The following is a 54,208-nucleotide window of genomic DNA, read 5'->3' as shown; positions in this document are numbered from 1 at the left end:
TGGGTTAATCAGATCATAGGATTGCTACAAGGTCGCAGGCATATCAAATTAAATTTAGGGATCACACAAGATTTGTCTTTTTAGTATGCTCCTAGTTAAAGGAATTAAAGTCCAAATCATAATTATGAGTTGCATGGTAAGCATTACGAAGATTAGATGTCATAACGTGATCGATACTGGATCGTTTTCAACAGTATGATAGCAAGTACAGTGATGGTAATCATGACAAGAGGGATGATGAGAAAATCATATATTATAAATTTTAGTTATGAGAATATATATATAATCATAATGATTAATTATAATTATAAACATTATTAGTGTTGTCATTGCGGCGGAGTGAGGGGCCGGATAATGATAATTAAGGAGGGTCATGCGTGGTTGATCTATTGCTTAAATGCTAATCTTATCACTAATTGCTAGCTAGTCTCTACATGGTATTGTCAAAGCCATTCAAATGAGAAAACAGTACAGAATCGTCGCCAGATATTTTTCTTACAATGAAAAGATATTTTTGTTTGATTTCACCGTACTATATATTGAATTCACTTATTATTAGTGAAATAATTATCTCATTAATTAAATCGATCTTAGATGGCAAGTTAAATTCCTCGATCGTATTAATTATCGTTTTGTTGTTGTAATCTCAAAGAATTAGTCTAATAATTAAGGGAGTTTACTCACTAATCTGATTTTTTTAAAAAAACTTTAAATGTATTAGTGAGAGGTGCTTTATTTAAAATCATATGATTGACTAAAAAAAGAATTATTTACAGTAAAGTTTAGTGTTAGTATCTGCTCCTTAATTAGAAATGGCTTTTCAAAAAGTTAAAGTCGATGTATTTTAGCACTTGTTGCTATAGCATAAAGACAGGATATATAAACTATCATTTAAGTGCTGAATTATTTATTTGATGCTTTGCTTTATTAACTCTCAGTACTACATGATGAAGCTTGCCGTAAATGAAAATCCAACTACCATGATTTGTTCTTGCTTTGTGCTGATTTGACTACAAATCATTTCTATTGTTCACGAAAAGAAAAATCAAGAACAATATCGGAAATTGATGAGAGGATAATAATATAAATCGTAGCTTTATACTATTGATTAAGATCAAACTTTAAATAACAAGCTTAATTGCTAATGTGCCAAGCTTACTAATTATATATATATATATATGTTCCTGGGGACAAATTTGTCTGGTTGCTCCAGCTAAAAGATGAATGCTTCAAGTATTAACTAGTAAGTAGAGACTGTATCCTATTTAAAAAAGCTATCTCCATTATCATACTTTAAATCAATGTTATTAAAATTCAACCTGCACGAGACTTGATCATGGTTGGTTTCGAAACAGCCGAGTAGGAGTTGACTAGTAAAATCCAAGTGACTCGATCAAAATCCAGTTTGATTGATTAATTTATTTATAAAAAATAATATTTTTTTGATTGACCTAGCCATGCCACCATATGTGACCATAATTAATTTCCATACCAGTTCATGATAAAGTAAAACTTGTTTTGTGGTTCCATGATTCCATCCTTTTTATTACAAAAAGTGTATTTTATAGGGTATATATTATAATAATTCTATTTATCATGTGTATAGGTTAATTGTGTGTTATAATCTCTACACTAACTATTTTACATTGCCCTACATATATCAATAAAAAATACTGGCTAACTAATTGATCAAGTCTCTTATTATTCTTAACTTGGTATCATAGCCCTAAAACATATTAAAATCTTTTTTCCCCAATAGATCCTCATGTTATTGCCGTTGCTGTTGTTACAAACTAGATACAGCCTTCCCCCCTCACATGTTACACACCAGACGCTGCCATCTTCTTACCAGACGTTGTCATCTACAACTCCACATGCGGTGCAAACATCACTCTCCTTCTCTGCTATAAACAATGCATCTTCTCCTCCTAGTACTGATATTGTTTCAGACTCTTCATTTACAACAATTCTTCCTCTCTCTAACAATCAACATGTTATCTCTTTGAAGCTCATGAACACCAATTATCTTTATTAACAAATACAAATGAAGTCGTATCTGCTTGGATAAGGTGTTTTCTAATTTGTTAATGTTTTTTTGTCGTGTCCCTCTTCCCACCTAGCTATTACTGTTGACTCTTTTCTTTAAGCTAATCCCGCTTTTCTTCGTTGAAAACAATAGGACCTACTTATTCTGAGTGCACTCTTTTTTCTTCTTTCCATGGATATGCTGCATCTTGTTGTCGATTGCCAAACCTCACATTGTGTTTGGCATACTCTTGAGCAAACACTTGCTTCTCCATCCAACTCTCATATTATACAACTTCATGGTTCCTTTCAAAATCTTTATCAGGGTGATGATTCGATCACCATATATTTGCAGAAAACCAAGGCTTTATTTGATGAATTATCAGCAGTTCACCGACCTCTTTCACTGCCAGATTTCAATTTATATGTGTTATATGGATTTCAGGGTGAGTTCAAAGACCTGATGACTAGTCTCTTCACAAAGGCTGAACCATTTTCATATGTAGATCTTCATAATCATCTTCTTACTCATGAGTTTCTTCATAAGAGTTCCCTCCAATCCATGACTGTTGTTGTTACTGCTCTTCTACTGTCGATGCCAGCCCAACCTCCATCAGCTTTTGTTGCACAATGCCAATACTCTAATTCATCTCACAACAAGTTCAACTCTCACTTTGGCAGGGGGAGATTTCGTGGTGGTTGGCAGAATAACAATAACAACCAAAACATCAACAACACAAGTTCTGGTTATCATGGTTTTAATGGTATAATAATGGCAATTGGAAGCAAGGTAATTGGCATCAAGGCAGTCATTTTAACAACCTTCAGGTTCAGATCTCCATGCTACTCCTTCAGTTATTCGTCATCATCCTATGGCTGCCTAAGACGTCATATCTAACAACTTTTTTGGCATCCTCTAACAGCTCTTCTTCTCGGGCAATCACTCCTCATGTGCATGAACCTATTTCTTTTTCTGATATTGTCAAGTATAAGACTTGGCATAATGTTATAAAGCCTGAACTTCAGGCTTTGAGTTCTAATGACACTTGGTATTTGGTTCCCTTTCATCATTCGATGAATGTTGTTGGTAGTTGTTGAGTGTACAAGATAAGACATTGTGCAAATGGTAGCTTTGAACGCTATAAGGCTCGGTTGATTACTAGAGGTTTTACTCAGCATGAAGATATTGATTATTCTGAAACTTTTAGTTTTATGGTAGAACATACTATTGTTTGGTTAGTTCTCACCATTGTGGTTTCCAATGGTTGGAGCATTAATCAACTTAATATACATAATGTCTTTCTTAATTAGACACTTCACGAAGAGGTAGACATACAACAACCTCTAGGTTTTGTTGATCTTACTCTTTCTTCTCATGCGTGTTGACTACATAAATCTTTGTATGGGTTGAAACAAGCTCCTTAGGCATGGTACAATTGACTGAATGATTATCTTTTATCTATTGGATTTCATGCTTCAAAGGTTAATATCTCTTTATTCATCTTGTCTATGGATTCTGATATATTTTATCTCTTTGTTTACGTCGATGATATTTTGCTTACTAGAAGCAATTCAATCCTGCTTCACCATTTAATCTAGTTGCTGAACTCAAAATTCAAGCTTTGGTATTTAGGAGCTGCCTATTTTTTTTTTTTTGGGATTGAGCTTCACCCTACTAATATGGGTATTATACTCTGGTAAGATAAGTATATTCATGACATACTCCACCGAGCAAGTATGTCTTCCTGCAAACTAATCGATACTCATATTTCTGCCTCCAAACTTGCTATGGTGTCCGATTGCATGTTTTCTTATCCTACACGGTTTCATTAAATTATTGGTGCTCTTAAATATCTCATATTTACAAGACCAAATATTTGTTTTGGATGTGAACAAAATATGTCAGTTTATGCATACACTCCTACAGATGCGCTTCGGGTTGCCGTTAAACACATTTTGCGTTATTTGAAAGGTATATTTTTTTCTTGCTTACATATCATATGCAATTCTTCATTTACTTTACATGGTTTTGCAAATGCTAATTGGGCTAGTAATGTTGACTACTGTAAGTTAACATGTGGTTATCTTGTCTATTTCGGTTGTACAACGATTTCTTGAAAATTAGGCAAACAACATACAGTTGCTCGATCTTTGACTAAGTCTAAGTATAAGGCTTTCGTTGACAGACTTCTGAGATCCTATAGCTTCTATATTTATTGACAAATCTGCAAATTGCTCCTACTTCTCTACCTATGCTTTGGTGTGATAATTTGGGTGCCACTTATTTGTCCGTCAATTCTATTTTTCATGTTCGTACTAAACATATGGAGGTTGACTATTATTTTGTACGTGATAGGGTTGCCAAGAAAGACATTTAGATTTGCTTCATTTCTTTTAAGGATCAACTTATAAAAAAAACATCTTAAATCATCTCCTTACAATAGATCTCTTCTTTGAAGAAAAAATATTTGTAGATAATTTATTTAAAATAGCAAATCAAATATTAAATATATTATGTGTTTGCTTACATATAATCGATTTTCATTATTAATGACATAAAATAAAGATAGATTACTTAATTACTTAATGGATTTTATGTATATTATTATGATCTTTTAACTTTAATTCAAGTTAGGCTCATATGTGATCGAACTCAAGCTTGCTTGCTACATCGTCGTGCTTAGAATAATCGAGCTCATCCCATTTGCTATGTGAGTGCTCAGATTTTTATTAATTTGAGGGGAAAATAAGAGTTCAAATTTGACATTTGATTAAAATATGAAGAAAGAATGAATAGATATATGATTTTTTGGGTTTTAATCGTGACCACTCATGTGTTGAAAGCCATTTAAGAACGAGAATTCAAAGAGATTCTCCCTGCTTAAACTTCTGTTGAAGATTATCCCTTGCTTCTCATCTCCTGGTACTTGACTTGTCTATAGGCACAACTCCCAAGCTTGGCTGCGCTGGCTACACAATGAAATGTAGGGTTTAAATTCCATAATGACACACACACACCTCATCTCTTGGATATATATATATATTATATCGTTTGGATTAAAAAAATCCAAATAAAACTCGTTTCAATTTGTTTAGGAGTAATTAACTCATCTCAAAATTAAATGCCAGTTCCAGAAATTGTAAAATTCCAAGTTTTAATTACTCCATATCTCTCTATTTGTACTCGGTTACGTATAATCTTTTTTAACAATAATATCAGAAAATGATCGTAAATTCATATATATCGTATATGATGAATTCCATATATATAGGAAGTATTTATTTTACTAGAAAAATATATTTTATTTGCTACTATAGAAAGAATATCAATTTATTTCAACTTTTATTATTTTATTATTATTATTTTATTATTATTGTTTAACAAACAAACCCAAGAAAATAAAGGGCAAAAAATTACACAAGTTCCATACACCCACGAGTTACGGTAGAACTCATTGAAGAATCCAATCGTGGAGTGTATAAGAACCTAAACCCCTTCTCCTCAGTCATCAACTACTCCTCTCCCTCCCTCCCTTCCTCCTTCCCTTCGTTTTCTCCGTTTGATTTAAATCAGGGCTAGATCTTGACCTCTCTATCTGTTTCTCTCCCTACTTCTGTCACTTTGTTTTATGATCACTTCTTCAACTTCATTTTGAGTCATATTTTTTCTTTTTCCTTTTCACCTTTTTTTTGCTCAAGTGTTCTTGTTGATTTCCAAGTTTTTTGTTGTTTATTTGTTATTTTATTTCCAATTTTTTTCTGGTTCTTTATTCGTTATTTTCCACTTCTTGTTTTAAAAAAGAAATTACTCCAGAAAACCTCTTTTTTTTTTTCTTTTTTTTCTGTTTCTCAATTTGTTGTTCTTTAATTTTTTTTCCCCACTTGTAACTACATCTATATAACCAACAAAAAAAATCAAGAAACCTCAAAACCATGAATTACCAACAAAAAAAGAGTAGCAGAGGTGTTGGTTTTGTGTGATTTTATTTCGCTCATAAATTTCTGGGTCTTACTGGTTTCTTAGAGGTATATATACTCTCTGAGGGCTCTTTTGTGTTGGGAACCTTGTAAACCATTTGTTAATTGCCACGTATACTTACAAGACAGCTAGATCTCTCTGAGCTCTGTTGGACTCTTCGTCTCTCTTTGTTTTCAAGTTTTCTCTAGCTTTTACTTTAGTTCTCTTACACAATCCAATATGCATGGAACATGGATCGACATTCAAAAGTCATTGTTTGCAGGTGCAGCATCATCAAGATTCACATTCAAACAGATGTACGGCAGCTAGCTAGCTAGATAGATAGACAGCAATGTATTTCTTTGAAGGTGAGAATCTTGATGATGCTGCATCAGCCATAAATGACTGTATATACACACCTGAAATAGTTGGATCTAAGATTTTCTGCTTCTAAACAAGGTAAAGCTGCTCAAATCCTTAATTACCATATTTGTTTGGCTCTTATTACTTGTACCTAGCTAATAACTTGGGGGGTTCATATTAGTACAATGGCCCTAAAGGAGTAGCACTACCGTATGTATAAAATAATTGATCCATCTTGGCTTGTACAGGAGTCTATTTGGAATTCCCATTTATTGTTAACACGCTGTGAGACGTACAGGAACTAGCATCTATATAGATGTAAGAACGCTGAAATCAGTCCTTAATGTCATATATATTGGTTATGATCATAGTACTGCTTTCAAAAATTAACACCCTTTTGTGCTTGTGTTTATGTATTAGCTAGGTTATTTCTGAAGACGAACTTGGTTCTTGTAGTTTAGGGTTTTGTTAATTAATTTGGTTAGGCATAAAGGAAGTTAGAGCTTGATGGAGAGTATATGAAATAGTGGTGTGTATGCTTGTTTGATTAATGAATTCTTTGTAGTTGTGTTTTTGTGTCACTCAACTAATTAATTCATGATTACCTAATTAAGAGCTTAGAATTTCCAATTTCAGTTTCCATACATACATACATACATATCCAAGCTTGATGAAGCAACTTGGCTACAAGTCATGGTGGAGCTTCTTTAGCATCTCCATATCACTGTTACAATCAACAAACTATTCATTGCTCCAAGTGTGCGCGCTTCCTTGATACATATGAATATTAATTGCTCTTTGATTTCCTCCATGATTCTAGAGTACTCTCCTTTACCACTATTCCTTGTGGATCAGTCAAAGGGAAAAACAAATACAATGCATTATATATATGACCTTAAATTTTGCTTTTGAAATATTCTCTTAATTATAATATACTTGCTTTATTCACCATGAACATGCATGTCCAAGCAGCCTGCAGTACGTACAGAAATCTCTTTTGGATATCGCATATATATCCTTTTGTTGTTTCCTCTATTTTTGTCCGAATCTGAACTATTTCATAAATACTTTTTGATTTGGGTATCTTGCAGTCATTTCCTATAGAATTCAACCTTCTCATCTATGGAGTCCTTCCAAAGGGAATCTGTAAGGAAATATATATTGAGTTTCAATGTGCATGAAGAATTTGGAAGAGCACATTATTATTCAATTCACACACTAGCCGTTAAGGACATGTTTACAGTCAGACTTAAGCTGGCTGAATGTCCCACAAGCAAAACAGACAATAAAACAAGAGAGAGCCTTAGCTAGCTGTAACTCAGCAAGATAAAAGATCATTATTATGCTTCTGATATGTGACTTGCATTATTTTTTCAACCTATACACGTGAGTAAACATGGGCTCATGGCAATACGAATTGATTACAACTTGGCTCAAATATTAGTCTGTTAATTAGGTAGGAGATATTCAGATTTTTCCTTAAACATTTTATGATCATCTGTATTATGATATGCATACAAGTATTTCATTATATTGCAGAAGGACTGCTACAAAGAGAATCGCCTTAATTCGTGGAGTTGCATAATGTTTTGAACTTGTGCTTGACATTTTTTTCTCAATGGGACCAGCTATAAATTAAGGCAAGCAAACTACTTAGCTACTGTAATTTTGTTTTCTGGTGCCAACAGGTGTAATTCCAGTTGGATATGACTTAGAGAGGCCTAAAAGGGCATTACGGTGTCTGTGATCATCTACACACAGGTACCAGTCCCTGGATCTGAAGAAGAATCTTAAGCCAAGTCATGTGGGGGCAATTAGAGACAAAAGCTGTTGTGTCAATTGACAAGTGAAGGAAAGAGTAGCAAATCATTCTTGCTTGTTAAGGTCCACAAGTACACAGAGTAGGGAAAGAAACAACAGTATGGTGACCTATGCGATCATAGCAAATCAACTTGGTAAAAATGCACTTGAACATAATGCAATTTTGGATGTGCATGTCAGTCTTTCAGTGCTTACACTTTTCCATATATAGCTATGGGAGGGCTTAATATATATATATCAATGTTTCTCGTGAAAATTTAAGTCACATTTTTGCCTTTCATTTGCTATATATGGCATTGATGCACCTTTTCTTTGAATATACATATAAATTCATTTGAAATATCCTCGGCAGCAGTTAATACATTGATTCTTAAAGTACCCATTGGTAATTAAAGTGATCTTTGATATGGAATTATATATACGAGGATTGAAGGAGCCTAATTGATATGCATATATCGATTCTTTCTTATGAATTAGGAATGATCCATTAAACACCAGAGAAAAAAATAAAAAAAAATCTATAAAATCAGGAAAGAAACTTACAATACAAAAATCTAAAGACAATAAGAAAAAAACCTGAATAAAAGTTTTAGCCATGCTACTTAATTAGTGTCTTTAATTAAGAACTCCTTGATTGGCTGGACGACTATCAGCTACTTGATTGTTTTATATATATATATATATACATGATGAAAATCAACAAAAAAGAAAGAAGAAGAAAGCACAGGATTGCTTGTATTGAAAATAACAATGAACGCAAATTGTAAGCGCCAAAGTGATTGAAAATTGGTATATAATCATAGACAGCCATGTTTATGCCTATACACATGCATGCATGCGAAATAGATGAAAAGAGAGATCGATCATGGATTTTTTTGGAAATAAAATCTTGTTTAATGCTACACCCCGAAATCATTCTCCAAAACAATATTTCAGCCATGCATTGGCAGAATTATAAAGGATCCGCTGCTGGGATCCAATTATTCAATGCAGGAGATTGAGGAGTGATTTTAGAAAGAATATTCGATAAGAAAAACTTTCATGGGAATTTTAAATTATCAAGTACTGAAACCTTTAAGTACAATTATATATAGTTTCTCATTTTCTCTTCAACGAAGGGAGTGATCAGAAAAAGGGAAAATCACTCTACTTCCATCCAAATTAATTAATTTATATATATATTTCAGAAGACTTATTAGGATGCATGCTGCTTGAAATCCATATGGGTGCCGGGAACAAAAGAAAGAAAATTGGAAAACAGCGAAAGGCTGATATTTTCTTAGGTCATGTTTGGGATTTGCCTCTAAAATATATTAGCAAAGGAGAGGATAGTACTGAAAGGCAGGTTATATACGAGAGATCGATTTGCAGAAGGACCAAAAAAGAACTAGCCAAGCCAGCAATTAATTCAAGACTCAAATCAATAACCTTATAATAATATTAATTCCATGTTTAATTATAACAAATTAAATTGTAGTACAGAAAATTTGAAAATCAATGTTGGCCTGCCACGTACGTAGCTGTCCAATATCCTCCCTTAGCTCCCTCCAATGTGAGTTTAGGGCATGGCAAAATTAATACGGCTGGCATATTTGTACGGCGTAGTTATTGACGGTACCATGAGTAGTCCAATTCGACGGGGACCGATCTTATAAATGCTCGCTAAACCCTGCTTTCTTAGATCCCTTTTTCATGCCTTTTATACCAACATTAAGAAATGCCACCGTTCGCTGCCCTTTGTACCTTTTAGCCCTCGCTGTTATTACCACAAATTAAGTCCTAGCATATTCATTAATCCACACGTCAAGTATTAATTGGGTTACATCATTTTCACATAAAGAATCAATTAAATCTTATAGCTAGCTAGGAGGGAAGGAGCAATATTGGACTTTATACATAGTGGGTCCATATGCATGAAGAAAATCAACGGTCCCCACGGCGGCAGAGCATGATGATGATATCTCTGTTTCGATGTGGGGTTTGATCATGGAGGAGTCCCTACCCAAGATATATAATGGCAAATGCAAAATGATACCGAAATTGAATGATCGTAACAATCAGCTTTGTACGTGTGATTTGAGGCCACAAGAAGGATGGCAGTATAAAAGGTTCAACTTTGATAATTGTGTTGATTTGTTACGTAGCCTCATGCCCCAGCAGAATGGTCTCCACGTCCTGTTCCTTTTAGGTGTCAATTTTTGGAGAAAATAATAATAATAATAATAATAACAACAATAATAATAATTTCCCTTTTAACTGGTGTTACACTAGATGTTGCCTGGCTAGTACTGGAAGACAAACCTCCAATGCCGGCCATTTAAAGAGCCGTGCTGCATGGAATGGATCACAAATAAAACCCTAGCTAAAGCTGCTATGCAAAAGTCGTTGTGATCTTCGAGAGTGATAAATTATTGAATACTCTTTACTGCACTAATGTACTATTTACCCTCAAGGTAACAGTACTATTAACCTTTGCTGAACCAAGGTTAATACCACAAATATATATATATATATATAGTTTTTATTCATTGTAATTTTTTAAATCACAATAGTAAAAGTTATCATAATACCAAAAATACACTAGCTTATTGTTATTTATCTCAATTTTAATTTTCATCCTAGCTACCGAGAAACGGACCCGGACAGGTTTTGCACTCCCACCTCAACTCATTCTATATCCAACTTCAAATGATTGATAATATTATTATTATATATATATATATTTTTTTTATTAAGATGTCAATTTTTTCATTAGAAAATTAAAAAATCCTAACTCAACCAAGCCTCATTTCAAGAGGTGGCGAAAATCCGACCATATCCGACCTTGTTCCACTCCCTAATTTCAAGAGGCCCAACCCCATAAAACTGTAGTGAGAATAAGCCTAGACCACTTTCCTGAGTCAGAATATAACTAGAGCCCACTATATTGCTTGGGCTTGGTGGCCATGTTAAGCCCATAATTAGTATTCCTTTAAAGCCCACTTTAAATAACCAACTTGACTTCCTCTCTAGCAACACACGTACAGAAAAAACCGAATTGACTTCAAAAATCAGACAAGAAAACCTCTGCTTCTGAACCAAAAAAAAAAAAGAGATCCCAGAAATTCTCAATGGAGTGGAAGAGATTCTTGTCGATCCCAGTTTGTAGTGTGTTTCTGTTGATGGGTTTTGTTTATTACATAACAGTTTTCATATTCATTGAAGATTGGGTTGGGTTACAGAGCTCAGCTGGGACTTTGAATGCTATGATCTTCACTTTTATGGCTTCTTTATGTCTTTTCTCTTTTCTCTTCTGTGTTTTAAAAGAACCTGGTTATGTCCCTTCCCCTTATGTTCCTGATGTTGAAGGAGCTGCTGTCCCTCCACATCAAGAACCACTCAATAATGTAAGTAATATACAAGCAAGCATTTAAGTTTCTTCTCTTTTTTATTGTAAATGTCTGAATAGTGATGTGTTATGTGTCCTTTTATTGGATTTTGGATTGATTGATGAGAAAATTGAGGAAAAAAGAAGAAAGGTGAAATCTTGAGTGTCATTGTTTGTGGTTGTGATTTAGTTTATAAAGTTATATTATTTGGTTTTGAATTGGCTGTTGAGAAATAAAGGGAGGATATGCTTATATATTTAGGTGTGAAGTTCTGTTATTTGTGTCCTTTTGTTGCTAGAATTCGGAGGAAGTAAACCCATGCCTACATTGCAAAGATTGAACTTTGGGCTTTCTGGGCTGTGCTAGTGTTTGATGATTTAATTGTAATTGGTTATTGTGAATTATTTAGGAACATGGTGGTTTTAGTGAATGATTTATCTTTTGTTGGCTCAACTTTAGCTTCCTGTTGGTTTCCTTGATAATGGATGAAAAGAAGACTGAGGATTTGGTTCTTTTTTCATTTTTTATGGAAGGATAATTCAACTTTAGCAACTAGTTATTTTGGGTTCAATTCAGTGAAATTGTTTGATTTTTGCATCGTCAGATGCTAACAACATCTTGCCTCAATTTGTTTTGTTTTCTGCAGTTTCTTTAAAGTCTAATTAGATAATGTCTCATATTGATTGTGCTCTTAGATCTGTTCCGTGTTTTGAAATCTAAGTATAGCATATCCATGTGATAATAAGGTCCATAACCTGTTTTTTTAATGCAATTTTCTATAAATGAATTTCTTACTTTGTGGTTAACTTTGGACTGATTGATAATTAATCCTTGATAGAGTTCACAACTGAGGCGATGTGACAAGTGTGTTACATACAAGCCTCCCAGGGCTCATCATTGTAGGGTCTGCAGAAGGTGTGTTTTGAGGATGGTATGTTCAGCAAAAATCTTTTTTTTGCAATAACTGTTTGGTTCATGAGTTTTTAACTTGATTATCGATAGAGTTATGGATTATGTTTACTTTAAAATTGATGGCAGGATCATCATTGTCTATGGATAAATAACTGTGTTGGTTATTGGAACTACAAGGCCTTTTTTATATTAGTTTTATATGCAACCATAGCAAGCATCTATTCTTCGGTAGGTTTATTCTGGTTTTCATTCGCACTTGATCTTATATAACTTGATTGACTGAGATTACAATAGATGATTTTGGCATGCTCAGGTCATGATAATCAGCTGTGCTTCTCAGAAGAACTGGAATTTCAGTGGAAGAATTCCTATGAAGATTTTTTTTGTGAGTGGGTATTCAATCTTTCATGGCAGTCTTTTGAATGTTTAGTTCGGTTAACTATTTAAGACTAACTTCTAAGGGGGAATAACCAAAGTACACAAGCTGTATGCAAGAGAAGCTGGAAAAAAGAAAGAAAGAAAGAATAAGAGAATAAAACCCCCAAAAAACAAGATCTAAAAGTTCATATAATTTGTTATCCATGCTCTTTTGTCCTTTTCCACTTGAATTCTATATATGCAAGACTGTATCATACGAAGGATAGCATTATAGCAACTTACAAGGTCGAACATGGCAATTACCCACCATAGAATGAGGTTGTAAAGGCAGTTTTGGGCGATAGTCAGGGCTACAATGGTTCTGAATAACATTTAAAAATGTATAAACTTTTCCAAGATCATTCTGTCGCTTAAGATTCTTTTCTTAAAAATGTTTCCCAAGATTGCTTGAAAAATAAAGTGAAGCCATGACCCTTTTGGTCTCTTATTCAGCCAATAAATCAGTTTAAAACAGAAGTAGAGGGTCTTTAATAAGCCCTGTCTAAATGGTTCTCACGGACTAGTAAAAATACTTGCATTCAGTAGTTGCTGACTTATCCTTTCTCTTAATTCCTGTTCATTCCTGAGTATTCATGCAAATAGACTGTTTTGAGTTTTCAGGGCTTATTAAGAAATCTGACGTAGTGCATTTTAGGTTGTTTCTGGAGCAATGATGTTTGGCTTGAGCATAACATTTGGAACTCTTTTGGGTTGGCATATTTACCTCATGTCTTGCAATATGACAACCATTGAAGTGAGTATTCAATTCCAAAGTAGATATGCAACATGCGTAATTTTTGTGGTTATTGATAATAACTAGAATGGGTCTTTTCCAGAATTATGAAGGAATACGTGCAGCATGGTTGGCCAGGAAATCTGGACACAGTTATCGACATCCATTCAACCTTAGTGTTTACAAAAATATCACCTCGGTCTCTCTCTCTCTCTCTCTCTCTCTCTCTATCTCTGTATCCATTTGTTCTTTGCCCTTTTAATCCCATAAGTTGCTAAGAATCTGCTTTTGATCAGGTATTGGGTCCAAACATACTGAAATGGTTATGCCCCACAGCAGTAAGCCATCTAAAAGATGGAATGAGCTACCCAACTGCACATGATAGTTGATATATATTTCTGGGTTCGTGATCACCTGTTAAACCATTAGTGGATTTTATGCAATTTTTATCATCATGCAAGGATCTACTGTTTGTTCATCCTTGATGCGATTATCTGATGTAGGTAGAGGCTAGACAGCTGACTGGAAGCAACAAGAGTGCTCTCTGGATAAGCTTATCACGTGTTTAACTTAAAGAAGATGATCGATCATACTTTTTGACATACAACAAAAGTAGGAATTTTTAGTGAGATAAGCCACTGTTTATTTATACCCGCTAGAGTCCAAGCCATGGTGTTGCTATACGAAAGATTTATAAGTTGTACGTTAAATTTTGTCATGTAATGTACATACCAGATTGTTTTCAGTTCATGAAACCAAATAACCTAGAACATCCTTCCAAGGTTTCTTGTCATGTGGGCTATTCTGCTATTTGTTGATAGAGGTTTCAGTCTTATTATATCAGTCGGTCAATAGATAAAATATTTACAATCTACAACATAAAAACCGTTTTGAGTTACTGTTGGAGCTGGAGATTTGATCGCATATATTCACAACTATTGTAGATGGGAGTTAGCAGGAAAGAATTTATGAGTCTTGGATTTGGTACGATACATGGCATGGTAACGGAAATTTGCAGGTGACCCTCGATCACAGACCAAAGAATGGTTAGCTTTGTTCTCATGATGAAAGTTGTCTGTCAAAAACGTGGACGGACAGAACCATTCACTCGTTGAGAACGTCGTGATGGAGATAAAACATCAATTGACGAGGACGGAAGACAGCGTTATGAGATCTTGGAGATTGAGTACATTTATGCTTTGGCATACAGATGTGTACATATGGCTTTAAGATCCAAGTATAATTATGCCACTCATGCTGCCTATTTACGTCTTCTAGTTCAGTATACAGTTCGTTCTCTTTCTTCAATGATTTTTCGATTCGCACTTAAATGCTACAACGAAAGTTTATCTAAATTGAACTTCCTCAATAATTGAGAGAAGCTTGGAAGTTGAGCAGAGAAAAGCATGCCAATCTTCTTTCCATGCATGATCTCATTGCCTACACTATAGTTAGTGCTTTGACTGTTACCTTTGATGTCTATCGTTGCTTTTATGGTTGTAATTATGGATTTAGGGCAATTATTCAAACTGTGTAGTTTGGACAGATGAAACATAGTTTTCTTAGAAAACTGTTCTCGTGATTGACACGCGGAATGCATTATGTACAAATGGCATGATTTGGACAAGATTTAAGGACATAGTTTATCAAAAAAGATTCATCTCGAATAGACTGGAAACGTCACAAGATTCTAAACAGGAGAATTCGCGAGGCTTATCCACTTTGCATGATTCCCTCGCACTTGCCTTTTTACCTTTCTTCTATTTTATTTCTGGAATGGTTTAAGAGAATTGTATAATATGTGATTCAGTCACTTGGAATATTGCTCAGTGTTTGGTGCACTTTTGTAGATTAATCTGGTGGGCCTTTTAATAATCAAAAGTATAGTGACAAATGGCATAAGTCTCCCTCTATTCTCCCACAATGTTCACCTTTTGGTTAGTGGATGCTCTTCTCATGTAGTTGTTGCTGTACAGAGCTAATGTTCAATACGGTTCTTCCTCGAGTCCTGGATAGTGCAGATGACATCAGGCAGCATAAAGAACTTGACGTTAGACACCCTAAGCATGATTTGAATCCAATGGTTCAGATTTAACATATATGACAGGACATGACAGGAATCACAGGATCAAAATCTTAGAAATTAGACTGTTTACAGCCAAGGATGAGTCTTTGTGCACTTCAATTCAATAATTTTAGACTTAACGAACATGATGAAAGAGAACATGAAGGCATCTCAATCCTATTCATAGATCTCATCATGCGTGAGGTGATCACATACTTGGGCAAAAGCATAGGTCTATCTTACCAGTTATCAACAGTTTCTTAAGCCAAAACTTGTGGATAGCCTCACTGATCCAAGAACACCTTGTAAATGAAGGCACAAGTTGATGCTTTGATTCCTCATAAAACGTGTTTCTTGCATCCACTCCCGTTCTTGTCTCTCTGTGTCTTCATCAACCAACTTGCAATTATTTCAGAAGACTTCAAAAGACTTGTAGTCTGTAGTCTACCTTAAGCAAAGTGAAATTAAAATGATGTAGCCTCTAATCAAGGATCTCATCAAATCTCAAGATACATTTTTTGCTACATATATATACATTTTATCATGTTTCGATCATGGTCAAAGCAATAGCTGAAACAGACTCAACCCTCCAACAATAATTGCAAATAAAAAATGACAAGGTGGATAAACCACCAGCTCAAGGCTCAAGCAACAACAAGCATAAACCCATCCCTCGAAGATGAAAAAAACAAAAAACACCAGCGATATGTAACCGAACCGCATGATCCCTTCATTGGATCTTTCTGATATAGCTTCCATGTATGTGGACCGAACATCGTGTGTTGTCTGAGCTAGCTAGGTGAGGCTATGAATGTTAACATCACGCAATGTGTCGTGGAGATAAGCACGAGATTTTTATATAAGCTTGAATGCTGTGAGTCTCTTGGTAGATAATGTGACAACATCAATAATATCATACTGGTTTTCATCAAATCAAATGATGATGCTTCTGACTCATGCAGAAAACGAAGTGTGAGGAAAGGCAATTTGAAGGGCACTTTATTGATTATTGCTGATTGCCAGCCAAACTTGTAGTATTCAAATGGGAAAGGTGACATATGGACATCACCTTGATGCCGATTTGATTCCATATGCCAAAGTGCTGGTAAAATGTTATGCTCATGAATCATGATCACATATTCCCAAGAAAGTAATCGCTCGATAGAATTTAGGGCATACCCATTTCTGTTCTCCATCTACATGGATTCATGCTCTCTGAGTTGGTATGTTGAACCCTTTTTTTCTTACAATCTCTTGGCACACACCAAAATCAATGACATTAACCAAGTTTTTTTGGATCCGCCCGTAGAATTGTGAAGATGAATACAAAACCCTTTTCTTTTTCAAATAAAATAACAGCTTGGGCTCGTTTAAATTTATTTTTAAACTTAACTTCAACAAATCTTTTTGAGTTTTTTCTTCGAATTGAACCCTCGATTCAAGATGAGTTTTACCACGCTTTAAATCACAAAAAAAACTGAAATGCATTATCAAAGACAGACGAATCATCCCATCGTGGGCCCTTTGCTAATTAGTTCAGTCAACTTCCACTCGTCTATATAATTGAAGTAATCATGCACTATGAGAAACGAAGAAATTATTGATCTATCCGAAATGAAATCACATGGACAGGCATCTTATCCACAATGCTGAGAATCCCCTGCGAGTAAAAGGCAAAGCATGTGCATAAAATCAATCTGTGATGCTGCATAATGAAGCCGTTTGATGTGATCGGTCTTTGTCCTCTGTCGGAAAATTGATTGGTTGCTCGTTTTTGTAGTCTGTACTTGTACTCCTCCTGGAGAAATTGAAAGGTTAAATAAATGAAGGTCCTCATATATGTTTATTGAATTCGGGAGAACCTCTTCCTCTCAAAATAACTTGATGAAAACTGTTTGTACCAAAGACAAGAAGGTCATTAATTGAAAAAGGATGATCTGGGTTTTATTAATTACAAATTTACAATGGAATACCATGAATAACTTTTTGTTGCTTGGAATTGACTGCTGGATTATACTAGTCATTACCCTATCAAAGATCAAGTTTCGGGTCTCCAAAGTTTAAGGACGGGTTGTTTTTGTATTTTAAAAATATTTTTAAAACAATTTAATTTTTTTGTGCTTCAATTTTTTTTGTTTTTTGTTTGTGTTTTCAGATAGTTTTGACTTACTGATATCAAAAATAAATTTTAAAAAAATAAAAAAATTTATTTTAAAGTATTTTCAAGCAAAAAACACTTTAAAAAACAATTGTTATTATAATTTTAAATAGGCACTAAATCTAATTGTCATACCTGGTTTTAGTGTCTGATCTAAAAAAGAACTTGAATTAGAGTCAATTCACGTATCATTATGTTAACTCAGGTTAGTTATCTTTTATCGAACAATGTTGTTTTATATATATATATATTTTTAAAAGTTATTTTTGTTGATCAAGCCATGTTCAAATTGATCTGTCTAAATCAATTGAATTTAATTAAATTAAAATTTGATTCAGTTTATAAGTTTATATTTCGAGTTTTTTTTTCACCTAATAAATTAAATCAGGTTTAATAATAACATGATAGATTTAAAAAATCCTTTGATATGCATGAACGATGAGGTTGGAATTCAAACCTAAATGGATCCTCATCATTCAACTTGTTAATATATACAGTTCTCTTTATAGTATAAAATAAAAAACGTAAATATAGATCAGAATTAAGACATTTTATCACACATGTACAATGGGATTCTTATTTTATATTGATGTAATTGTTTTCATATGATCATATGGGTATTGTTAATTCAGAAAAATACACGAATTTTAATCAATCTTGAACAACATTTTCTATATATTAATAGCCTAATATTTATTTTGCTGGAATTGTCTTATATATGGCGGCTGCATGATTGTCCACTAGTAGTCTAAAAGCACAAATTTAAGAGAGATCAAGTTGTAATAATATGTTCCAATGAGCTGTAATATAATGCTGCGTGTTCCATCTTCCTTGGAAACTAAGAAAAATCTTTTCTACAATTTTTCAATTGAGCTAAATCGACACTATTTCTTAATTTTCTATCCCTAGCGTGAACAAGATTTGAATTCGGTTTCAAGTTACTTGGTAAGATGTCAAGCGATTTTGTCAATTCAGTTAACACTTCTGGCATTAAGAGGTTTGCTTGGAACCAAGGGATTTTCTTTCCCTATAATCTCAAGTTTGAAGTCTGTGGTTGCTAATATGATGGTCACTGGAAGCTTACATGATCGTTAACTTCAAGGCCCGTGGGATTAGTCGAGGTACGCGCAAACTAACTTGAACACCCACGTTAATAAATAAAAAAAACACTCCTGGCATCAATTATAATATTTTTTTAAAAAATTAATTTTGAGTATTAAAGTATAAATTAGTTCGAGAATATTTTTTATGAAAAAAATTTATATAAAGTAAAAAAGCAATGTAAGACTAAAATACAAGACACTCCTCTGGGATCCGAGAGTTCTCTATCAATTTCCCTTTTAAGATACAACTTTGTTAAATATTCTATAAGATTTCAATTGTATCCTTTCTTGATTTGTGCCCGCGCGTGTCATAATATAATTTGATGAGAATTTTAGAATAATCAATTGATTTTTGCATATTTCTGCTGAGGTTTATGGATTTTTCTCGGTTACTCTTTCAAAATGTTAAATACTCTAATCAAGATCTGGGAAAGATCTTAAACCGAAAGCTAAATCGAAACCTAGAGAGGGTGTTCGTAAGAAATTACAGAGATAATTGATGGAAACTCCAAATTCAGAAGCTTTTTAAGTTGGAAATCTCCTAACTTTATTAATTTGGTGAGATTTTCACGTATTCTAGATTCATCTAGGGACCGAAAATAAAAAAAATAAAGTTTATGACCAATTGACTTTGTTTTTATTTTTTGAAAATTGAAGGGACCACAAATTTATAATTGGAAAAGTATGAGGATTAAAATGCATATTTCACACAAACTTTGTTAAAGCCTCTTAATAGATTAACCTTCTCTTAATAAATTAACCTTGGCCTTCAATTTGACAATTTAAAAATGAAATAAGAAAAGGTTTTGTAATGAAAAAACGTTCATTGTGAGAGAGGCTACATTGCGAGGAGGAACAATAATCTCCAACGCCTTTTGGTTTCTAGTGTAATTGTTTCAAAACCAGATCTAGAACAAAGTGTGAAAAATGTATCACGAGTGTTAGCTTTGATTTATTTAATTTCTTTCTATTTATTCAAATAATATTATTTTAATTAATCTTTTAAAAAATAAAACCAGTCCAGGTTTTATAACGAGGATAAATTTTTTTTTTAATTAACGTGGGTGTCCGGATCAGCTTGCACGTACCTCAAATAATCTCATAGATCCTGAAATTAACGACCATGTCATTTCTTAATTTTCATATTTAGATAATAAAAAATAGGAAATAGACTCTTTGGTCTTAACTCTTAACCATTAGGTGATCTTGAGAGTCGGGGTTGGCTTTTGTACATACTGATTAAGTTTTTCACACAATTAGTTAATTAATAGATAGTGATCAAGTTTTTCACATAATTAATATATTTTAAAATGATTTAATTGAAACGGTTTAGATAATATCAAGGATTTTTAAAAAAATAATAAAAACAATATTATTTTAACAGAAATAATTCTCTTAAACTGATCCAATAAACCATGAATTAATCCAATAACTTTTAGTTACCTGACCTCTCTTTTTTTCAGGCAAGTCCCGAGACCAGATCTGTTAACTATATTTATAACCCGAGCGAAGCATAGACAACAGCTATAATTTTATAAGCAAGCGATACAGGGTGAAAACCATTACAGTACCAAAAGACAAACAGAAGAAAACATCGGTTCGGTCTGTGTTTTCCGTTGCTGTTTCTCTCGAGTCTCAAAAAACCAGGCCTTTCTCTAGTCTTTCACGAGTTTATTCAGATCCTAGATTCGAGAAAACTCTCTCTTTCTCTCGACTCTTTGACTATATTAACAACTCACCTTTTTCTCCCCTTATAAGCTCTTTGTGGGATCTCGAAACAACGAGGAGAAAAATTAAAGAAGCAGCAAAAACTTTCTTTCTCTACGTACGTAAGACTTTTTACTCTAAGAACCCTCTTTGTTTGGTTCCTTAGAAAGTCGAGGAATCTTGATAACGTCTTTTTCTTCGCAGTTTGCGAATCATCCTTTGTGTTCGTTCTCTTTTTTTCACTGTAAAGTATGTTAAACGTTTTGTTGCCTAGACAGGAAAATAGAACCTCTTACATAGAAAGGAAACTCCATTACTTTTGCCTTTCGTTTTCTGTATTTCCTATACAACGAAAGATGACTAGAAGGCGGAGTAGACTCCCTTTTGAATATTTCAAACGCATATTGCCTTGAAAATTATATTAATTTCCAAACTTGCTTACATTCTCAAATTTAGATTTTCTTTCGGATGGTCATTCTGCGTTTGCTTTTTCGTGCGTTTATTTCTGATTTATGTTTCCAAGATTTTGTTAACCTTAACAGTTTTTATTTCCTTTTAGGTTATTCAGTAAAAAAAAAAAAACTTGTCAGAACAAGCTGCGAAGTGCAGATGCTAGAAAACTAAAGCTACCAAATCCTATAGGATAAGAAGTGATCAATTTCAATTTGAGGTTCGTAGCATCTCTCTCTTCAACTTTATTTTTTTAGCATTTAAATTTTTTTTTCATAGCCAATAATTATTTGTTTTGTTGTGTGAATTTTAGCTGGGATTTTTGAAGCTGAGAGAAATAGGAGGGGGCAAAAATGAAGAATTCAGTATCAGAACAGAATTTTTACATAGAAAGTGAAGAAGAAGATGAAGAGAAGGAACTTAACAGAGATGGAGAAGGTGAAGCAGATGTTAATGGAACAGATTCTGATGAATCTTTGGCCGATGACAATCGGCAGCAGAGTAAAACCGGTTCTTACAACACCTCTTGGCCTCAAAGTTACAGGTGTCTCTCATTCACTCTGCTCTGTTTTGCTCTGTTAATTTCATGTCATGTTCAGTCTTGGACTTTCTTGATGCTTCAATTCATCAAAGAAAACATGTTTTCAGGGAAATCAGATCATGGGATAACTTTAACAGGCCTTTCATAAAGGGAAAGTGATCATTTTAGGGCCATTAGCTCACTGATTTCATAATGATTAGGAACCAAAAGGCTTGGAAAAAAAATCTGTTTTATTGTAATTTAGTGGTTCAGTGAATGATTTTCCTCATCACCTAAATAAATATCTTATCCTCTAAAGTACATTTTCTTGTCTATTGAGCAGTGATCTGATGTTAATGAAATCAATCTGTGAACTATAAGTCTATAACTAGCAAATCCATTAGTCCTAAGGTATTTCATTAATATGCATTTGCTGCTATTTCTAGTTCCAGATACTTATCTACGGCTGTTAACTGATGTTTCAGGCAATCCATCGATTTATACAGTAGTGTACCATCTCCAAATCTTACTTTTTTGGGGACCCCTACACTATCAAGATTAAGCAGTTCGTATCTTTCCTCTTCACTTACAAGAAGACACACACCAGAATCGTTACCTACTGTTGTAAAGCCTCTACTAGACAAACCTGAAGACGAGCAACTTCCACCACAAAGGCGTAGTTCTCGTTCTCTACTGCCTCCAACTCTATTAAGAAGGTCATCATCCATTAGAAAGGATGAGAAACTATCCCGGGTTTCGCATGAGCTTCCTATGTCTCGTCAAAGCTCATTTGGACAAGCTCTGCTTAATGGTAAGTTGAAACTAACGCAATGGACAATGGCCGGCACGCTCTTGGGAAAATCCAGACCATCCATTGTAGCATGGCCCTCACACAATCGACGGCTTGGATTTGGCCACGACTGTCTAAACCATCCTCTTACACAGTATTGTTATTTGTTAGCAATCATCCTACCTGTCCCCATGGAGCCACTTGCCATATTAGGATTAGTATGGCCATCAAACTTGACACTAACTAGACCCTACAATTGCCGGGACCTCATCAACCAATGATGTTACAGATTATGTTTTATTACTTTGTTGTCATCACTTGCTTACATGGCCCTAGGTTTAGCTCCGTGACATCTTGTTTTTTAGTGTCTCCATGGGTCAGCTAATATGGCTAGCGTGTCCCAGACTATATTTAGGAATAGAATATTGCCTGTAGCAATAAATATCTTCAAACAACCAAAACTACCTTTGAAATATGATGGAATGATTTGTTGTTTATGACCTTTAATATAGGATTTGTAGGCGTGGACCCTTTGTTCGCTTCTCATTATTATCTCCCTTTATAAGCATCAAAACAACCATGTTTCTGTTTCATGTTTTCGTGGCTTAGTTTGCACATGCTGCACATGTATCTGCCTCGTTGTTCTTGAGCCTTTTGGCCTCTTGCTGTATGTTAATGTAAACTATTTACTAACAATTAACTGTAAATCTGCAAGCCTTGGCGTCAAGTTGAATACCTGTATGCTGAATTGAAAAGGATTGTTTAATTTAGTGGTTACTGTGTACTTGTCGTGGTTCAATGCAGGCTTGAATGTTCTGTGTGGAGTAGGTATTTTATCTACTCCTTATGCTGCTAAAGAAGGAGGATGGCTAGGGCTATCCATATTGCTCATATTTGCAGTTCTTTCTTTTTACACTGGGATGCTCTTGCGTGACTGTTTGGATAGTGAACCAGGACTTGGAACTTACCCAGACATTGGCCAAGCTGCCTTCGGTACCGCCGGTCGCGTTGTCATCTCAGTAAGTCTAGTTCTTAACTTCCATTCCCTGCAGAAATTGCAGTTACAATGTTGGATTGATATGCAAAACTTCTCCTTTTGAACTTGTATCAAGCACTGGTTTACAAATTTGACTATAGACTGATACTGTCGTTTTTGCCTTTGTTTTTTCTTGTTGCAGATAATATTGTATGTGGAATTGTATGTAAGTACAGCTGGCTTTTCCTGGATTATTTACTCTCTGTGTTTTAATCAATTCAGCATGATTGCCTCTAGGAGAGAATAAGATGGTAACCTATATTCCTGCTGGGGCCAATTAAATTCTTTGGTCCCAAGTTTTGGATCTTATTTGACAGCATTATTTTCTCTACCACTTGCTTGCACCGTAGGCGGCTGCATCGAATGTTGCATCCGATTTACGGAAAATTGATAGCCTATAAAATTGAAAAAGTTTTGGCTTTCTTGAATGGGAGGGCCTAAATTATAATGTGAACACAGATTCATATGATGTTGCTTTCAGCCTCTACAACAACCAAGATCCAATCATACGGACCCCATAATGATATTTGTCTTTCAAAATCGTCTTTATTTGGCTATTAGTCACTCAATGGTGAATAGATCGTCTGTTTAATTTGTCATAAACAACCATGGAACTTATGAACTACAAATAATAACTCAAGGCAACAACTTTTTTGCTGCTATAAATATGCAATTCTGTCACCATTGGCTATGGTGATAAATTTTGGTTCTTTGATATAGGCTAAAGTGGATTAATGTCCTTAGCATCTTCATGCATTTCTCTTTTGTTTCATTTCTGTAAATGTCATTCATAGTGAAGTATGCAGACGCTTTATAATTTGATAGACTAATGTTACCTGTCCAAATTTTTTGATATGCCGCAGGCTTGTTGCGTTGAATATATAATTTTGGAGAGTGATAATTTATCCTCGTTATTTCCAAATGCAAATATAAGTTTGGGTGGATTTGAGTTGGATTCCCACCATTTTTTTGCATTGATGACCACCCTTGCCGTTCTTCCTACTGTTTGGCTTAGAGACCTCAGTGTCCTTAGTTACATTTCCGGTAGGTGTTCTGAAATTAAGTTATTTTGAATTTTAAACATTTTTCAATGGACGTCAAAATGATTTGATTCACATTTTTCTTCTTGATTAACCCATATTATCTATCCATGAAACAATTTTCTTAAAAATGGAATAAGTTGAAAAGAAAAAAAAAATCTTGGTATGTAATAGGCTGCAACGCTCACAATCTGCTCATCAGATTAAGCAGCAATCTTGTTTTGAGAAAATCTAAATTTCAGCCCCTTTCTTCCAGCTGGTGGAGTTATTGCATCAGTTTTGGTGGTCCTGTGCTTGTTTTGGATTGGTTTGATTGATAATGTGGGCATTCACAGCGAAGGGACGGTACTCAATCTTGGAACTCTTCCTGTTGCCATTGGTCTCTACGGTTATTGTTACTCGGGACATGCTGTTTTTCCGAATATCTACACTTCCATGGCACAGCCTAACAGATTTCCTGCAGTTCTCTTAGCATGGTAACTTAAGTTGCTCCACCTCCTTACTTCATCGTAGGAAACTTGTTTTAGTTTTACTCAAGGACCCTGCTTATTATTTTCAAAATAGCTGCCTGTGATTTCAAGTATTCCTGACTTCATGTTCCCTTGGTTCTGTTATCCATGCAGCTTCGGTCTTTGTACTTTGATGTATGCTGGAGTTGCTTACATGGGGTACACGATGTTCGGAGAAAAAACAGAATCTCAATTCACTCTTAACTTGCCTCAAGATCTAGTTGCCTCGAAGGTTGCTGTGTGGACTACGGTATGCTCATCAGTTCTTACAGTTCTTTGGAAAATATATTTTAACCTGTTCTGTTTGTTCTCTTCCTTTGTTTTCCTGTAAGAATTAGGATCAATTTCTTTCTTACAGGTTATTAATTTATTGTCTGTTCTCTTGCAGGTAGTTAACCCCTTTACCAAATATGCATTAACCATGTCTCCAGTGGCAATGAGTCTGGAGGAGTTGATACCATCAAACCACATGAAGTCTCACATGTATGCGATTTGCATTAGGACAGCACTGGTGATCTCTACCTTATTGGTCGCTCTCTCCATCCCTTTTTTCGGTTAGTCTGCCTTAATTGTCACCTTATGTATTATTTTACACCATGTCTCTTGCAAAACCAGTTGATTTTCATTAAACTTGCAGTTTTATATTCCATACCTTGTTTGGTTACAACTTTATATCATCGACATTTCCTTTCATTGCAGGTTTGGTCATGTCACTGATTGGATCTTTACTCACAATGCTTGTGGTAAGTTTTCTACAGCCATTAATTTAGCTTCCTCATCTGAGTCTTGTTATGCCATTTGACCTCTCCTATACTCTTCAAAAGTTTGAAAACGCGGTTTGGTTGAATTAAACTAACAAGTGAATATATAACAGACCTTGATACTTCCTTGTGCTTGCTTTCTGAGCATCTTGAGGGGTAAAGCAACAAGATTTCAGGTATGCCACTGTTATCAATGCCTCCATTCACAAATTTAGAACAGCTTTTAACATCTTCCTTCTACTTGCCTTTCTGGTATTAAATATTGTCAGCACTTTCTGAAGCATAATTGATAGGCTTGACAGTGCTTTCGTTCCCTTTTTTACTGTTGTTTCTGTAGATTGCAGTTTGTATCATAATCATTGCAGTGGGAGTTGTATCATCAGTCTTTGGAACCCGCTCATCCCTATCCCGAATCATTGAGAATTTGAGCTCGTGAGATTTTGGGTTACTTCTCCAACAACAATAGAAACGAGATTTCCCTTTTAAGTAGTTTACCTCCTTATTCTCCATTCCAATTTTGAGACAGTTTTGATGTTTGAAATTTGAATCCCCTTTCCCTTCAGTGCCCTCGTAACTTGAAATTTTGCGTTCTTATAGACAAGATTTTATTAGAAACAATGATGAAGGTCTGTCGTTTTTTCCTCATTAAAACAAGCTCGACTGATTGCGGATTTTTGGAAATTTCAGAAAACCCAGCAGTTGTTGTGATTCATGAAGTCTCACATCAAGTTTGCATGACAAAATTTGAGAAAATAAATTAAATTCAAGAAGACCAGAAGGACTTTAAGCTACTATGCATTAATTTTTCAATAAAGCAGCGGTTGCGGATCCACATATCTAAAATTATAACAAAACAGGTAAATAACATGGGGTGGGGGTTTCACGGTTAATATGAACAATAAACGAATTGACTTTTTTTTTCTTTTTTTTTTCCAATTTAATCCTTCTATATTCTAATTAAATAAAATTAAATTTTAAATTATCATAAAAATATAAAATTAAAAGACAAATGATCGAAAAGTAAAACACAAAAAAAATAAACTCCTCACACCACATTTGAAACAATTATTTTAATTGAAAAATTTATTTTTCAGTCTCTAACTTTGAGAAAAGATAGAAAAAGTTATCTAGAAAAAAATAAAAAAAGAGAAAATAGTTGGTTATGCCACTTTTTAACAAGGAAACTTGTCGTTTTTTGTGTCAACGAGTTTCATATGACGAGGAAAGTTTAATAGTGGTAGTTATTTTCTTTAAATATTTCTAAGAATGGAGATCAAGCTTGGTTTAAAGATTTTTTACTTAGTTGATTTTTGTTTTTTTTAATGATTTTAAGTTGGTTTCAGGAGATATTTATGGTGTTGTGAAAGTATTTTTAGATGAAAACGGTTAGAAAAATAAAATTTTCAACCCTCAAAACCCTTCCTTTACATTTCCAACCTCCATAATGGTGATTGTAATATAAGATGCAATCTAACAAATGATATGTTATTTATTATTTAAAAAAAAAAAAACAAGGGATGGACAACATTCACTACCTAAAAAGAAAAAAAAAAACCTTGTCTAATTATGGGGGGCTGTCTCAAGCCCACATGCCTCGACTTTTTTTAAAAGTCTAGGTGCATTGAGTTACTCAAGTCTTTGCAACTAGGTCTTTTTTTTATTGGTTTTTTAAAAAAAAAAATTATTTTTTTTATATTTTGATTTTTTTATTTATTCTTTAATATTTAGTTCATTGTGATTATTTTTTATTTAGTATCATATAATATAAAAAATAAGTAAACCCAATGGAGCTCGTAATCCAAATCATAGGTTCGGCGGATTGACCAGAATTAACTTGAATTATTTTTTTGTCCTTTGATTTTTTTTTAAAATATGTCAAGTCGACAAGGTTCTGTTAGGATAATTTTTATATAATTTAATTTAAAACTTTGACTAAAAAAAAAAGGGAGTTGGGTTAATAATAATAACAAAAAGATTTCTATAACTGATATTATTTTTCACGTTAAAAATCTTCTTGATCCAAATTCCAAGCTGCAGTGGTGCGAGAGGTAAATTAGTCACCTACTATCTCTTATACTTTTGCCGAGTTAAGTTAGTAACATCGTACATTTATTGTTAAATTAAAGTTAGATTAGTTGAATCTCTTTATTACTTAGTTTTGGAACATATTTAATTTATAATTAAATTTCTATGTCTAAAATATTGTTAACAATAACTTATTAACCCACTGGATATTCAACATGTGTCTATATACTCAATTTAACATTGTTTTGAGTTTTTTGAAGTAAGAAACGGCTTGAAAAAATGAAATTTTATTTTATAAAATTGAGAAAAGGGTTTGAATAGAGAATACTTTATTTCTTTTGGTATCGCATCAACTTTTTTCTTCGATGACAACCTCCTCGCTTGATCCTGAAGTTAAATACACTTATATATATATATATATATATATATGTATATATATATATATATATATATATATATATATATTCTTCGTTTAATTAACCTTCGAAAGAAGTTCTTCACATGGAAATTAGATTCTGTGGTTTTAATAATAAATTTTGGAAGAGGAGAGACTTGACCCTCTGCGTGTACGTTAACCTTTTAACACAGCATCGTAAAAATGCAATACGCATAAATTAATTTATCACTTAGTTGTATTATTATAAATTAAAAGAGATACAAGATCACCCCTGTTATTGCATCAGGAATTTATTCTGATGATCAGCTCAATATATATGAATATCAAAGCGATGCATGTATTATATATGATGATCACCCAAGACAGGGATTTAGGCCGCAATAGCACTCGAAATCACCTTCTGCTACGTACTGACAATGAGCATCTGTGCAGCCTGTTGGGCAGCGGGAGAGACAATCAGAGTCACTTGAACAATATCCAAGGGCTTCAGCTCCTTCTGGAAAACCTGCAGCAAAACATTATTGTTTTTTTTTTTCATGTTTATATATGTGTTGATTTGTTAACAATGAAAAAGAAAATGTATTTAAGAATAATGAACGCTTAGAATGAAATCTTTCAAGACTGTGATCCTTAAGCATTAAGCAGAGGACGAAGTAGCTAGTAAATTTGCAGAGAGAAAAATATGAGAGAGACTTACAGGTCGTGGAAAATACCAAAACAAACACCAACACCAACTTCAAAGAAGCTTTCTCCATTTTTATTTGTTTTTTTTTTCTCTTGTAGTGTTGTGTTCGTTGAGAAAAATTGGTGTGTAAAGAAATTCTAGGTAGAGGGTATTTATAGAGAAGAAATCTTGAAATTCATGTAGCACGATAAGGATATTTCCATGTATATAGATATCAGATATCAGTATATGTTCTTTTAGGGCACCATTAATTAGATTTATATAATTTAAATATTTCATTTATATGATTGAATGATTTACTTCTATAATTGAATAAATCATAATCCATAGCCCTTGTGTTGATTTAATATTTTTCTGTGTATGTTCAAATGATAGATGCAGAGAACTTCTAGGTACGTTGTATGTATACAGAAGAAATAGTAATATTCTTGTGGGATAACAAGTTTATTTCTATATATATATTCCAACGTTTATTTTTTAACCTGACAACTCTAAAAAACAAATTTCTTTGTTTGGCAGATATTGTCATATTTGGATTTACATATTAAGAACATTATCAATTGATATATCAACAAAAGATTATTATTGTCTAGGTGCAGGTAAAAATCAATTAATTAACAAATAAAATAGGTTACCGTGATTAGAAAAAAAAAAACTCTGATGAAAAATGAAAAAAAAATCTGTAATGAAAAATGAAAAGCAAAGAAGAAAAGAATGTGATATTTATCATTGTACATTGAGTTGATTGAATTTCAGACTTGATAATTTTTTTTTTTTGGCTTGACATGGGGCATTGGAGATGTTGAAAAAAAAATTTGACACCCGGTTAAATAATTGATTAGGCACAATAAAATTTAATGGTATGGATTTAAAACAATTAGAACTTGAGAGATGAAATTTAAACTAAAACAAAAGTTGAAATCCTTTTATGTTAAATTAGAAACTGGATTGGACGAACAAGGGAAAAATTACTAGCACGTGTAGCATGCACACCAACAAGTCAGAACAAAAGTGTCAATTTTGTTTCGTTTGGTATTCTATTTTTTCAATTGAAACGATATGTTTCAGTTTCGAAGCGTTTTAGTGTGTCGTTTCAGGGTTATTATATATATATATATATATATATATATATATATATATATATATATATAACTCAAAATATTAATTCAACAAATATAAATTAACTTGAAATTTTGCAATTCAAGTTTCAAATACAAGTAAAATGTGTAAGTTGAATTGATATGACCCGATCGACTCAACGAGACCAAAGACAACCTGGATAATTGATAAAAATATAGTTCGACTCAAAACAATTCAAGACAACATCTATCTTAAAAAAATATTGAGATGAAAACATATTGGATCAACTCGAGTTAAACTTTCAGATCCACGACCCGAGTCATGAGACCATGATAACCTCAAATAAAGCAAATCAAAACAAATTATGAAATTCAATTCTAAATAAACTCATTGTTGAATGATTCAATTAGAAAAAAGTCAATTTAAAACAAGAAGACACTAAAATGGCCTAAGTCTATTTGGATTTAACCTGCGAAACTCGTGACCTGAGTCCCGAAACTACGGTTAATTCATAGAAAAAAAAACTTGAAACAAATAACAAAACTTAATTCATAATCAACCAAATGTTAATTTATTGAATGATGAAACTAAAAAAAACTTCAATGAAAAAAATCAACAAAAAAAAACTCAAGTCAACTGGGTTAACTCGTCAAACTTGTGACATGGATTATGAGATTGAGATAACTACAAAAAAAATAAACCATAATAAATTATGAAATCCAATATCCAATAAACCAAGTGTTGAAAGATGAAATTAGAGGAAAAAAAATAATTTTTTTTAAAAAAAGCAAAAAAAAATTTTTTGGATGGATTGAAATGACTGGAATGGAACCAAAATAGAATGGTTGGAATTTGGGAAAATTTTCCAAAACATAACAAGATTCTAAGCGAGATGAAACTTATTTTGATTTGTTTTGTTTTTTGAACTTGAAGGAAATATACCGGCCATTTCGGATGAAACGAATCGGAATTGAAAACCTTGAGTCAGAAAGGTTGTAGCATTATGATGGCATGTGCGGCGAGCACAAAGTTCCAAACATGGCCTTTCATGGTAATGATGGAATCATCATGGTGTGGCCTTCCTTACATGGCGGTGCATGACGATGAAGGCCTTTTGATGTTGCTTTGACATCGTCTTTTTTTTTCTTTCTCTCTTCTCTCTCGTCTCTTTAATTTATGTGTTTGACTTTATTTTATTCTTTTTTATATCAAATTTGATCCATATTTTTTTTAATGCTATTTTTAGCAATAATTGTTCTTTGGTTTTACAAAATTAATGTTTGGTAAATCGTAAAATGATATTTTAAATCATGAACATGTGAGACAATGCGAGATAAAAAATATTAAAAAAATGGTAATGCAACATAAAAAGAAGACATAATTCATTATGGACTGCAATAGTTACCTATGGTGTTTTCTTTTTTATTTGTTCCTTTAATTTTTTTTGTTGTTTGACTTTTTTTTCTCAATTTGATACATTCATGTTAGGTTGACTTAGGATTAGATTTGATATTTTATTTTAGTTGGCTTTGTATGTGGTTCTCACAATGTTATGAAGAAGTTTTAATATTAAGTTAATTCTTAATTTTGTAAAATAAAATTTTATTTTATATATTCAAATCAATTAAAACTTTGGAGATCCAATTTCAAATCGATTAAATAACTATTCAAACTTTTTTACTAAAAAAATAATATTTTTATCCCATTTCCTGACTCAATCTTTACTACAATTAATATGTTTATTATTATGTATGGAGACATATAATTCTCAAAATTTATTGAATGAAAGATATCATCTTTTCAATGTGCAATTAAAAACAACACTCACATCGTTTTTTGCTTCGAAAAAAAGCATTTCGCCATTGCGCGCGCGGAATCGAACTAAGATGAAACAATTGGGTAAGGGGCACATTATCTATAAAGAAACAATATATAGGGCAAAATCAGAATATTTAGGGACCAAGATGAAAAATATCCTTAAATGTTGGGCTTAAAGTAAGTTCTTACAAGACATCGTTCTGAATGGCGGGTAGGGTACACTCCGTCCTTGCACCGAATTTACATCTTTTAAATCAAATTTAACGATAAAGGCTAATAACATAACACAATATGTTTCTTCGTTTACGTGAAAGGGAAAAAAAATAAAATTCTTAAAATCGTTTTAGAGTACTTCCCCAAATAAATCTTGGAAGAGAGAGAGACTTCAAATTTTGCCTCAGTAGGAATAAGATTTACGAAGTTTGAATATATAGTTGTGATTATTTTTTAAAATATTTTTTATTTAAAAATATATCAAAATAATATTATTTTATTTTTTAAAATTATTTTTCAGATTAGTACATCAAAATAATTTGAAAATATCAAAAAATATTAATTTAAAATAAAAAAATATTAAAATTTTTAAAACTGGTTTTAAATTACAAAAACAAACAAATAAAATTACAACAGTGCACATCAAGGCATGTGCCATTCTGTGTATCGTTATTTGGTAAGAGAGATACATCGTCAAATATTATTGCATCATAATATTTTATTTTGATATAGCACTCTAGGCACCGCCATTAGAGAAAACTCCCTGCACACAGGGCATTGATATGAGTATACTCTTCAGAGAAAATCCACTCAGCACCTGCTTTGATATGGAGAGGGAACACGTTTGCAAGATTTAGGACAATAGGGTATGCACACGGCGTCGTTCTTGCATGTCCTGATCAATATTTTCGATGAAGACTCTTGATGCACCATCTGATCCCTTGTGATTTCTGTAGCTTGAGTTGATCCAGGTAGAAAATCTGCCGAACATTTTTGCTTTTTCATTCATGAGCAGTCACTCCAGCATGTCGATGGAAGTGTTTGAACTATTAAAAAATAATAATAAATTAAAATGAAATAAAAGTCTTTATTTTTTTTTGGTTTTTGTTGAAGAGTATATCCTCAAACTAACCCAGCATTATGCTTGGGTTCGAGATTACATGCCTGTTTGATATTGTAATAGTAGTAGCAGTTTAAATTATTTTTTGTTTAGAAATGTATCAAAATGAAGTTTTTTATTTTTTTAAAATTATTTTTGATATCAGCATATAAAAGCGATCTAAAAATATATATAAAAAATTCATTTTAAACAATTTTTTTAAAAAAATATAATTTACATCGCGTTCCTAAACACAATCTCCTATTAAAATTCCAAACGCTACAAACATCCTCTTGCTATAAAAAAGTGTTGGGGAATATATATATATATATATATAAAAGAAACACCGAAACAAAACTCCTTTTTTTTTTAACCAAGGTGTCTGACTCATACTTTTGAAACCCGGCTCGGCCTAGCGAGTGACTCAGGACCCAGGGCTGGAACCGGGTCGGGTTTAAGAAAAAATAGGGAAAGGCAAAACTCGGGTTGACCAGGTCAAAAACTCAGTTGCAACATGTTGACTTTTTTTTTTTTTTTTTACAAAAACAACATTGTTTTGATTAAAAAACAAATTGACTCGAGTGACCCAGTCAAAACCCGGAACCTGGAATTTGGACCGGGACAGGTTTAAAAACTATACTATGACTTCTAGACACGTCTAGTCTTTTTCTAGATATTCTCTTAATATTTTTTATTTTTAAAAAATCACTTTAAATCACTTTGTTAAAATAATATTCAAGTGATTATGTTATCACTTTAAATCACATAAAAAAAATTATCTTTTATACTTTTCATAGTTTTTATTCGATGAACAATGGTGCTGATAAAAAAACTATTTTGTTATCAAAACAAATATATGTGTGTGTGAATTAGAGAAAAAAAATTTGAAAAAAAATAAAATTTCTCCCATATTATTCTATTTGTTGTTTTTTTTAAGTACCTATTATCTTATAATTAAATAAAACAATATTCCAAAGAAATTTCTACTGCAGTGCACACGCGGCCACCATCGCTAATAATATATAATACCTTGATTATTTTTTATTATTATTTTGCAATGCTTCGATTTTAACCTTACATGTTAATTAAATATTTATTTTCTAAACAAAGCGCCAAATACAGCCACAGTCATTGGTATATATATATATATATAAAATACTAAATAGTTTTGATTTATATGAACCAGATCCACACATATCATAATTTTTCATAATTATTATTAGAAAAGTACATAGCCAATAAGCTCGCAGAAAAAAATAAAATAAAAAGAGAGACTTACAAGTTGTAGAAAATACCAAAACAATCACGAGGGCTTTTAAAAAAATCCAGCGTTGTGTTTTTTATGATGCAGTGAAATTACGAGTAGTATTTATATACATAGAACGTACTAAATTCCATGCATCTATATGGATGTTTTTGCATAAACATGAAGTATCAGATATGGTTCCATATTTATTGTTTATATTTTGAACTTTTTTTTCTCTTGCCTTCCTTTCTTGTAATTAAAGATTTTATAAGTATATCAAAACTCCAATAATAACATTATCAATATCATTAAAAAATTTTGACAAAACAAATCAAACGATATAAAAAAAAATAATCAACGGTGACTGGAGTATGCCACACAAACCATCCGAAGATAAATGAGTCTCGACACATCTAGATAGTTCGTGTGACTCATCCGAGTCACTGTTCCTGATTTTATTTGATGTAGTTTGATTTATTTTGTTGATATTTTTTTATTGTTATTGATGATATTATTATTAAAATTTTGATGTGTCTATGATGTTTTTATTATTTTTATTATTTTAATTGTAAACTATATCAGTTTATTTTTAATTTTAGAAAGAACAATAAATGACACTTGTGACTTTCGACTTTCGACTTTCTAGGCTATATTATTTTTTTAAAATATTTTCTGTTTTTTTTTTTTTCATTTGTTAAGTGCTAAAAACAAAAACTCTTGAAATTTCCTTATATTTGGACAAAACTAATATCCTGTGGAGCCCACATCACAGCGAGAAAAAAAAAATCTAGCTTTTCTTGGGCTTCTTGCAGGGCATGAATGGCAGGACAGCATACATATCGCTTGTCTCTTTATATTGATTTCTAGAGTTTCTTCTGTAAACTTTTACTTGTGTTTCCCTCTTCAAACATGTCTAAGATCTTACAGAACCCACCATCTCTCAGACTGTTGTCTTCAAATTCGATCCCACGTGACTTGTCAATATTAAGCATTCCTTGTCAAAACCCCTCAATTTTGATCTCTAAGAAACTTTCTCCTGGAAAATTCATTCTTCCCGGGAAAATTCATGGGTTTGAAGGGGGAAATGGAATCTTTCATGCTTGGAGCCAAGAGGGGTCTCTGCAAGAGGTGGATGATTCTCCTGTATCGTTTGAGTTGGAGCCCATTTACAGTGAGAGCCAGTTTGATCGTGTGATAGCAGAGGCACAGCAGCTTGTGGAATCTGTTATCATTGTTTGGTGTGTGGTGTTAGTTTGTTTTTTGGGTTTTGTTTGAATTGGTGAGATTTTTCTTTAGTCAGTCCCGTTTCTGCATCTGGGTCAATCTTATATTAGTGAAATAGTTAGAGAAAAGGACCAAGTTTAGATTTTTTTTAGTCTTCTAGATTGTCATTAAGGTGTCTTAATTCTTAATGCTTTTGTTCCAACTGGTAAGATTTTGGTTTCCTTTGGTAGATTTCAGAATCAAGTTGATTTGGTTAAAGAGAAACTTTGGCGAATGGGAATGCATGCTTTAGATCTTTGAGGGTTTTGTGCTGTTTTTTAGTTGAAATTTAAGAAACAATCCTTGCTCATCTATGATAATTTACTGCATGACAATGGGTTTATATGGTCTTATTAAAGGTTATTTGTACTTGTAGGATGGCAAGCTGGTGCAGAAAATGTATATATTTGAAACCAAAATTGGAAAAGTTGGCAGCTGATTACAATAGAAGGTTTACTCAATTTTACTTTATGATCGTCCATGGCTTAATTAGAAGGGAATCGCCCGTCGGAAACATTGAAAATTTGTTCTAGAGGCTTATTTACCATGCATTTACTGTTCGATTTCTCATTTGACATGCATGCCAAATTAATGGAAAATAGTTTAAAAGATTTGAAATCCGCAGTTGATTTTAGTTTCTACCGATTATAAATGCAGCTCTTCCTTGACTAAAATCAGATGCCTAGTTTTAATCCCTCTATTTCCAACAACCAATTCCGTTTTAATAGTCTGGAGGCATCAAATGAATTAGTGGTATAGCATTATTTAGGGCTACTCACTGAAGTTGCTCAACAAAAGAGGAAATGTATTCTTTAAGAAAATTATACCCACCCTTCATTTCCCAGGGCATTTTGCAGAATTGGGGGATGAGAAAAGCATTTAGCATTGGTAATTTGGAAGGTTGCATCCTTATATGTAATGTTTCGCAGCTTTCCTGGATGCCTCTTGATTTGTGTTTCTTGGGATCTTTGAAGATTGAACTCCATGTCATTCCCGAATCCAGAATCCATTCAATGCCTAAATGAATGTCCACTGTGTTTTTTAATAAATCCAAGCATGATTTGACAATTGATCCTTTTGGCTTGCCAATATAATTATTGAGAACTTTCCTTCACCAATGCAGATTGCGGTTTTACTGTGTCAATGTTAATAATATCCCACACAAACTTGTTGCTCGTGCAGGAGTTACTGTAAGTCTCATAGTTACATATGGTCTATATTTTCTGTAATTTTCCTTGTTTCTAATTTTACATTGAACAGTCAGGACAATTAAAATTATGTTGCAGCTAAACAGTTAAATGTTTTTCTTTCCTAGATAGAATGAGATATAAAATCAATTAGGGAAGGGGGGTAGATGTTGAGTTGGAGGAAGTATGAAAATTTAGTTTAAGTTTACTTTGAGGGGTTGGAATTGTTCGTTCTCTAGGTTCTGCCAAACCACATTAAACATTAACTAGTTGGTGAATAATTGAATGGTTGGGATCGCGCTCTTCTGGTTATTTGTAGTCATAAATTCCACTCCTAGGCTATTCCATTCACAGACTCTTAACATGCGCAGGCATATAGAAGCTTCTTAATCCCACACTTTCTGCTTGCTTCAGCAAAACATATATCCGTGCACTTGTGATTAACACTTAATTGTTCTATTTTTCATGTATTTGTGTGTTGTGGACTGCAAAATCTGTGCAGAAAATGCCAACTATTCAGGTAAATTATTTTGATTGTATGTTTTCTAGATTCAATGTTTTCCATCTTCACTTCCCTTCCTGAAGCTGTTTCTCTTTGTTATACAGTTATGGAAGGATAGCAAGAAACAGGCAGAAGTGATTGGTGGTCACAAAGCATATTTGGTCATTAATGAAGTTCGTGAAATGATTGAAAATGAGGGTACCTTGTGAATTATGGTATCAATTATCTTTTTGGTCATCAATTTTTTATTTTAAAAAAACATTGCATAGAGAAAAGAAGATTGGGCCATATTTTTGCTGATTTCAGCTATGTATAAATAATCTCACATGCGGCAAAAAGAAAGATAAATTCTGAGGAATATACAATAATAAAAACAAAAAAACAATTTTTTTGATGAACTCGTTACACTGCCGACTCCAGGGATTGCTGTTCTCCTCTATTTTGTGATGAATTGCTCAGAGGGGCGTTTTGTTTCCAAGCCACTACAGTTAATTTTGTAATGCTTTTGTGAGTTTGAAGGAAATACAAGGTTAATTTTGTGTTGGAGTTCCTAGCATCGTTAGTATTTACGCTTTCTTCACTGCAAACCAACCATTGTTAAGATTTCACCTTGTTGGCATGCACGAGCTGTTTGCAACAATGGGATAATGCACAAGTTTGAGTTTAGTCAGAGCGCATGGCATTGATTCATATTACAGAGAGCCCGGGTTAAGGGTCAAGGAGCATTGACAAAAATTATAAATGAGATTTTATAAAATATTTTTTTAATTTTTTTTATGTATGTTTAAAACAGAGTTTTAAATAATTTTTATTTTGTATTTGAGGTTTTTTTTAAGTGAAGTTAATTTTTATTTTATAAAGTATAATAAATAAATATGTTTTATTTATTCTTGATTTTTTTTTTAAGTGGAGGTCTTGGATCATAGTTAAAGTTACCTATATATTTTGGATTTTGGTTTTTTATTAAGGGAACGTTTGGTATTGCGTTTGTACCTGTGTTTCGTCCAAATTTGATTTTTTTTTTTTTGCTAAAATTAAGTGCGGTTTGTACTTTTTGGATCGTTTTGATGTGCTGATGTCAAAAATAATTTTTAAAAAATAAAAAAAAATCATTGGCATGCATTTCGGCACGAAAAGCTATTTGAAAAGCACCCGCAACCACACTGCCAAACACGCTCTAAGTGATGCTGCATAGGTTAAAGTAAGTATTTAACGGTGGAGATAGAGATGAATTTATTTTTATCTTATATTTACTATAAAAATTAAAAATTTACTAAAAAATTATCAAACAAACATATTTATTTTAAATTTAAAACTAAATATATATTTTACTTGTATGTTTTTTTTTTTTTATCTTATTATCCAGATTTGAATGCAACTTAAGTATTGTCAAGGACAAGAACTACGAGGTCTCGTAAAAAAAACAAAAAATAAGGTGGGTCCTTATCAATTCAATCAATGATGTGACCTAACACAAAATATTCATAAAAAGGACTAATTGACGTGAGACTTTGTAGTTTTCTGAAGGGTGATTTGAAAAACTAATTATATTGAGAAAATTAAAAAAAATAATAAAAAAATTGAATTGTAAAAAAAAATTAATTAGAATTTTTAAAAATTCGATTAATTTAGTTTGGTTTCGGTTTTATAAGTTTGGAATTAAAAAAATTAAACTGAACTCAAACCGAAAAAAACCAGAAAAAAAATTGAGCCACACTGGAAAAAACCTGAACCAAACCGGAAAAAACCGAACCAAACCAATTTTTTTCCAAAATAACCGAACAAAACTGGTCGATTTAAACCGGTTTTGATTTAAAAAAAAAAACTAATTTGATTACTTTTTTTTTTATAAAACTGAATCGCAAATGATTACCTCTATGGATTTTGTGCTAATAAACTATATTGAATTTAATAATTTGTTTTATTAAAAAATATTTTTTAGTTATGACAGAGAATCAATTTAAAAGAATAAAATATTTAAAATATTTTAAAAAATACTACTGAATCGATAAATTAGAAATCAAAATAAAACATATCACTTGAAAAAAAAATTGAATAAGATTCATTTTTTTTATGGTAATACTGCGGTTTTTTAATTTTTTCTATTCTTAACAAAAATTTGTCAAATTCTTCATAACATAAAAAAAAAAATCAAGGATAGCAAAAAAAAAACTTGGCCAGCGAACAGTGGAGGAGTCAGAGTTTTTTAAATGAGGGGGCAAATTATAAACAAATACTATATTATATAGACATGCATTAGAAATCAATTCAAACATATATGGAAAATCATAGTGTGAAGGTTGACAATGACCTTTTTGTAGATAAGCTCTTCGGATTGCATCCCTATCATTTATATGATACTCATAAATTGGTCTTCTTAAGCCAGGGTCAACAAGGAGAGTGTCGAGGTTGATTTCAATATGACTTTTCTTTGAACTTGATTGAGTTACATGACTTGAAGCTTTGATTGACTCTTCATCCTCAATAGATTTACGCTTGAAATATTTGTCTAGTGACATGTTAATTTAATATGAACCTGCTGGATTTTTTTATCATTAGTGTCTACATAATAATTAACACAACTATACAATAATTCACTGTTAAACAAAAGTCAGTTGAGTTACACAATAATTCTAAATCTTTCATATAAAATTAATTGTAAAATACACGTCAATTCATCAAAATCAAAACCTATTTCAATTCATATCTATATGCATATAATAAGTATGTTGATTAAATTATACTTAATCATTTCTAGACATTTAATTAAGGAACAATGTCTAGTGTATGTGTAAGAGGAACAATGCTTGAAAAACATGCTTTCTACTTGATATTTTACATACAAACAAATCATGTGAAAATATTAAATTTCAATAAACTACTATGTCAATGCAAGAGATGTCAAGAATAGTGGTTTTGCATGAATATTAATTTATTTCTTTATAATAAGAAAAGAAACATTTAATTAATTAAATTAACATATTTAAATATTTATTTTGAACATATTTATAACAAAACTTCTAAATTATCATAAACCCTAATATTTTTAATAACTAATTATAAAAGAATAAAACTAAAATTAAACAATAAAATAAATAGAAAAGATAAAGAAAATTTACCTAAAGTATAAAGCAAAAAGCAAAAAAAAATTAATCGATGAAAAATTTGCTTTCAGGAGACGAGGAGAGGCAAGAACGGCAACCGAAAAAAAACTCTTTTTGTTTTGTTAGATATAAGTCAAGTTAGTCAACAATAATAAAAGTTAAAAACTTTCCTTACCTGTAGGTTGTAGCAATAATTCACCCTCACTAATATATTAATATTTTAAAAAAATAAGGGGGCAATTGCCCCCTTTTGACCCACTGTGGCTTCGCCACTGCCGGCGAAGCTAAAGTGGTAAGCTGACGTTTTAGTATATTTAATTTAATAGCGTGATTAAGAATGTTGTTATAATTATTTTTTAAAGTATATTTTATTTAAAAATATATTAAAATAATATATATATTTTTTAAAAAAATTATTTTTGATATCATTACATTAAAATAATCTAAAAATATAAAAAAATATTAATTCAAAATAAAAAAATTTCAAATATTTTCAATTATAAAAATAAACTGGGTTTAACAAATGTCAAGACTCGATTTATGTGTTGGCAAGTTTGTTGGCATGGTAGCATGTTCATTATCACAGCTCAACACGTCCATTATCGATCAACGGTCCTCACAATTGACAATCCCCTCTCTTTTTCGCTCTCTATAATAAAAATAAAAATAAAATAAAAATAAAAATAAAAATAAAAATAAAGAATTGAAACAAAAAAAGCGACCGTTTCGAAAGAATCTCCTCTCTCCATGCTCTCGCTCCCTCTGTAAATCCCCTCCTATTTTCTTTTGTGTCACATTTTTTAATTACCTCTCGTTGATCACGAAGCTTTTATCAATTCTTGATACGACATCGTTTGGCGCGTAACCTCTTTTCCCTCCCAAGTTTCGTTTTTTATTCATGTCTGTTTTGGATTCTTTTTAAAAAAGTTACATGCGTGTATTTTATCGTTGATTTTTTATTTATTTTTTCTAGGTTCCAGTTTTTTCCATTGATGTGGAGATTCATTGTGAAGGTATTTAATCATGATGCAATTTATGATTTTGTTGTTTGATTTTAATTTTTCAAAGCTCTTTTTGGTTGCTGAGAAAGAACGCTAAAGAAAAGGAATAAATTTTATGAGCTTCTTCTGTCTTGATTTTAAATACGTAAATGCTTTGATTAAAGTTCAGTTTTTTTTTTTAATTAATGCTTTGATTTTTTTCTTATGTGATATAGGTAATGGGCCTTGATGTTAGTTTTTTCTTTTTACGTGGGTATTATTTTCTTACATGTCTGGTCATGTTCCTGCAATAAAGTACTATTTTATTGTTAATTTTACTTTGTTTGAAAAATACTACACATACTCTGTTTATTTTTTTCGTAAAATCTTAAGTTTCAGAAATTCTGATTTTGCTAAATGTGACATTTTATTGACCCCTTTTTGCTTAAAATGAATTTCGTAAATTTTCTCAGCGACCAAACTGAGAATTAGTGTTAAAGTTTGGATTTTTAATTTCACCAGGCTTGACCCCTCTTTGTTTAAATGAATTTTGTAAAAAAAAATTGGCAATTAAACATAGAATTAGTGTGGAAGTTTGGATTTATTTATTTTTTATTTGGTTATTTATTGTATTCTGCTGATTTTCAGTTTCTTTGAGAGATGGTCACTGGGGGCGGCAATATAAACAAGCCACATACAGTAGATGATTTTCAGAGCGAACTGGGATTGATTCTACAATCACAGCGATGTAATCAACGCATAGAAAGGGATCTTGATATATATAGGAGTGGTAGTGCTCCACCCACTGTTGAAGGATCATTAAGTGCCGTGGGAAGCCTTTTTAGGAACTATAACTTGAGTGACGTCAATAGTGTTAGTAACAATGTGGTTTTGGCTGAAGATGAGATTCGCTCGCACCCATCTTATCTTTTGTATTACTATTCTCATGATAACATTAATCCAAGATTGCCCCCACCCTTGTTGTCCAAGGAGGATTGGCTTGTTGCACAAAGGTTTCAGTCTTCTGGATCTTCATTTGGAGGTATTGGGGACTTGAGGAATAATAAGGTGGTTGATAATAGTGATCGTTCTTCGCTGTTTTCAATGCAGCCGGGACTTTCAGTGCATAAGGTCGACAATGATTTGACAGAATTGAGGAATTCAAATACAACTTGTCTCACTAGGAATGCTTCGGCCGAGTGGCTTGATAGAATTTCAGATAGTCATAAATTGCACGGCTCCAGGCTTGGTCCGAGGAGGAAAAGTTTTGCTGACATTCTTCAGGTAGTGGATTTAGTAATTTGAAAATTTGAGCTTATACAAGAATTAGCTTGTCAACTGTTTAATAATACTATAAGAATTGGTAACTGAACATTTGCGATTTCATATTTGGTTCAGCCATTTGTCCAAGAAATCATGCTGAAGGGGTTTTTTCTTTTTATTATGGAAACTATTGAAGCCTGTTTTGGCTATCAAGGACAACATCTTTGTGCTAGTTGCAACTTTTAAAGTTGAAGACTATGAATGAAGCAAATTTAATCTAGTAACAACTTTTATTATCATTAATTAAGCAACCATTGGTACTTCAGAGAAGTGTCAAATCTGACTTTTAATCGATTTTAAAGTTTAGCATTGATTAAGCAACAATTTTTTTGATTAAGAGGAGGGACTTGATGGACAATGATTTTCCATGCGATATTTTGTTTTTCTCTATTTTTAAAGACACAATGCCGAGATGACATTCTAAAACAAAAGATTTGAAGTTCTTTTCATAGAAACCATCTTCATTTTTATGTTCCCTATACTTGAAAAGCAGTTTTAGTGTTGCCCATTGTTATTCAACCAATTTAGTTGGATTCAACTGACATGTACACCAGCAAACGCTAGGTGATACATTCTGTTATCTCTTTTCTATGATAGGTGTTGCATTTCATTTCGCTCGTTTTCTACAGTTGACAAATGGCATTCTTACATTTTTCAGGAAGGACTTGATCAGTCCACTTCCATACCAGGTCACCTACCATCCCCAGCAAGTCATAATGCTTTTGGTGATCTTCTGGATGCAACTGGTGTGTGTGATCCTCATCAAGCTGGGTTACTCTATGGAATGGAATCCCTTGAAGGCCTGCATTCAGGAGCAGCTACCACTAGCTTTACAGGAAATCAAAGCCGCATTGATACCTTGTCTCACTCTTTGGTATCTGCTGTGGGTTCATCATTGTCTAGGAGTACAACACCTGAACAGCAGCTGGGTGGGATGTCTGCTATTTCAAATCTACGTCATGTTGGCAGCAGAGTTGGTCCTATTGAGAAGAAGAATGTTGCTGGCATGAGTTTCCAAAATGATCATTCCTCTGGCATTACTGAGCTTGGTGAAATTGGCAACTCGTTGTCTGGGTTAAGCCTTTTGCACACTAGACTCACAGATCAAGAGAGTCATGTACGACATCAACTGCAAATGGATCTGGAAAATGAGCCAGATTTTCCTTTTAATGTGCCCAGTAGTGGTGACCAGACTCTGCAGCAGCAACTCAGAGAAAAATCCAACGTAGTAAATCTCTCATTTTCGACCAGCTATACCGATATGCCAACAAACAATGGGATCATACCAAACCGTAATACTTCTAAGATAACTTCTAATGGGGAAGTTAGTATTTCCAGAAGAAATTCTTCTACCAATCTTCACTCAAAAATGAATTCCTCGGGCCTTGGATGTTTGGAAAGATCACATGTTCATATTCAAAATGCAAATGTTCCAATTGTGGATTTCACTGGCCGTGTACCTGATGATTATTCAACTCAAAAATTGAATTCGGTGATCAAGAATCATCTCGATAAAGGTTATCTTTGTTTCTTTCGAAGCTTTCATGGAATTTATATGTACAATATACACATGGATAGTAGATACATTGCTTGCTGGTTTGAAATTTTATTTTTGCTTTAGGTGGTCATGGAATTGGGCATGGTTTTAATAGACTGGGAAATCAAGCGGGGTCTCTAGACCCATGTTATCCTCAGTACTTGCAAAGAATTTCAGATTATGCAACGTGTCCTGTAGCTACTTCTAGTGATCCTTCAGTTAGAAACTATTTTGGCGCTTCAGATGGAGACTTGGACAGGATTCAGAAAGCTTACCTGGAGACATTGCTTGTTCAACAGAAGCAACAATATGAGTTGCCACTTCTAACCAAATCTGGTGGTTTGAATCAGGGATACCATAGGAATTCATCATATGGTCTTAGCATGCCATATCCAGAGAACTCAGTGGCGAAATCTTCGCTTCCTTCTGTTGGATCTGGAAGTTTTCAGAGCGAGCGAGCTGCACACTTAGCTCCTATGATGAGGAATTCGATAGGAGGATCCATTGGGTCATGGCAGTGTGATATTGGCAGCATTGCGGAAAGAAGACCCTCATCATCCTCAATAGAAGGATTTAAGAACAACAAGACCGGTTCTTTTGAACCTTCAGACATTGCTGGTCAGGTTGTTGAATTCAGGTATATATTGAATTATTGTTTTGGTTTTTGTTTCATTCATGTAGTGTTGGGAGTACCGAGTTTAACATCTCTTATGCAATGCAGCACGGATCAATATGGAAGTCGGTTTATTCAGCAGAAACTAGAAACTGCTTCAGTTGAAGAGAAGAACAAGATCTTCCCTGAGATTATTCCTCATGCTCGTACCTTGATGACTGATGTGTTTGGAAATTATGTCATACAAAAGGTACATATTGTTTTTATTTGAAATTCTAACTGCTGATATCTCCTTTATAATTCTATGTTCTATGTATGATTTGTTAATATTGCATTGTTATTCTTGAATGCACAGTTTCTTGATCATGGTACAGAAAGTCAAAGATTGGAGTTAGTCAGTCGACTTAATGGTCATGTTTTACCTCTCAGTCTTCAAATGTATGGATGCAGAGTAATCCAGAAGGTGCTTTTCTATGCCCTTGCTGTCATACATACATCATGTGCACACACTCTTGCATGTTTGTTCTCAGCACGTGCCTTTGAGATTTTACTTGACATCCCATATCTGCTTGAAGCATCCATACTTTCTATGTGAATATTGTTGTTGGTGATGCTTACTTTGCTGAGCACTATCCAGTTCCTCGACCTTTTGATTTATCACTGTGATGTGGCTTGGTGTAATGCCAGGGAACTCTTTAAATGCATGATTCAAAAATTATGATTTAGTACTCTTGAATGCATCCACCACAAGGAAAGAAGAAGAATTGTTTGATCAGTTCATGAATTGTAGCTTATTACCTTATGAGCAAGATCATTGCCCTTTTTGTTTATTCTGGCTATTCAAATTACTTAGTGTGCTAAATCTGACCACAGGCTTTGGAGATGATTGATGTGGATCGACAGACTCAAATAGTGGTAGAGCTTAATGGCTCTGTCATTAAATGCATTCGTGATCAGAATGGCAATCATGTTATTCAGAAGTGTATAGAGTGTGTCCCGGAAGATCGAATTCAATTCATCATCTCAGCTTTCTATGGGCAAGTTTTGGCCCTATCCACCCATCCTTATGGTTGCCGTGTCATTCAGGTTAGGAATTACTCTTTATGCACTTTCTTGATGTAAATATATGATCATTATTGACTTGTCAATTTTTTGATCTGGCACCAATAGAGGGTCCTGGAGCATTGTAAGGACATGAATACACAGCAAATTATTATGGATGAAATTATGCAGTCTGTGTACACTTTGGCACAAGATCAATATGGAAATTATGTCATTCAGGTATCGAAAATTTTCCAGTTGATCCAACGTGCATGTATTGACTGGCAAGTGAAGTTCTTTGCACCTAAGATATGAGTTTGTCCAGTTAAGGTTACACTACATGCTAATCCTAAATTTTTTATTTATATTTGTCAAAGTCCATTGAATATGATAGATAAGCAAGGCAGAAGTAATCTATAATTTACAGGAATTTATTTTTCTTTGTGGTTAAGATATTATCATATCACCTTAGTTTCCTGCTATAACAATATCTAACAATATAAAGACGTGTAGGAGACCATATATTGCAAGAATATTAATGAGCATCAAGGACTTGGTCCCGCATCCTGGACTGGGTAGTGAAGTCCTTGATATGTAAGTGGGAGTATTGAGTGCCTTGTTTTGAACGGTATGATTATTAATATCCCTGACACTTCCACTTTCAAGGATTTCAAAGTTTTTGTCAGCCTGTTAGATCTAGTGCTCTGCATCCATATTGACTTCTCTATGTGGACTAAAGATGTGGGTTTGATCTTGCTTTTGGATTATGTTGCATCATTGGCATGAAATGGGTGGCTTTGTTCTGTATTTAACTGATCTGCTTCTTTACTGCTTCATTAGTTTCCTGATGTTCATACTTCTGTTTTGTATAGCATGTTCTTGAGCATGGTAAGCCACAAGAACGATCTGCTATTATTAGCAAGCTTGCAGGACATATTGTTTTGATGAGTCAGCAGAAATTTGCTTCAAATGTTGTGGAGAAGTGCTTGACATTTGGTGGCCCTGAGGAGCGCCAACTTTTGGTGAATGAGATACTTGGTTCCACTGTTGAAAATGAGCCCTTGCAGGTCAGTGCACAAGTGCCTTAATTACATTATCTGGTCCTGATGAAAATACCCTCATCAGAAATCTGAGCCCAACCTGATTTATTTCAAAAAAATATTGAAAAAAAAGAACTGTCAATTGGTATTAAAATTCGATTTTTTTCTGTCATTTAATCTCTATACTTCTATTCTGTGTATTTTTTATATATTTTGTATTCTAAATATCCAGTACTCTGCGGTATCAACTTTTTTATTGATGAATGACCATCCAATCTCAACATGCTCTTCATGTATATGATCATTGAGATTACTGCAGCCTATGTTTGTTTCGAGGCTTCCAATTTCGATTCCTTATTTACTTTCACTGATTAGTGCCTGGATGATCTGTGTTTGGAATGTAAAACTGCAGGCTATGATGAAAGATCCATTTGGAAATTACGTTGTACAGAAGGTTCTTGAGACCTGCAATGATCGAAGTTTGGAGTTAATTATTTCTCGCATTAGGGTTCATTTGAGTGCCCTGAAGAGGTACACTTACGGTAAACATATTGTTTCGCGTGTTGAGAAGCTCATCACAACTGGAGGTGAGGAATCTTTGTAGTAACTTACTGGAAAATGTGTTGCTCTGGTTTGCCTGGTTTACTTATTTACCAATGGACATACATGATTCTTTCTCTCATTTACAGAAAGGCGCTTAGGATTGTCATCTCAGTCTCCTAACGTGATTTAATCTGGAAACATGGAGGGTGCTTTTTCTTTGCCGCCGTAAAACAGCAAAAAAAGCATGCGTTTTGTACAGCTAACTTGGAAGGTGATTTTTGCAAGTTTCTCATAGCTTCGGTCTCTAAAGAGAAGAAGAAAAGATGTAAATAAACAGGTCTTCGGAATAAGATGTTTTCGTTTTTTGTTAATATCTAATTGTAAATTCAGCTCACAGAATAAAAGTTAAGTTCTCAGTCAAGAGAAGATCAGAGAGGGTAATTTATAGTTGATTAGTCTCTCTTGGAGTACAGGCACAAATGTAGTCTGTAAAAAAGGAATGAAATGTAAATGTTACTGGCAGAGGTAAAATATGATATTTGATCTTTTCGATTCCGAGGGCAAGTGTTTTGGATTGTTGCACTTTGACTTTCGACCTCCCTTCTCTTGAGTGAATTACCTTCTTACCTGTTTGGAATTGGATTTTTTCTTACCAATATTCTATTCGAACAATTAGTAATAACCCTCTGGATTACAAAAAGAATGCTACGCAATGATAGAAAGTTTGCACGTCAATCCGTGGCTGGCGTTCACTTGACACATGGCAGTGACAACAGAAGTTAAATGGACCCAAGTAGGAGCACTTGGAGAAGGTAACCAGAACCAGTGAATGACATGAACACAACTTTCAGATCTAATTTACTTCATCTGTACACCCTACCTATTTCTACACTGTCTTCATCAGCATTATCCAAATCTAAATCCAATTTTGGACGTTCGACTTGGGGATTGTTCACTCTTCTCCTCTTCAAAATCACCTCTGATTCTTTAACCAAGCTAATGTACTTGTTCTTGATTCTCATCAAGGGATGCCTCTCAGAGGCCATTTTATCACAATAAGCCTCCTTATGAATAGCAGTGCAAGTTTTATTCCTCAAAGATAAATAAAACATGAAGGGATGCCTTTCAAATGCTTTGTGAACCTTCTGTGGCAACCCAAAATACTTCTTAACACACAAAATTCTCCTCCTCTCTGCAGAATGCTCAACAAACAAACAAAGCAACTCATGAAGAAACCCAACATCCCTTTTCTCAGCAATATCAGTATTGGGATTCAAATGTAAATAAATAATCCTCATATGGGGATACACACGGAACCTTTTGAAACTCTTTTTACCAATCCTCGATCTTCCTCCTTAACCTAACACCCTTTGATGGAAAGAGTGGAAACTCAATTCCCTCCATAGGTTCATCAGAATACACTCCCTTTTTCATCTAATTTCTTTGCAAAACAGACAAAACCCTTTCATTACTCTCAACAGCTAATCCCTCTAACCCTTCCTCCTCCATCTCCACTACCCTAAAAGACCCATAAAGATTCTTATCCAAACACTCTAAGAAATCCTCTGGCAAACCCAAATACCATAACATCCCTTGAATAACCTCAAAGGCAAAACCTTTTCTTTAGACGTCAAAATAAACTTCTTCAAGCTCTCTCAAATTCTCTTAACAATCCTCATACAACCTTCTCTCCTCTATCAATCTCAACAGCTTCTTGGGTCAATCTAAAAAATTATACTGTGGACCAGTAAACTCCTCAAAAATTGATGGGTATCGCCTCAAAAACCTTGCAACTCACATCAAAATGCAAGCCTTACTTTGAAACACATGAGATAGGTATACAACCATTGGGATTCTGGGCTATCACATTTTTCAAAAATATGATGGGTTTAAGTTCAATGGACTTGTGTATAATATGCTCTATTGAATCAAAGTATTGATCTTTTTTTCCATTTCATGTACACATCCACATAGTTCTTGGTTTGTGATAAGTGTATGGTGGGTTCTTGGTTCTATGATTTATAAGGGGAAAGATTGGATTTTGAGATGTGTAGACTAGGGATTTTAGGGTTTTAGAGGTGGGTTTTTTTTATTATGAACATGAGATTTGGGTTTTGGTGGTGTAAGGTTTTAGGGGTTTTGGTGGGTGATTGGAAGGGGAAGAAGAGTTTGTGTTGTCCTGTGGTTTTTATTTCAGATCTAGTTAGCTAGTTGTTTAGGATGACTTGTCGTTTATAGAAAACTAGCAGCTTTTTTAAAAAAGGTTAATTTCATTTTATCTTCCTAAAGTTTATGGATTTTATCAATTTTTTTAAAACTTTATTTTTTATCGATCACTCCTTGATGTTTTATCTATTTACCAATAAGGTCCTTCAATCTATCTCATTAAAAAAATTAACAAAAAATAACTTTATATTTTCTAAATTTCAATTTCTCTATGGATAGCTTTTCAATTAACTATAGGTAAATTAAAATCTTGCCGTAATGGTAATTTATTTTCTGTTGTCATGTTTATTCCATGGCCTCTACAAAGGAAGGGGAAGGAGATATTTTTCTTTTCTTGTTTTCTTCAGTCACTACACGTTTTGTTCCATTCTGGGTTTGGACAAAATGTCAGGATACAGGCACAAGCTGAAGAGCACAAACCTTCCTAGTTTTCGGCAAAAAGGAAACAGGATGCAAGAAATACAGCAACTACGATTTATTTTAATAATATACGTTCTAGAAGTAGAATAGTGTCTCCGGGTTCTGCTATGAAGGGAAAAAAAAACCCTTAGTTGCCCTGCCTAATATGTACAGTCAGAACAGCCGGAAACAAGAACGAAAAATAATGAAGAGATCAGGACACAATACAAAGGATGAAACTATGGCGGTCAAATCTAAATGGAAGTAATATGCACAAAGGTAGCTAAAAGTGACGAAGTAGTAGCAGTATGGCATTTGCATTCTGCACTTCCTTTGTCGAGGCCATTGTATGAAAATGAAATGAAAAGGCTTTCATGTAGCACAGAAGCATCTTCTTATGAGCTTTGCCGATGAAGTTCCCAGCTTCAAATCTTCCACCAGTCTTTTTTCTTCGATTCCAACTGCGGTAGCTCTATATTAGAGATAGAGAGAATTAGAGCAGGTGACCAGATAGAGAGAATTAGAGCAGTTAAAACTGTGGAACAACTATATCAAGCATTCTTTTACTCCCCCGAACAGGACTTCACACATGAAGTTTTCATAGCTTGTTCAAAATTGCTTTTATAAAAGCCAAAGACCACATCAGATGTAACTTGGAAGCCAGGGAAAGATAGACCTTACAGATAAGTAATCATAGAACAATTTTCATTGCTATGGAAACGGGATTAAATGTTTACCTCCTTCTGAGTATATTGAATTGTAGTGCACCTCCGCCCAAAAGCTCAAGAAAATAACTGCACAAAACACAAGTTGCAAGGGCAGTGGATTTCAGATCTGCTCGCCCTATATTTTCACAGTTCTTTCTCCTCTTTCTTCTTTTTTTTTTTCTTAAAAAAAAATAATTGGTTTGAACTGGATAAGAATTTTCTTGGCGCTGATTATATGGGTATGTTCAATGTAATGAATTTCAGGGCATATTACATTTCCTAATTTCATAATCAATAAATTTTATTCTACAGCAAAAACCAATCTTACAATAAAATTTCCATATATTAGAAAGATGGTGAAGCATTCTTCAGCTTAGATTTCTATTAATCAGCACACAAGTTCGGAAAGTCTAATCTTACCCCGATCGGACTTTTGAGCCTGTGGAAGGATCTCGAGGTAACATGTATCCTTGAATGAAGTAATCACAAATATCTTGACACCATACTGCAATTACATGGCAACATGCAAATACATCAGTTAAATAAGCTTTAAACCTCTAAAATAAAATTACAGACAGAAAACAAGTAGCATACATGAGCTCTTAAAAAAGTAAAAAGTATTAAAGTAATATAGCGAAGCCGGCTTACAAGAATACTTCCTGTAAGTAGATACACTACTTGGAATGTAGTGTTGTTATATTATGCATCAAGAAAAAGTTATTGTGAGACAAGAAAAGCAATTTCACAATTTTTATTCTTGCAAGAATCACTCAAAAACACAAAAGCAATTCATTTAATTAAAGTTAAGAGAATTGATAAATTATATCTCGTCATCTCATGAAGAATTTGGTCTCACAAAAGCAGAGTGAAGGAAAAAGAATTATGTACTCAATTCAACTAGTTGGAGAATACGGGTATAGGTGAATTTAGTTGCATAAATAACTAGCTGATATTTTCAATAATCCATCATTCTCAGCGATTCTCTTCAAATTCACAACTTATAGATATATTCCACAAAGGGTTAATGAATAACATCAAGATCGACAGAAAGACAAGCGGACAAAACATGAGGGAATGTACAAAAGTAAGATAGCTGCCCATACCGAATCTGCAGCAGCCTGCAATGTGATGTGATCACCCCATTCACCACCCCTAATTATAGCCGCATAAATATACATATGAGCATGAATATATTTCAAGAAAGTTTTAGGAGATTAAAAGAAAACGAAGAGAAGTAACAAACTTGCTCATTTTCTTCAGATAGTCATCATAAGCCATAGGAACATAGCCCTCGTACATTTGCGGCTGAGACTTGAGCTGATGAAATCATCATTGTTAGGAATAAGATTACAGTTTACGCTTATATGTATAAGAATGGATCAATAAGACTCTAATTCATGTACACAGAAGTACACTTAGTTAAACGCCAACCAACCTGATCAATAACTTGTTCTCTCACCAGTTTGTGGTGCTCAGGAGAACGGTAGAGTTGATCTGACAGGGAACGAAACTGCAAAAAAGACAAAACATTATTCTAATTAAATCTATCAGAGTTGATCTGACAGAGAACGGTAGAGTTGAGACATAACTTGAGCTAATAACACTAGGTAACAGAGCTTCAGAAGTAAGCTTTTTGCAGAACCGTTTATCTTTAAAATAAAGAAGGTACCAACCTGACAGTTACCATCTCCTAGAACCTTATTCTCAACAAGATCATATACCTTTAACCTAAAACAGACAAAACATTAAATTAAAAATATTGTCTGAGTCAAGATATTACAGACTTGAACTAAAAGGCACGATCCCCAACAGAATATATACAAGACCTGTCTAGCAGCCTTTGATGATCTGATGTCTCTGCATCTTCTGATGGTATTTCTCCATTAGTTTTAGGAACAAGCTACAGAAAACAGATGAGAAATTTAGGATGCTCAATTCTTTATTTTTGAAAGGATATCATTTACTCAAGGCTGGAAGGTATTTTATCTTAATCTTCAGTGCAATATGGTATAGCTTGGCAGAAGTTATACTTACAGGAATAGGAACCATATCGCTTATCCTCTTGCCCACTTCACCATCAAGAGCGTATTCATTTGCTAAGTTTGAATTAATTGCCAACTCTTCCATATTAAGGGAATCTTCTTCACTTTTAGAAGATGAAGTAGGGATCGCTGTTTCATCCTTCTTGCTAGAGTCATCTGCTACATTTTTGCTGTGATTGTCAACACCCGTTTTGTTTTCACAGTGATCATTTGTGACTTCCTGACTGTTCTTGTGCTCTACACGTGGCACATAAAATCAAATGAATTATGTGAAATAAAGGATCACAAATAACCAAGGAATTAAATAGCAGCAGCAGAATTTCCCAGTACCAGAACCATGGTATTTTTCATGAGAACAAGGCCATAGCTGCATAATAATTGATTCTTGTTCAGCGTTATTTAACCCAAATGATTCCGCATCAGCAATCCGTGAAAGTTCTTCTTGAAGAGCACGAGCAATAACAGCATCGTTCTCCACATTATTTGCATATTCTGGATCATTATAATTTTCTCTAACATACCCAGCATTAAATGTATCCCTGTCATGACGAGTAACAGCATAACACGAACCAGAATTCGGAAGTGTACAATCCTGTATTAGATTATGGAGACCCCATCGAACAACATCAGGATCCTGCTCAAATACAATCATCTTGGCTATCAAAATTAATGAAATCTCTTAAGAAGCACAACCACCTTGCGCTATGTACTTGCACAAATCTTTCTGAAGGCAAGCTGCAAAATTAGCCATAGTCAAATGCAATATCTAATCAAATTCACTATACAAATAACTTCCAAATTTCACTAATCAAATTAAAATCAAAACTTTCTATGTCCTTTACAAAAGGCTACAAGTTTGTTGCCAACCCACTTTCGTACTTTCAGTAATCAAAATCAAAACCTACTATTTTCAACACTTAAAGCTACAAATTTGCTGCTAACCCTTTAAAGACAACATCATTAAACAACAATATCATCAAATCCAATTGAAAAACATTCAAATTAACACACCAACATTCAATCCAATCAAAAACACCAAATGAAAACGAAACTCATCACCAACTAAAACAAACACAACAAAAAGTTCAAACCTTTTTTCAAATCCCATGAAAAATCTGAATACGGCAACCAAAGTACCTGTTCAGGTTTTTAACTCCTGATAGGTAAAAAAAACAACCTTTCCTTTCTGGAACTAAATAGATAAAGGATTTTGCTAAAATATCTTAATTGGAAAATCTTAACGAATAGAAATTCTGGGTTTGGTGAAAGTTGCTGTTTGTTTAGGCATCCTTTGTTGAAATATATATATTACTGATGATGCCAAAGTGCTATCTGAGAATCCTGAAACCGCCACCATTTCTTTTCAATTACCAGAAAGTCCCGGTTTCTTGAGCCACGTGTAATTTATAAGGATTTGTTTTTTTATTTATTAGTGTTTTCTTGCTTGTTAAGAATTTTAAGAGTTAGGTTTTTTTTTGGATTTGTTGAAATTTTGACATGTATCGGCATTAATTTGGGGTCCACCATAGATGTTTTAACTTAGTATCTCATTCGGAGTGCAGTAATTGTTTTTTATTTTTTGTTTTTTAGAATTATTTTTATTTTTAAAAAAATATTAAAT

The 54,208-nt window shown here is 33.3% G+C and overlaps 5 protein-coding genes, 3 long non-coding RNA genes and 1 pseudogene across 22 annotated transcripts; 5 read left to right on the top strand and 4 right to left on the bottom strand.

The window, feature by feature from the left end:
- The first annotated feature begins 5,556 nt into the window (after positions 1 to 5,556).
- On the top strand, positions 5,557 to 8,682 carry LOC112328911 (uncharacterized). 2 transcript variants are annotated; one of them, XR_008060259.1, is made up of 2 exons: positions 5,557 to 6,442; positions 8,035 to 8,682. It is a non-coding gene; the product is annotated as an uncharacterized LOC112328911 (long non-coding RNA). The 2 variants fall into 2 exon arrangements; XR_002984229.2 differs by having other exon boundaries at positions 6,595 to 8,682.
- Positions 8,683 to 11,183: 2,501 nt separating this feature from the next.
- LOC7463448 (probable protein S-acyltransferase 15) lies at positions 11,184 to 14,390 on the top strand. Of its 4 annotated transcripts, none has more exons than XM_024609451.2 (8): positions 11,184 to 11,553; positions 12,374 to 12,466; positions 12,574 to 12,675; positions 12,761 to 12,832; positions 13,520 to 13,618; positions 13,701 to 13,796; positions 13,894 to 13,999; positions 14,105 to 14,390. In XM_024609451.2, exons 1-7 carry the CDS (start codon positions 11,278 to 11,280, stop codon positions 13,984 to 13,986), a joined length of 831 nt encoding a protein of 276 aa, XP_024465219.1. In that variant the 5' UTR covers positions 11,184 to 11,277; the 3' UTR covers positions 13,987 to 13,999; positions 14,105 to 14,390. The 4 variants fall into 4 exon arrangements, with proteins under 4 accessions (XP_024465219.1, XP_024465218.1, XP_024465217.1 ...); XM_024609450.2 differs by having other exon boundaries at positions 14,101 to 14,390; XM_024609449.2 differs by having other exon boundaries at positions 13,894 to 14,390.
- Positions 14,391 to 15,239: 849 nt separating this feature from the next.
- LOC112328787 (uncharacterized) lies at positions 15,240 to 16,960 on the bottom strand. Its single transcript, XR_002983960.2, has 2 exons — positions 15,906 to 16,960; positions 15,240 to 15,605 (listed from the first exon to the last, which is right to left on the bottom strand). It is a non-coding gene; the product is annotated as an uncharacterized LOC112328787 (long non-coding RNA).
- Positions 16,961 to 20,435: 3,475 nt separating this feature from the next.
- On the top strand, positions 20,436 to 26,448 carry LOC7463447 (amino acid transporter AVT1C). Of its 5 annotated transcripts, none has more exons than XM_006378713.3 (13): positions 20,437 to 20,748; positions 21,199 to 21,300; positions 21,394 to 21,624; positions 22,086 to 22,411; positions 23,195 to 23,409; positions 23,569 to 23,592; positions 24,290 to 24,470; positions 24,723 to 24,942; positions 25,090 to 25,225; positions 25,364 to 25,529; positions 25,675 to 25,718; positions 25,850 to 25,912; positions 26,074 to 26,448. In XM_006378713.3, the coding sequence occupies exons 3-13, from the start codon at positions 21,434 to 21,436 to the stop codon at positions 26,170 to 26,172; spliced, it is 1,665 nt and encodes a 554-aa protein (XP_006378775.1). In that variant the 5' UTR covers positions 20,437 to 20,748; positions 21,199 to 21,300; positions 21,394 to 21,433; the 3' UTR covers positions 26,173 to 26,448. The 5 variants fall into 5 exon arrangements, with proteins under 5 accessions (XP_052312519.1, XP_006378775.1, XP_002316384.2 ...); XM_002316348.4 differs by having other exon boundaries at positions 21,190 to 21,300; XM_052456558.1 differs by having other exon boundaries at positions 20,437 to 20,752.
- A 1,927-nt stretch (positions 26,449 to 28,375) lies between these two features.
- Positions 28,376 to 28,957, bottom strand: LOC127905805 (uncharacterized). Its single transcript, XR_008060215.1, has 2 exons — positions 28,856 to 28,957; positions 28,376 to 28,663 (listed from the first exon to the last, which is right to left on the bottom strand). It is a non-coding gene; the product is annotated as an uncharacterized LOC127905805 (long non-coding RNA).
- Positions 28,958 to 34,848: 5,891 nt separating this feature from the next.
- On the top strand, positions 34,849 to 37,437 carry LOC7463446 (thioredoxin-like 3-2, chloroplastic). 2 transcript variants are annotated; one of them, XM_002316347.4, is made up of 5 exons: positions 34,849 to 35,318; positions 35,720 to 35,794; positions 36,467 to 36,533; positions 37,033 to 37,050; positions 37,137 to 37,437. In XM_002316347.4, exons 1-5 carry the CDS (start codon positions 34,990 to 34,992, stop codon positions 37,239 to 37,241), a joined length of 594 nt encoding a protein of 197 aa, XP_002316383.3. In that variant the 5' UTR covers positions 34,849 to 34,989; the 3' UTR covers positions 37,242 to 37,437. The 2 variants fall into 2 exon arrangements, with proteins under 2 accessions (XP_002316383.3, XP_024465783.1); XM_024610015.2 differs by lacking the exon at positions 37,033 to 37,050.
- A 3,411-nt stretch (positions 37,438 to 40,848) lies between these two features.
- Positions 40,849 to 47,768, top strand: LOC7468432 (pumilio homolog 4). Of its 4 annotated transcripts, none has more exons than XM_052456710.1 (12): positions 40,849 to 40,997; positions 41,110 to 41,149; positions 41,765 to 42,400; positions 43,098 to 43,956; positions 44,220 to 44,613; positions 44,698 to 44,839; positions 44,945 to 45,052; positions 45,463 to 45,675; positions 45,760 to 45,870; positions 46,503 to 46,697; positions 47,083 to 47,257; positions 47,360 to 47,768. In XM_052456710.1, exons 3-12 carry the CDS (start codon positions 41,777 to 41,779, stop codon positions 47,401 to 47,403), a joined length of 2,865 nt encoding a protein of 954 aa, XP_052312670.1. In that variant the 5' UTR covers positions 40,849 to 40,997; positions 41,110 to 41,149; positions 41,765 to 41,776; the 3' UTR covers positions 47,404 to 47,768. The 4 variants fall into 4 exon arrangements, with proteins under 4 accessions (XP_052312670.1, XP_024465093.2, XP_002316382.4 ...); XM_024609325.2 differs by having other exon boundaries at positions 44,061 to 44,613; XM_002316346.4 differs by lacking the exon at positions 41,110 to 41,149 and having other exon boundaries at positions 44,061 to 44,613.
- Positions 47,769 to 47,936: 168 nt separating this feature from the next.
- Positions 47,937 to 50,184, bottom strand: LOC18102758 (protein WHAT'S THIS FACTOR 9, mitochondrial-like; annotated as a pseudogene).
- Positions 49,900 to 53,909, bottom strand: LOC7468430 (OVARIAN TUMOR DOMAIN-containing deubiquitinating enzyme 9). Of its 3 annotated transcripts, none has more exons than XM_024609328.2 (11): positions 53,725 to 53,909; positions 52,918 to 53,322; positions 52,580 to 52,824; positions 52,372 to 52,445; positions 52,219 to 52,273; positions 51,981 to 52,055; positions 51,789 to 51,862; positions 51,649 to 51,697; positions 50,966 to 51,050; positions 50,576 to 50,632; positions 49,900 to 50,299 (listed from the first exon to the last, which is right to left on the bottom strand). In XM_024609328.2, the coding sequence occupies exons 2-11, from the start codon at positions 53,237 to 53,239 to the stop codon at positions 50,211 to 50,213; spliced, it is 1,125 nt and encodes a 374-aa protein (XP_024465096.1). In that variant the 5' UTR covers positions 53,240 to 53,322; positions 53,725 to 53,909; the 3' UTR covers positions 49,900 to 50,210. The 3 variants fall into 3 exon arrangements, with proteins under 3 accessions (XP_024465096.1, XP_024465095.1, XP_024465097.1); XM_024609327.2 differs by having other exon boundaries at positions 53,679 to 53,908; XM_024609329.2 differs by having other exon boundaries at positions 49,900 to 50,310; positions 53,679 to 53,905.
- Positions 53,910 to 54,208: the final 299 nt, after the last annotated feature.

This window comes from Populus trichocarpa, chromosome 10, assembly GCF_000002775.5.
Source record: "Populus trichocarpa isolate Nisqually-1 chromosome 10, P.trichocarpa_v4.1, whole genome shotgun sequence".
Taxonomy (NCBI): domain Eukaryota; kingdom Viridiplantae; phylum Streptophyta; class Magnoliopsida; order Malpighiales; family Salicaceae; genus Populus; species Populus trichocarpa.
Note: the sequence above shows the minus strand (reverse complement) of the source record. Positions and strands in the feature narration are given on the sequence as shown.

Excerpts from the sequence above, each read along its gene's own strand:
- LOC7463448 (XM_024609451.2), top strand. The coding sequence starts at position 11,278 with ATGGAGTGGAAGAGATTCTTGTCGATCCCAGTTTGTAGTGTGTTTCTG. Across the intron at positions 11,554-12,373 it reads ATCAAGAACCACTCAATAAT|AGTTCACAACTGAGGCGATG; the intron begins GTAAGTAATATA and ends AATCCTTGATAG. Across the intron at positions 13,797-13,893 it reads TTTACAAAAATATCACCTCG|GTATTGGGTCCAAACATACT; the intron begins GTCTCTCTCTCT and ends GCTTTTGATCAG.
- LOC7463447 (XM_052456559.1), top strand. The coding sequence starts at position 21,434 with ATGAAGAATTCAGTATCAGAACAGAATTTTTACATAGAAAGTGAAGAA. Across the intron at positions 23,410-23,568 it reads CCGGTCGCGTTGTCATCTCA|ATAATATTGTATGTGGAATT; the intron begins GTAAGTCTAGTT and ends TTCTTGTTGCAG. Across the intron at positions 25,226-25,363 it reads AGGTTGCTGTGTGGACTACG|GTAGTTAACCCCTTTACCAA; the intron begins GTATGCTCATCA and ends GTTCTCTTGCAG.
- LOC7463446 (XM_002316347.4), top strand. The coding sequence starts at position 34,990 with ATGTCTAAGATCTTACAGAACCCACCATCTCTCAGACTGTTGTCTTCA. Across the intron at positions 35,319-35,719 it reads GAATCTGTTATCATTGTTTG|GATGGCAAGCTGGTGCAGAA; the intron begins GTGTGTGGTGTT and ends TTGTACTTGTAG. Across the intron at positions 35,795-36,466 it reads GCAGCTGATTACAATAGAAG|ATTGCGGTTTTACTGTGTCA; the intron begins GTTTACTCAATT and ends TCACCAATGCAG.
- LOC7468432 (XM_002316346.4), top strand. The coding sequence starts at position 41,777 with ATGGTCACTGGGGGCGGCAATATAAACAAGCCACATACAGTAGATGAT. Across the intron at positions 43,957-44,060 it reads CAAGAATCATCTCGATAAAG|GTGGTCATGGAATTGGGCAT; the intron begins GTTATCTTTGTT and ends TTTTTGCTTTAG. Across the intron at positions 47,258-47,359 it reads GAAGCTCATCACAACTGGAG|AAAGGCGCTTAGGATTGTCA; the intron begins GTGAGGAATCTT and ends TCTCATTTACAG.
- LOC7468430 (XM_024609328.2), bottom strand. The coding sequence starts at position 53,239 with ATGATTGTATTTGAGCAGGATCCTGATGTTGTTCGATGGGGTCTCCAT. Across the intron at positions 52,274-52,371 it reads CATCAAAGGCTGCTAGACAG|GTTAAAGGTATATGATCTTG; the intron begins GTCTTGTATATA and ends TGTCTGTTTTAG. Across the intron at positions 50,633-50,965 it reads GGCTCAAAAGTCCGATCGGG|TTATTTTCTTGAGCTTTTGG; the intron begins GTAAGATTAGAC and ends TGTTTTGTGCAG.